Consider the following 60,478-nt stretch of genomic DNA (forward strand, 5'->3'; position numbering starts at 1 on the left):
CTAGATCTAGGCAGGAAATACACCAGATGATTCTAAAACCAACTGTCACACAGCACTAGCAACACATTGAGTGAGTATAGAGGAAGGATTCATGTGCAGAAGAAAGCACAGCACTGTTTGTCCGGACAATCACTTATGCTTTTTCCTTCTACAGCGAGGCATATTCAGGCTGGGCACAGTGGACATAAAGTAGAATATGTGGCAGGGAAGAGACTCCTGTATTATCTTTTTATCTTTGTAGGGAAGTTGTGAGAAGGTAGAGACCATCTAGTAGACTGCAACAATGGGAGATTCCTCATCAGGGACATGGCCTTGTTAGTGAGAGTAATTCATACAGCGCTATAATTTGAATGTTTATCCCCTTCAAAACTCATTTTGAAAGTGATTCCGCAATGTGACATTATTGAGAAGTAGACCTTTAAGAGGTGACTGGGTCATAAGGGATCTGCCCTTATGAATGGATTAACCCATTAATGAATTAATGGATTTATGGATTAAGGGGTTTCCATGAGAGTGGAAATGGTGGTTGCTTTTTTTTTTTTTTTGAGATGAGTTTCGCCCTTGTTGCCCAGGCTGGAGTGCAATGGTGTGTTCTTGGCTCACCGCAACCTCTGCCTCCTGGATTCAAGTGATTCTCCTGCCTCAGCTTCCAGAGTAGCTGGGATTACAAGCATGCGCCACCACACCTGGCTAATTTGTATTTTTAGTAGAGACCGGGTTTCTCCATGTTGGTCAGGCTGGTCTTGAACTCCCGACTCAGGTGATCCAGCTGCCTTGGCCTCCCAAAGTGCTGAGATTGCAGATATGAGCCATGACACCTGGCCAGAAATGGTGCCTTTATAAAAAGAGGAAGAGGCTAGGCACGGTGGCTCATGCCTGTAATCCCAGCACTTTGGGAGACTGAGGTGGGTGGATCACGAGGTCAAGAGATCGAGACCATCCTGGCCAAAATGGTGAAACCCTGTTTCTACTAAAAATACAAAAATTTTCTGGGCATGGTAGCATGTGCCTGTGGTCCCAGCTACTCAGGAGGCTGAGGCGGAAGAATCGCTTCAACCCGGGAGGCAGAGGTTGCAGTGAGCCGAGATTGTCCCACTGCACTCCAGCCTGGCGACAGAGCAAGACTCTGTCTCAAAAAAAAAAAAAAAAAAAAGAAGAGGAAGAGAGACTGGAGCAAGCATGCTCAGCCCCCTCACCATGTGATGCCCTGTGCATCAGCAAGAAGGCCCTGAGCAGATGTGGCCCCTTGAGCCTGGACTTCTCAGCCTCCATAACTTTAAGACATACATTTAGGCCGGGCGCGGTGGCTCAAACCTATAATCCCAGCACTTTGGGAGGCCGAGGCGGGTGGATCACGAGGTCGAGAGATCGAGACCATCCTGGTCAACATGGTGAAACCCCGTCTCTACTAAAAATACAAAAAACTAGCTGGGTGTGGTGGCGCATGCCTGTAATCCCAGCTACTCAGGAGGCTGAGGCAGGAGAATTGCCTGAGCCCAGGAGGCGGAGGTTGCGGTGAGCCGAGATCGCGCATTGCACTCCAGCCTGGGTAACAAGAGCGAAACTCCGTCTCAAAAAAAAAAAAAAAAGAAAAAAAAAAGACATACATTTATTTTCATTATAAGTTACCCAGTTTCAGGTATTCTGTTATAAGCAACAGAAAACAGACTAAGACATATATCAATGGTGTTGACATCTGCTAGATCCTTCTCAAACTTTAACATGCAAGGATTACTAGGGTTTTGTTAACATGACAATTTCTATTCAGTTTGGGCTAGGATTGAAGATTTTGCATGGTAAAAAAGAGCTAGGATTCATGCAGTTCCCTTGAGTTCATTAAGATGTGCCTCGCTGACTTCTTGCTAATTAACTGAAAAGGAGAGAATAAGCCTCCAGGGCCATACAGGTTTGCCTTTCTTCACTGCTGTAAAGTAAAACCTAAAAGTATGGCCAGGTGTGGTGGCTCACGCCTGTAATCCAAGCACTTTGGAGGCCAAGGTGGGTGGATCACCTGAGGTCAGGAGTTCAAGACCAGCCTGACCAACATGGTGAAACCCCGTCTTAAAAACAAAACAAAACAAAAAAAACCTAAAAGTATGAATATTCTGTTAGAGTCAGGGCAAGGGGAATGAGCAGTCTGGAAAGAGAAGTCCTTTTTAGGTCAAAATATTTAGTAAAATTGCTGTCTCCAACAATCAGGAAGGCAGGAAACCTGCTTCCCCAGCTTGTAGCTAGTGGAAGTATCTGAAAAGAGCCAGCTTGTGTGTGTGGCTGCTTCTTGCTGCCTTTGGTAAGGCATTGCAAGTAAAGTGTGAAGTCAAGTTAAAAAGGGAATAAAATGTCCAGAAATTCCGAGCCTTCACCAAGTTGAAAAAGCCAATTGTTTATGTATCTTGAAAAAAAAAAATCGCAGAAGAAAAGACTTGGCTTAGAGATTTTTCACAGCCCATTAAGACTCCTTGGCAAACACAACCAACCAACCAACCAAACAAAAAAACAGAAAGTAAAAATAATCTAAAGCCAAATCAAACTGATAGAGTTCTCTTTACATTTAAACCTTAGTGTTTCAGGCTGGGTGCAGTGGCTCATGCCTATAATCCGAGCACTTTGGGAGGCTGAGGCAGGTGGATCACAAGATTGGGAGTTCAAGACCAGCCTATCCAAGATGGTGAAACCCCGTCTCTACTAAAAACTACAAAAATTAGCCAGGCATGGTGGTGTGTACCTGTAATCCCAGCTATTTGGGAGGCTGAGGCAAGGGAATCGCTTGAACTTGGGCAGCAGAGGTTACAGTTAGCCAAGACTGTGTCACTGCAATCCAGCTTGGGCAACAGTGAGACTCTGTCTCAAAAAAAAAAAAAAAAAAAAAAAAAAAAAAAAAAAAAAAATTAAGGCTACTGTTTCAAATTATTTCACAGCTGCCACCAATACAAAGAGGGCATTAAAAATAGGTTGAGCAAAGAAGCTAGGATTTAAGGTAAGTTTAATAACTACTTCGAGAAATAACTTTGGATGTGGTTACTAGAATCTGAAATTGTCTGGAAGTGCATAGAGCTTATTGAATATTTAATGGAATTATTATTATTTTTTAAAAACAAGCACCCGAGCCGGGCGCGGTGGCTCAAGCCTGTAATCCCAGCACTTTGGGAGGCCGAGGCGGGTGGATCATGAGGTCAAGAGATCGAGACCATCCTGGTCAACATGATGAAACCCCGTCTCTACTAAAAATACAAAAAATTAGCTGGGCATGGTGGCGCGTGCCTGTAATCCCAGCTACTCGGGAGACTGAGGCAGGAGAATTGCCTGAATCCAGGAGGTGGAGGTTGCGGTGAGCCGAGATTGCGCCATTGCACTCCAGCCTGGGTAACAAGAGCAAAACTCCGTCTCAAAACAAAACAAAACAAAACAAAACAAAAAAAGCACCCGAAAAGCCTGGCCTACAAAAGCCCTCAACTGTTCAAGCTCTAAGGCATTCTCTTTTATTTGTTTATTTATTTGTTTTATAAGACAGGGTTTCACCATGTTGGTCAGGCTGGTCTTGAACTCCAGACCTCAGGTGATCCACCTGCCTCGGCCTCCCAAAGTGCTAGGATTATAGGCGTGAGCCACCGTGCCTGGCCAAGGCATTCTCAAAAAGGAAATATACTCAATATCCAGTTAACTTGTACTCAGAAGGTAAAGCTTACACCCATATAATGCAACAAACAATAGAAATCCTCTCAGCAGAACCAAGGTCTGACCAACGAACTTATTCCACTATCAGGGCAGTGAGTATCCAGACCTCCCTCCCAAGATTCTGCCATTGCTATGGACCAGTAACTGCTGTGTTTCCCATTCTTCCTTTGCCTAAGTTTTTTTTTTTTTTGAGATGGAGTTTCCCTCTTGTTGCCCGGGCTGGAGTGCAGTGGCACCATCTTGGCTCACTGCATCCTCTGCCTCCCAGGGTCAAGCAATTCTCCTGCCTCAGCCTCCCGAGTAGCTGGGATTATAGGCATGTACCACCATGCCTGACTAATTTTGTTTTAGTTTTAGTAGAAACCAGGTTTCTCCATGTTGGTCAGGCTGGTCTTGAACTCCCAACCTCAGGTGATCCACCCACCTAGGCCTCCCAAGTGCTAGGATTACAGGCATGAGCCACCACGCCTGGCCTCTTTGTCTGACTTTTTTTTTTTTTTTTTTTTTTTTTTGAGACGGAGTTTCGCTCTTGTTACCCAGGCTGGAGTGCAATGGCGCCATCTCGGCTCACTGCAACCTCCGCCTCCTGGGCTCAGACAATTCTCCTGCCTCAGCCTCCCTAGTAGCTGGGACTACAGGCGTGCGCCACCATGCCCAGCTAATTTTTGTATTTTTAGTAGAGACGGGGTTTCACCATGTTGACCAGGATGGTCTCGATCTCTTGACCTCGTGATCCACCCGCCTCAGCCTCCCAAAGTGCTGGGATTACAGGCTTGAGCCACCGCGCCCGGCTCTTTGTCTGACTTTTTACTGTGTCTGGCGTGTTTCTGCTCCACTGTTGTTTTGTATTGCATGCATGGGCATAGGATACATCAGTTGTTTTACAGTATATACATCTCCACACCATGAAACACCACATCCCACTGTGATAGTATTCTGCATCACCAGATATTTTGAATTTTTAGCTGATGTAGAAATTGAATGGGAAATTAAGCTTTCTTCCTTAGGGAGGGAGTAGGCTCTAATGTGAGGAGAAGGTATATTAGTCAGGGTTCTCTAGACAGACAGAACCAACAGGGGATATATATATATGGATATGAGAGGGGAATTATTAGGGGAATTGGATCATGTGATATGTGATTGTAGGGGCTGAGAAGTCCCACAACAAGCAGTCTGCAAGTTGGAGACCCTGGCATGCTGGCAGCTTGGCTCAATTCAAGTCCGAAGGCCCGAGAGCCCAGGGCACTGCTGGTATGAGTCCTGGAGTCCAAAGGTCAGAGAGCCTGATGTCCAAGGCCAGGAGAAGTATGTTTCCAGCTCCAGGAGAGACAGAACAATTTACCTTTTCTCTGTTTTGTTTCATCTGGGCCGAGCTGATCAGATGGTGCCTGCCCACACTGAGGGCAGATCTTCCTCAGTCCACTCAGACTCACATGCCAACCTCCTCGGGAAACACCCTCACAGACACATGCCAATACAATGCTTTAACATTTCGTTTTCTTGGTATTACTTAATCCAATCCAGTTGATACCTAAAATTACCATCACAGGACATGTGGATATTTAGGTGGTCAGAGGGACATGTTGTAGGAGAGACTACTGATTGTCCCTCTAAACTCATTCCTTCCTTTTTCTGGGCACGAGGCTGCCCAACTGGAAACTAAACTTCTAGTCTCATTGGTGGTCATACGATGAAGTCCTTGTCAATGGAACATAATCTGAATTGATGTGGGCAATCTCCACCTTCTTTCTGATATGGTTTGGCTCTGTCTCCCCACACAAATTTCATGTTGAATTGTAATCCTCAATGTTGGGGAAGGGACCTGGTAGGAGGTGATTGGATCATGGGGGCAGATTTTCCTCTTGTGTTTTGGTGATAGTGAATGAGTTCTCATGAGATGTGGTTGTCTGAAAGTCTGTAGCACCTCCCTTTCTGCAGTCTCTCTCTTCTGTCGTCACGTGAAGACATACTTGCTTCCCCTTTGCCCTTCCACCATGATTATAAGTTTCCTCAGACTTCCCTAGCCACGCCTCCTGTAAGGCTGTGGAACTGTGAGTCACTTAACGCTCTTTTCTTTATAAATTACCCAGTCTCAGGTAGTTCTTTATAGCAGTGTGAGAACAGACTAATATATATATATATATATATATATATATATATATATATATATATATATATATATTTGAAATAGAGTTTCACTCTGCCACCCAGGCTGAAGTGCAGTGGTGTAATCTCAGTTCACTGCAGCTTCGGCCTCCTGAGTTCAAGCGATTCTCCTGCCTTGCCTCCCAAGTAGTCAGAAGTGTAGGTGCCTGCTGCCGCGCCTGGCTAATTTTTTGTGTTTTTAATAGATACAGGGTTTCACTATGGGCCAGGCTGGTCTCAAATTCATGACCTCAGGTGATCTGCCTGCCTCAGCCTCCCAAAGTGGTGGGATTACAGGCGTGAGCCACCGCGTGTGGCTGAGAACAGACTAATATACATTCTTTTTTTTTTTTTTTTTGAGACAGAGTTTCGCTCTTGTTACCCAGGCTGGAGTGCAATGGCGCGATCTCGGCTCACCGCAACCTCCGCCTCCTGGGTTCAAGCAATTCTCCTGCCTCAGCCTCCTGAGTAGCTGGGATTACAGGCACGCGCCACCATGCCCAGCTAATTTTTTTGTATTTTTAGTAGAGACGGGGTTTCACCATGTTGACCAGGATGGTCTCGATCTCTCGACCTTGTGATCCACCCGCCTCGGCCTCCCAAAGTGCTGGGATTACAGGCTCGAGCCACCGCGCCCGGCACTATACATTCTTAAAAGAGATTCCTTCTTCAGGTACTCTTTTCTTTCTCTTTCCCAATAAAGGGAACATGCCATTTATCACACATCAAGATGGCAAAAATCCAAAAGTTTTACATCCCTTGTAGGCAAGGCTGTAGGAAACTGCACCCCTATATATTTCTGGTAGAAAGGAAAAATGATACCATTCCCATAAAGTGCAATTTGGCAATATCTGCCAAAATCGTATGTCTATCCTTTGCCTCATTTCTGGTAATGTGTTCTACCTGTACATACATAGACAATGTATGTAAACGTTATTCATCACAGCATTGATCAATTAATTAATTAAAAATAACTTGTGGGGCCGGGCGCGGTGGCTCAAGCCTGTAATCCTAGCACTTTGGGAGGCCGAGGCAGGTGGATCACGATGTCAAGAGATCAAGACCATCCTGGTCAACATGGTGAAACCCAATCTCTACTAAAAAAAAAATACAAAAAAAAAAAAAAATTAGCTGGGCATGGTGGTGAGTGCCTGTAATCCCAGCTACTCAGGGGGCTGAGGCAGGAGAATTGCCTGAACTAAGGAGGCGGAGGTTGTGGTGAGCCGAGATCGCGCCATTGCACTCCAGCCTGGGTAACAAGAGCGAAACTCCGTCTCAAAAAAATAAAATAAAATAAAATAACTTGTGTCCTATAAGGATTAAATAAACTAAGGCATACCCTCACTATCTAATATTCTCTAGCTCTAAAAAGAGTGACCTTGAAAGACTGGACTTATATGGTAAGATATCCAGCTGTCTTAGTCTGTTTTCTGTTGCTTATACTAGAATACCTGAAACTGGGTAATTTATAAAGAAAAGGAATTGATTTCTTACAGTTATGAAGGCCAAGAAGTCTAAGGTCAAGAGGCCACATCTAGTGAGACCCTTCTTGCTAGTGGAGACTTGCTAGAGTTCAGATGCAGCACAGGGTGTCACATGGCAAGGGAGTGACCTTCTGAACATGCTAGTTCAGGTCTCTTCCTCTTCTCATAAAGTCACACATTCTCTACCATGATAACCATGAATGGATCAACTCTTCAGGGTTCTACCCTCATGATCCAATCACCTATTTAACTACCTCTCAACTACCTGCCACATTAAGGATTAAGTTTCAACATGAGTTTTGTTTGTTTTCGTTTTTGAGACAGAGTTTTGCTTTTGTAGCCAGGCTGGAAGAGCAATGGCACTATCTCAGCTCACTGCAACCTTCATGTCCCAGGTTCAAGTGATTCTCCTGCCTCAGCCTCCCAAGTAGCTGGGATTACAGGCCCTGGCCACTACACCCAGCTACATTTCTTTCTTTCTTTTTTTTTTTTGAGATAGAGTCTCCTTTGTTGCCCAGGCTAGAGTGCAGGGCACAATCTCAGCTCACTGCAACCTCTGCCTCCCAGGTTCAAGCAATTGTTCTGCCTCAGTCTCCTGAGTAGCTGGGACTACAGGTGCGCACCACCACACCCAGCTAATTTTTGTATTTTTAGTAGAGACGGGGTTTCAACATGTTGGCCAGGATGGTCTCGATCTCCTGACCTCGTGATCTGCCGCTTCAGCCTCCCAAAGTTCTCGGATTACAGGCATGAGTCACTGCACCCGGGCTTAATTTTTATATTTTTGGTAGAGACAGAGTTTCACCATGTTGGCCAGGCTGATCTTGAACTCCTGACCTCAGGTGATCCACCAGCCTCAGCTTCCCGAAGTGCTGGGATTATAGGTGTAAGCCACTGCGCTTGGCCCTCAACATAAGTTTTGGAGAAGACAAATATTTCAAACCATAGTACCAGGAAAAGTGCAAAAGTAAACAAACAAACAAAGGTAGAACAATCATATGGTGTGTTACTTTTGTGAAAGAAAGCAGAGGTAAAAATTTACATTTATTGGTCAGGCGCGGATTACAATCCCCGAATTTTGGGAGGCCGACGCGGGGGCATCACAAGGTCAGGGGTTCGAGACCAGCCTGACCAACATGATGAAACCTCGTCTCTACGAAAAATACAATAATTACCCAGGCGTGGTGGTGCGCGCCTGTAATCCAGCTACTCAGGAGGCTGAGTCAGGACAATCGCTTGAACCCGGGAGGCGGAGGTTGCGGTGAGCCGAGATCGCGCCCTGCACTCCAGCCTGGGCGACAGGGTGAGGCTACACCTCAAAAAAAATTGCATTTATTAATATTTGTATTTGCAGAAATTCTACAAGGATACATGAGTATTGAATGTAATAACATAAATGCAGACGACCATATAATCTTCCATTGAAGTTGAGCGGTTTCTAGAATGAAAGGGAGATATTATTAATCATTACTCCAGGACAACAGAGGGAAAATGGCCTCGTACTGGACAAACTGGAATATGTGATCAACCATGATAAAGTGCACGGAGTGGGAAGAGGAATGGGGACTTTTTAATTGTATTTCTAAAAAGTATCGTCTGTGGCTAATTGGAAACAAAACTCGTTCTTTACCACAGCCAGTTTAAGCGATGCCTGAAAGACCGAGGGACGGTAAATCACAGACGTAGACACGGAACTTTGCGAAAATGCAGTCGTTTTATGTACCGGGAACTTACTGGAGTTACACCAGTGACTCACTCCTGGAGTTCATCAGCCAATCCAAAGTCTGAGCGTGAGCGCCAGAGCCTGTAGGAGCGGCCTGGGCGGCCCTCAGACCTGAGGAGTGGAGTTCGGCGTTACTCAACCCTGGGGGCGGAGCTAGCTCAGGCTCCCACACTCGGCGCTCTGGCCCACACAGACGCTACTCGGTAGCATCTCAGGTTCCCTCTGGCTGAACTCTGGAGGACCACACTCGCTTTCTTTTTGCCTGCGAGAGGCCCGGCATCCACCGCTGAGCTGGGAGAAAGATGGCGGCAGCCGTGCGGCAGGATTTGGCCCAGCTCATGAATTCGAGCGGTTCTCATAAAGATCTGGCGGGCAAGTGAGTATTTCCCAGGAGCATGAGACTGCAGAGGTGGGGAAAGAAAGCAACAGCCTTAATCTCTTTAGGTTGACCACGGCTCTCAGGCATGAAGCTAGGAGCCGGCCTGACGACGAAGGGGGCGGGCCTGAGATCGGCTAGGGAAGCAGATGTTGGGAGAAGCAGAAAGCTCGAGGCCATAGACTTGGAGTGACTGTTAGCTTGTTCAGTTCTTGATAGAATCCCTCTGGTCCCTTAGGATTTTGGAAGAGCGGTCTGAAAGACGACTGCTACCCTGGCCTTAGCCCTCCCTGATACCTCTTCCCATCGCTGGCCGGCCTCACACCGAATCCGGTCTCTCTTTGGACCTTCCTCCTCCTTTTTTGATTCAGAAAAATTTATATTCTGGGGCCTTGATGCTGCGTTTCTCGGGGAGATGGCTTCTTGGGGCCGGCGGAGGCTGAGGAGGTATGGCCGCTGTCACGTCGTCCAGACCACTCAGAACATCTTCTGTGGGTTCTTGTGTTTCGGGTATTTTCTCCGCCAGCAACTCTGAAGGCACATAGTCGGAATGTACTCATATCGTGGGTCAGGATGTCTAGAGTAGTGACGTTTGCAGGAATCTGAATTTTGTCGAAATTTATATAGAATGCTTACGTCCACTCCAAGTTAAAATGTGTGACATGTGTCTGTTCTGCAAGCAGTTGTTCAACAGTGTTAATTAAGCATAGGTAGGTAGATGGATATTGTTCCTTTTCTCTTTGTAGATGTCACAGCACTGCTCTTTTGTAACGAACCTGCTTTCTGTTTAAAAGTATGCCTCTCTAGACTGGATGCGGTGGCTCACGCCTGTAATCTCAACACTTTGAGAGGCTAAGGTGGGAGGATCATTTGAAGCCAGGAGTTACAGACCAGCCTGGGCAACATAGTGAGACTCCATCTCCATAAATAAAGAAATAAATAAGTAAATAAAGTATGTCTCTCAAGTTGATCTTAATAGCTACATCCTCACAGCTGAAATAACTTTGATCTATGTTAATGGGATACACTTGCTCTAACCTGGTCGTTGAAATTCTGACTGTTTTAAGTAGGCTGGGCTGCCTTTTCTCTAGTGGTCAATGTAATTTGCTTTTATCAGTGGGAAATTCAGCTGTATATTTTGGGCTTAACTATTTTATGCTGCATTTTCCCACTCAGGAAAATGAAGCTAATAATAGGACTTATTCTTGTCTGAGTTTATCTGAATATAAGATGAGTATGTATGTGCATATATACTTACCACACTTAATGTCACCTAGAACAGCACCTGACGTATAGAAGAAAGTACCATAAGATTGTTGTAGTTACTATTATTAAGCTGTCAGTATAATACATATTCACTTGTTGTATGGGTTGGAAATAAGTTAAATATGTCTTCATGGCCCAATCCTTTTTGCTTGTAATTTTTATAGATATGGGTGAAAGTAAAACCAGCTGATATTTTTTCCCATGCTTCCTTTACTTTTTATTTTGTAAAAGAAAAATAAGTCCATTAGTTACCAGAAGAAATAGAGCTTTTCAAGTATTTGCAGAATTCTGAAACTTAAGTATTTACTTTTTCAGGTCTGAATTGGAGATAACAGTAGTACTTATAGGGTGCTTCAGTTATCTATTGCTTTGTAACAAACCAAAAACTTACCATTGTAAAACAACTATGATCTATCAGGATTCTATGGATGGACTGGGCAGCTTTGCTGGGCTCATTCATGCAGATATAGTCAGCTGGCACCTCACCTGGGGCTGGACTCACATGTATATCTTGCTTTTGACTAGATCTCTCTCTCTCTGCATATAGTCTTTCATTCAGTAGTTTAGCTTGGGCTCTCTTATGTGGCTATGAGAGGGAAAATCACAAGACCTCTTAAGGATAGCCTAGGAAGTCTCACGTCAGTTCTCTAGTACTGGTCAAAGTAAATCAGAAATCCAGCTCAGATTCAAGCGGAGGGGAAATGGAGCCTACTACTACCTCTTTAGTGGCAAAGTTACATTGCAAAGGAGCCTGGACAGAAGGAGACAGGATTAATTGGAGGCCATTTCTGTAGCAGTCTATCACATGGTGTTATTGTGAAGATTAAGTGAAATAATGTGCTTGATAACTGGTAGCCAGTGCACTGTTAGCCAGTAACTTCTTCAGAGCTGCTTTTTGAGAAGTCTTGGCCTTGCCTGCAGTTTCTATCCGGGCAAGAATGTATCAGGATATTTATCCTTATAACAGCATCAGTTCTACCAGCTATGTGCTTTAAGAGAAATACCCTTGAAATGTATGTATTAGTGTTTTTTTTTTAACTTTATTTCTTCTTTTCTTTTTTTTTTTGAGACGGAGTTTCGCTCTTGTTACCCAGGCTGGAGTGCAATGGCGCGATCTGGGCTCACCGCAACCTCTGCCTCCTGGTCTCAGGCAATTCTCCTGCCTCAGCCTCCTAAGTAGCTGGGATTACAGGCATGCGCCACCACGCCCAGCTAGTGTTATTGTATTTTTAGTAGAGATGGGGTTTCACCATGTTGACCAGGATGGTCTTGATCTTTCGACCTCGTGATCCACCCGCCTCGGCCTCCCAAAGTGCTGGGATTACAGGCTTGAGCCACCGCGCCTGGCAACTTTATTTCTTCTTATATGTACTTTTTTTTTTTTTTTTTTTGAGACGGAGTTTCACTTTTGTTACCCAGGCTGGAGTGCAATGGCACGATCTCGGCTCACCGCAACCTCCACCTCTTGGGTTCAAGCAATGCTCCTGCCTCAGCCTCCTGAGTAGCTGGGATTACAGGCACGTGCCACCATGCCCAGCTAATTTTTTGTATTTTTGGTAGAGACGGGGTTTCACTATGTTGACCACAATGGTCTTGATCTCTTTACCTCATGATCCACCTGCCTCGGCCTCCCAAAGTGCTGGGATTACAGGCTTGAGCCACCATGCCCGGCCTATATGTACTTTTTAATGAAGGTTTTTGGTTTTCTTTAGAAGCTGAGTAGCAAAGGATTCCATATTAAAGAATAATGGAGTATACTGGTTTCTAAAACATCGATACTGGGTGTTCCCAGCAATTGGGATATCTATAACAGTAGTTGTTCAATAAATGTGGTTGAATTAATGAATAGCTAGAAAGGGGCAGAACTTGTATTTGAACCTAGGTTCATCTACTCTAAAATGCTCGTTTTAAACCTACCAGACTATGCTCGTTTTTCTTGTTAAAAACTCAATTAGAAGTGCTTTCCCATAATTATGAAGTAACACAGCTGTCTAAAGTTTATATAAGAAATCAGCCAGAGAAAAAGCATTTTCACCCATTTTATTGGCTGTTTTTGTTCCTATTATGCATTGTGTTTTTTATCTCACATAAAGCTTTAGAACAGGAGAGTCACAATGGAGGAAAGACTATATTGGAAGGAGCCTTTGAGGATAGAGAATCAGATAACTCTGATTCTGATTCTCAATTTGTTGTCCCAAACAAGAGTTTTAGTGGTTTTCATCTCTAGAGTAAAAGTTGATAACATCTGGAGTTTGACTGTTCGAAGCACATTACTTACATTTAAAAATCCTTAACAAGTAGGAATAGGTGGTATTATTTATATTATAATAAGAGAAAAGCAGCTGGGCATGATGCTCACACCTGTAATCCCAGCACTTTGGAAGGCCCAGGTGGGCGGATCACCTGAGGTTGGGAGTTCAAGATCAGCCTGACCAACATGGAGATACCCTGTCTCTACTAAAAAAAATACAAACTTAGCCAAGCTTGGTGGCAGATGCCTGTAATCCCAGCTACTCAGGAGGCTGTGGCGGGAGAATTGCTTGAACTTGGGAGGCAGAGGTTGCAGTGAGCTGTGGTATGCTACTGCACTCCAGCCTGGTGACAGAGTGAGACTCTGTCTCAAAAAAAAGGCAAACAAAAAAAACCCCCAAGTACCAAGTTGAATTACCTTGCTCTGAGGTCACACAGCTAGTGGTGAACCTAGAAAACAGCCCACGTCTGCTTGCCTACAAGCCCTTAACTCTTTTTTTTTTTTTTTTTTGAGACGGAGTTTCGCTCTTGTTACCCAGGCTGGAGTGCAATGGCACGATCTCGGCTCACCGCAACCTCCGCCTCCTGGGTTCAGGCAATTCTCCTGCCTCAGCCTCCCGAGTAGCTGGGATTACAGGTAGGCGCCACCATGCCCAGCTATTTTTTTGTATTTTTAGTAGAGACGGGGTTTCACCATGTTGACCAGGTTGGTCTCGATCTCTTGACCTCGTGATCCACCCGCCTCGGCCTCCCAAAGTGCTGGGATTACAGGCTTGAGCCACCGCGCCCGGCCTAAGCCCTTAACTCTTAAACAAACACATCTACCTTTCTGGACTTACATTATTTTCACCAAAAAAAAATTGGCTACACTTCAGATAGCGTAGACTGTCCGTTTTCCTACTGTTTTGCCTAGAATGCCTTTCTTCCTACTGTTACTAAGTTGAAATACTTAGAATATTTAAAGATCAACCTCATCCAATGATTTCTCTCTTCTAAAAATTATATTAGCATTTACCTGTTTTTAAGATTTTTGTCTTTAATTTTGTGCAGCCTCATTATGGTGTATCTGTGGATTTGTTTTTACTTCTCTATGTCAGTTACCCTTTGCTGTGAAATAAAGCCCAAAACTTAGGGCTTAAAACAACAGTCATTTATTTAGCTCATAATTCTGTAGGTTGGTAGTTTGGATTGGGCCCAGCTGTATGGTTCTTTTCTACTCCACATGGTCTTGGTTCCACATGGGCTCCCACATGGGTCTAGGTAGCTGCCGGCCAGGCCAGGTAGGCAGCTCTGCTTCTGTGGATTGGCTGGCTTGTTGGCTGGGACAATATAGCTGACTGGGTTACATATCTCATTAGCCAATAAGTTACCCTGGGCCTGTTCATGTGACAACAGCAGGGTTCCAAAAGACAAATACATACAAGGCCTCTTCAAGTCCAGGCTCAGAACTGGTACTTCATTTCTACCACGTTCTATTGGTCAAACAACCCTAGATTCAAGGGGGTAGGGAAGTAAACTCTACCTTTTGATATGAAGAGCTACACAGTCCTCTTGTAAAGGGACATGGGTACTGGGAGTGAAATTATTGTGGCCATATTTTTACGTACTCTGTCACATTATCCTGGTTAAGCTTCACTGGGTTTCCTGAATCAGTGGATTAAATTGTTTCATCAGTCCTAAGATGTCTTCAGTTACATCCCTTTATTTTAGGGAAAAGATCTTGCTCAGTTGTCCTGGCTTGACTGCAGTGGAGGAATCTCTGCTCACTGCAGCCTTAACATGACTGGCTCAAGCAATTTTCTCACCTTAGCCTCCTGAGTAGCTGGGACTCTAGGCACATGACACCATGCCTGGCTAATTTAAAAACATTTTTTCTTTTTTTGGTAGAAATGGGGTCTCCCTGTGTTGCCCAGGCAGGTCTCAAACTCCTGGGCTCAAGGGATTCTCCTGCCTCAGCCTACAAAAGTGTTGGGATTACAGGTGTGAGCTACTGTGCCTGGCCTTTGTCTCTCAAATGTTGCCTCTGCCCCATTCTGTTTCTCCTCTAGGCCCCAGTGACATCCCTGTCAGGCCACTGACTGTAACCTCTAGGTTCCTTACTCTGTCTTAATTCAGTGCTTTATTCTGGATTAGTTCTTCAGACCTACCTTTTAGTTGATCACTTCTTCAACTGTGTCTGATCTGCTGTTAAGTACTCCACTGAGTTTCTAAAAGTTTGGTTATAGTATTTTTTAGCTCTGTAAATTCTGGTGTTTTTTTTTTTTTTTTCCAGTGATACTTTTTATGGCTCCCGGTTTGTTTTTGAAACTTTAAAGCTTGTCTTTATCTCTGCGAACATAGTAAACATAATTGTATTTTGGGGTGGGGCACGGTGGCTCATGCCTTTAATCCCAGCACTTTGGGAGGCCAAGGCGGGCAGATCATGAGGTCAGGAGTTCGAGACCAGCCTAGTCAATATGGCAAAACCCCATCTCTATTAAAAATGCAAAAAAAAAAAAAAATTGGCATGGTGGAGTGCGCCTGTAATCCTAGCTACTCAGAAGGCTGAGGCAGGAGAATTGCTTCAACTGGGGAGGCAGAGGTTGCAGTGAGGCAAGATCGTGCCACTGCACTCTAGTCTGGGTGACAGAGCAAGACTCCGTCTCAAAAATAAAAATTTTATCTTGGTCTTTCTAATAACTCCGGGTAATACCTGAAGTCATTGGTTGTTGCTATTGTCTGTTGCTTTTGTTGATTCTAGAGAGAAATTTCATTACCTGAGGGTGCTAACAGTGTAGAACCAAGGCTTCAGAATTTTTTTGGTTTATCTAGGTGGTCTTGGAATAAAATTTGTAACCTTACTTCCAAAGTGTGTGTTTACTCCTTTGGCAGATATGGAATTTCCATTCCCATTTGTTCAGCTCTGTTAGTCTGCCAGCTTGCTTCTCAGTGCTTCCAGCAGATTTGCAGTGAGCCCACCTTCTCCTCCCTACAAGAAGTGCCACTCTACCTCTTCTCCCTGTTTTCTCTTTCTTTTTAGGATTTTATGCAGTTAATTTTTTTTTCATTTCTTTCAGCTTTTTACGTTGGCTTTTTTTTTTTTTTTTTTTTTGAGGGAGAATTGGTCCAGTCATCTAATTCACCATTACTGTAAGTGAAAGGTCTATTAATAACTGCCTTTACCACCCATTGTGATTTTTTCTTTGAGATGGAGTCTTGCTCTGTCCCCCCCAGCAGGAGTGCAGTGGTGCCATCTCGGCCCACTGCAACCTCCGCCTCCCGAGCTCAAGTGATTCTTCTGCTTCAGCCTCCCAAGTAGCTGGGACTACAGCAGTGTGCACCATGCCAGGCTAATTTTTGGTATTTTTAGTAGAGACAGGTCTCTACTTGATCTCCTGACCTTGTGGTCTGCCCCGCTCAGCCTCCCAAACTGTTGGAAGTACATGTGTGAGCCACTGCACCCAGCCCAAATTTTAAGGAAGAAAATACTTGATACTTGTCACATTCTCATTATCAGTCATAGTTCTCTTTTATACTGAGCACTCATATAAAAAGCTATTATTATCTATGAAGCCTTCTTTGACAAATCTCTCTTTGGTTTTACTCTCACTCTGTCACTGACTGAGTACAGTGGTGCAGTCTTGGCTCACTGCAGCCTCCACCTCCCAGGTTAAATGATTCTTCTGCCTCAGCCTCCCAAGTAGCTGGGTCTTACAGGGGTGCACCATCATGCCTGGCTAATTTTTGTATTTTTAGTGGAGATGGGGTTTCTCCATGTTGGCCAGGCCGGTCTTGAACTCCTGGCCTCAAGTGATCACCTTCCTCAGCCTCCCAAAGTGCTAGGATTACAGGTGTGAGCCACTTCACCTGGCCTTACTCTCCTTTGAATTAATATATTACCTCTTCACTCCGGGCGCGGTGGCTCAAGCCTGTAATCCCAGCTTGGGAGGCCGAGGCGGGTGGATCACGAGGTCAAGAGATCGAGACCATCCTGGTCAACATGGTGAAACCCCGTCTCTACTAAAGGTGCAAAAAATTAGTTGGGCATGGTGGCACGTGCCTGTAATCCCAGCTACTCCGGAGGCTGAGGCAGGAGAATTGCCTGAACCCAGGAGGCGGAGGTTGCGGTGAGCCGAGGTCGTGCCATTGCACTCCAGCCTGGGTAACAAGAGCGAAACTCCGTCTCAAAAAAAAAAAAAAAAAAATATATATATATATATATATATATTACCTCTTCATTTGTCATATTGCTTATATTGTTCAGTTTTGTTGTAACTTTTGTTTTTATATTATTGTAATTTAATATATATATATATATTTGAGACAGTCTCACTCTGTCACGCAGGCTGAAGTGCAGCGGTAGGATCTTAGCTCTCTGCAACCTCTGCCTACCAGGTTCAGGCTGTTCTCGTGCCTCAGCCTCCTGGTAGCTGGGATTACAGATGAATGCCACCATGACTGGCTGATTTTTGTATTTTTAGTAGAGATGGGGTTTCACCATGCTGGCCAGGCTGGTCTCAGACTCCTGACCTCGTGATCTGCCCACTTCAGCCTCCCAAAGTGCTGGGATTACTGACATGAGCCACTGTGCCTGGCCATATTGTAATTTAATACTTAATATATTACTTAACATTTTATTTTTATTTATTTATTTTTTATTTAGAGATGGAGTCTTGCTGTGTTGCCCAGACTGGAGTGCAGTGGTGCGATCTTGGCTCACTGCAACCTCTGCCTTCCGGGTTCAAGTAATTCTCCTGCCTCAGCCTCCTGAGTAGCTGGGACTACAGGTGCATGCCACCACCCCCAGCTAATTTTTTATAGTTTTAGTAGAGATGGGGTTCACTGTGTTAGCCAGGATGCTCTTGATCTTCTGACCTCGTGATCCGCCCGCTTTGGCCTCCCAAAGTGCTGGGATTGCAGGTGTGAGCCACCACGCATCACCTCAACTTTTTATTTTTAATCATCCCCTTTATTTTCTCAGCCATAAGAACTTCAATGACTAACATCATTTAAAAACTTTTTAGGCCGGGCGTGGTGGCTCAAGAGATCACGCCATTGCACTCCAGCCTGGTGACAGAGTAAAACTCCATCTCAAAAAAAAAGAATAGATAAGGTTTTACTACGTTGCCCAGGCTGGTCTCAAACTCTTGGACTCAAGTGATCTACCTACCTTGGCCTCCCAAAGTGCTGGGATTACAGGTGTGAGCCACTGCGACTGGCCCTCACTTTATTAATCTATAAAATTAGGAATTTATGTAGGCAATTTCTTTTTTTTTTTTTTTTTTTGAGACGGAGTTTTGCTCTTGTTACCCAGGCTGGAGTGCAATGGCACGATCTCGGCTCACTGCAACCTCCGCCTCCTGGGTTCAGGCAATTCTCCTGCCTCAGCCTCCTAAGTAGCTGGGATTACAGGCACGCGCCACGATGCCCAGCTAATTTTTTTGTATTTTTAGTAGAGATGGGGTTTCACCATGTTGACCAGGCTGGTCTCGATCTCTTGACCTCGTGATCCACCCGCCTCGGCCTCCCGAAGTGCTGGGATTACAGGCGTGAGCCACCGCACCCGGCCTTATGTAGGCAATTTCTAAGACCACTATAAATTATATAATTTGATGAATAAAACTTTGATCACTTTTTAGGTTGGTTTGTTACCATTTTTTCTTCCCAGTATAGATTAGTTGACTGATAAATTATGAAACTATGTATTAAAACTTAGGTTAGGCCAGGCACAGTGGCTCACACCTGTAATCCCAGCAGTTGGGGAGGCCAAGGTGGGAGGATTGCTTGAGCCCAGAAGTTGGAGACCAACTTGGGCAACGTAGTGACACTCCATCTCTACAAAAAGAAAAGAACAGTTAACCAGGAGTGGTGGTACATGCCTGTAGTCCTACCTACTTGGGAGGCAGAGGTAGGAGTATTGTTTGAACCCAGGAATTGGAGGTTACAGTGAGCTATGATCATGTCACTGCACTCTAGCCTAGGTGACAGAGCGAGACCCTGTCTCCAAAAGAAACAAAAAACCCAACAGCAAAACAACTTAGATTAATTAGCAAATTTATATAATTTATATAAGTGAGACACTGTTATCTTTGAATATAATATTATTAGTATAAAATCTATGAGGATGGCCGGGTGTGGTGGCTCAGGCCTGTAATCCTAGCACTTTGGGAGACCAAGGTGGGTGGATCACCTGAGGTCAGGAGTTCAAGACCAGCCTGGCCATCATAGTAAAACCCCATCTCTTAAAAAAAAAAAAAAAAAGGAAAAAAGATCTATAAGAATATAAATGTAAGAGCTTAGCCATAAACCTAGATTTAATTAAATATGAAAAAATTTTTTAGAACCAAACCATTGAATGTATAACTTATCTGAAAGCATGCCCAGGGCCATAAAGTAAATGTATAAATATAAACATATGGAAAATTTTACTTTATATGTGTATATATATGTGTGTGTTTGTATGCACATATATGTAAATATATATAGAGAGGGTAAGATTCCAGTGAATTTTCAGATAACTGAATTTTATCTTTGAAGGACCCTCAAAGTTAGCAATATTGAAAATATAATTTTCTAAAAACTTAATATGTCCTTGCTATCTTAGATTATTTATTTATCCTTTTGGAATTTTTTATTTTTTTTTCTATCAGTATACCTGCTTTCTTTTTTTTTTGAGACGGAGTTTCGCTCTTGTTACCCAGGCTGGAGTGCAATGGTGCGATCTCGGCTTACCACAACCTCCGCTTCCTGGGTTCAGGCAATTCTCCTGCCTCAGCCTCCCAAGAAGCTAGGATTACAGGCACGTGCCACCATGCCCAGCTGATTTTTTGTATTTTTAGTAGAGACAGGGTTTCACCGTGTTGACCAGGATGGTCTTGATCTCTTGACCTTGTGAGCCGCCCGCCTCGGCCTCCCAAAGTGCTGGAATTACGGGCGTGAGCCACCGTGCCCGGCCATATCTGCTTTCTTAAGTCATTTTGATTGATTGTGACTTTGAGAAATCAGATAACCCAAGGTTGTGAGAATTTTGTATGAGTTGAAAGTCAGTAATGCTGTATGGTAGCTTGAGGATGTGCTGTACAAAATAAAAGTCATAAATCTGAATGAGTTCAGGCCCTATATTTGTAAATTCTTTCTTTCTTTCTTTCTTTCTTTCTTTTTTTTAAGACAGTTTTGCTGTTTCTAGGCTGGAGTTCAGTGGCTCCATTTTGGCTCACTAAAAATCTCTGACTCCAGGGTTGAAGGGATTCCAGTGCCTCAGTCTCCCAAGTAGCTGGGACTATAGGCATGCACCACCACGCCCAGCTAATTTTTTGTATTTTAGTAGAGACAGGTTTCACCAGGTTGGCCAGGATGGTCTCAATCTCCTGACCTCATGATCCACCTGACTTGGCCTCCCATAGTGCTGGGATTACAGGCGTGAGCCACCACGCCTGGCGTATTTTTGTATATTTATTTCTTAACTCTATTCTAGATGATTTTCTGAATAATTGCAATGCTATTAGGTTTGTAAAATATATTTAATGCTTTTAAAAAAATATTATGATTGGCCAGGTGCAGTGGCTCATGCCTGTAATTCCAACACTCTGGGAGGCCAAGGTGGGCAGACCACCTGAGGTCAGAAGTTCGAGACCAGCCTGGCCAACATGGGGAAACCCTGTCTCTACTAAAGCTACAAAAGTTAGCCAGGCATGGTGGTGCACACCTATAGTCCTGGCTACTCAGGAGAATGAGGCAGAAGAATTGCTTGAACCTGGGAAGCGGAGGTTGCAGTGAGCTGAGATTGTGCCACTGCACCCCAGCCTGCACGACAGAACGAGACTCCATCTGAAGAAAAAAAAAAAAATTATGATTATAAGACAAAAGAGCCAAAGAATAGTGTAACACTCATGTACTAACCACTCATTAAGAAATAAAACGTTACCAATACCATTGAATATTTGAGTGCCTATGATGTGTGAAGAACTGTTTGCGATATTGTCTACATAGCAGAGAACAAAACACGAAAATTCCTGTCCTCGTGGAGCTTGTGTTGTCACAGATATTAGGTAGAATAGTTATTAGATCTGAATGCAAATAAAGAATAAATAGGTACTGTGTGACATCATAAATGATATTCTATCAGTGCATTTAGCTTGGTGGAGTTTATTTTATACAGACTAAGACATTCAATCTCTAATGTTTGGTTTCATTGCCTAGTCAACATTATCCTATTGTTGGTGATCCTACATACATTAGGTCCATAGGATCATCTCAGATAATATTTTTGTGTGTTTATGTATTACTCAGTTGAAGGAAATACTGCTTATCTTTTAAGGCATTTGAAAGGAAATTGACTTCATAGTTTAAATTCAAAACTAAAACCTTCAAGAAAAAGTGACACCTTAGATTCAGTAACAGAATTATAGATTCACTCTTTTCTTGTGATGAGCTTGAAATTTAAAAAAGTCTGGCATAGTATACTGAAAACTAGATGAAGTAGCACCTTATAATTATAGATTTAATATTTCCTGTGATAGAAACTTAAAAAAAAAATCTGTGGTGTACTATAAAGAAAACAACAAATTATAGTACTGTGAAAGAAACCAGGATAAGTAGAAATGAATAAATACACATTAAAGTTAGCATTAGAAATAAGTAAATAAACCTCAAAGGTTACATTAGAAAATAGAGTATCCTCAGAACATTATTTTATTTGGTATCATTGTAGGTATCGTCAGATCCTGGAAAAAGCCATTCAGTTATCTGGAGCAGAACAACTAGAGGCTTTGAAAGCTTTTGTGGAAGCAAGTAAGTGAAATGGAAAATCATGCTTACCTTGTAATACTGAGCTGGACTTTAAAGTTTTCTCAAGCCTTGTTTTATATCAAATTATCAATGTTAAATATGCATTGAGATTGATTTTAGAATTTCAGTTGTTTACAACTTGATTAATTTTCAATGAATTATCTTCAGAATTACAATCCTAATTAAAGTTTTGTATGGTTATTGTTATAACAGCTGATGAGGGACAATATAGCATAATAGTAAAGAGAATAGTTCGGATTCAAGTCCTGTTATGCTGTTTTATGAGCTGTGTGATCTTGGGTAAATTATTTAGGCTCTCTGTGCCTCCTTTTCCTCTTTAAAATGGGAATATGATACTCTGTAGAATTATTGGGAGGTTAAATGAGTTAATATACATAATAAAGTGCTTAGAATAGTACCTGGCATGTAATAAATGCTATATAAGTATTAGCTGTTATTAATGTTTATGTTTTTTGAATTGGGAACTATAAATTTTCATTCTTCCGGACACTTTCCACAGTACCTGACTTCAAACATATCCAGTTATCTTGAAAATTACTTAAAATTCAGGCTGGGATTTTATAGTGAGTTCACAACATTAATGATATTGATGGTGCTTTACAGTTTGCAGTGTGTTTTCACACACATTGTCTGTCACATAGGCTCCACTTAATAACCCCATGACTCGACCGTATAGGTACAGATATTCCTGTATAATATATTGTAAGAGGAGTCTTAGGATTAAGTGACTTTTTTTCAAGGACATTTAGCTGGCAGAGCCCAGATGAGAAACTAGGTTTTCTGATATACTACTCTTACTTGCTTATATTTCCCTGAGTAATACTAGCTTATACAGTAAATTTAAGTGGCTATGACACCTGTAATAAAACAGTGTTCTCAGTTGCATCCAGAATTACCCAATAGTGAATTCCAATTAATATATGATAAACTAATTACAACTGCCTTAAAAAATTACTGCCTTAAAAAGTTACTGCCTTAAAGCTGAAAAGGTTAATGCTTAAGGAATCCTGGCCTCCAGTGTGAGATAAATAGCAATGGTTTCAGAAAAACTTAGGAGTGGTTTATTGAGAACATTGCACTGCAGTAGTAGAGAATAGTGCTTTTTATAAACTTTGACCTTGGCTGGGCACGGCGACTCATGCCTGTAATCCCAGCACTTTGAAATTACAGGTGTGAGTTACGGCACCCAACCAAGGGATCTCTTGAGCTCAGGAGTTTAAAATCAGCCTGGGCAATGTGGAGAAACCTCGTCTCTACAAAAAAATTACAAAAATTACCCTGGCATGGTAGACATGACTGTAGTCCAAACTACATGAGAGGCTGAGATGGGAAGATCGCTTGAGCCCCAGAGGTCAAGACTGAAGTGAGCTGAGATTGCATCAGCTCCAGCTGGGGTAACAGTAACACTGTCTCAAAAAAAAAAAAAAAAAAAAAAAAAGTACACACACACACACACACACACACACACACTTGGATCTTTGTATAAACTTTGAATCCAGTGAGTCACCAAGAAAAGCAGTCTGTTGTTAAAATAATGTTCATCAACTGAACAGTTTTTGAATCACTTATTTTCACAGTAACTGATGTTTTAAGAGCTGAGTAATTTAAGCAATGGTTCACAAGAATGATGCATTTAAAATGGTAGTAATAGTTATAATAGTAACATTTGTTGAGTGCCATGTACCAGGTATTGTTTAAAGTGCTTTGTGTATATTATTACATTTAAGCTTCACAACAACCTTATGAAATAGGTGATATCCTCAGTTTACAGATAAGGAAACGGAAGCACAGAGAGTTAAGTTTCTTGTCTGAAGCCATATAGTTCGTAGTGATAGAAGCAGTGTTGCTCCAGTGCTTAATCTACACCTTGTAAATGTTTATAAATAATACATCTAGTGCTGACTGAAGTTCTTTTATTTCTTTTTCTTTTGCTGTCTTGATAGAGTTTATGTGTGTGTGTATATATATATATATATATATATATATTTTTTTTTTTTTTTTTTCTTTCTTTTTATTTTACTTTGAGACAAAGTCTCTGTTGTCCAGGCTGGAGTTCAGTTTGGCTCACTGCAGCCTCCACCTCCTGAGTTCAAGCAATTCTACTGTTTCAGCTTCCTGAGTAGCTGGGATTATAGGTGTGCACCACCATGCCTGGCTTATTTTTGTATTTTTAGTAGAGACAGGTTTCACCATGTTGGTCAGGCTGGTCGCCAACTCCTGACCTTGTGATCTGCCCACCTCGGCCTCCCAAAGTGCTGGGATTACAGGCATGAGCCACCGTGCCCAACCTGAAGTTCTTATTTATTGTTTTTATTGGGAAAGTATAAGTGGCAATTACTGTTCTGGCAGCATTTGCTTTGCATAAATTTCGTGAAAATTATTTCACTGTTTTCTTTTTAAACTCTTTTTTGGAACAAGGTGGGATTATAAACACATAAAAATATAGGTGTTTTTATGCCTTTACTTTGTAGAAAATTAAAGAAGACAAAATTCTCAACTGTTAAAACTTTTTTCAGCTATTTCTGTTTTTTAGAAAAGTTATGTTATTTTGACTGGGTGTGGTGGCTCAAAAAAAAGTTTTTTAACTTTTTTTTTTTTAAATTTTAATTTTTTTGAGATGAAGTCTTGCTTTGTCACCAGGCTGGTGTACAGTGGCGCAATCTCGACTCACTGCAGCCGCCACCTCCCAGGTTCAAGCGATTCTCCTGCCTCAGCCTCCCGAGTAGCTGGGACTACAGGTGTGTGCCACCATGCCTGGCAAATTTTTGTATTTTTAGTAGAAATGGGATTTCACCATGTTGGCCAGGATGGTCTTGATCTCTTGACCTTGTGATCTGCCAACCTTGGACTCCCAAAGTGCTGGGATTACAGGCATGCACCACCATGCATGGCCTGTGTTTACTGTTTTTGTGTAGTTATATGTAATCAGTGAATTTAGCATATGGAAAACTGATGATGTAATATAAAATGATAGGGGTATGGAAATCCTTGAATAATGCATTGAAGGCTGCACTAATATAGATTGTTGTTAGTGTTAATTTTAAGTAAAGATTGATTGCTTTATGACAGTTTATAAGTAGCTCATGTTTTCTTATCTCTCTCTTTTTTTTTTTTTTAACAAGTGGTGAATGAGAATGTCAGTCTTGTGATCTCGAGGCAGTTGCTGACTGATTTTTGCACACATCTCCCTAACCTGCCTGATAGCACAGCCAAAGAAATCTATCACTTCACCTTGGAAAAGATCCAGCCTAGAGTCATTTCATTTGAGGAGCAGGTAAAAATCTAGAGCAGTGGTTTTTTAACTTGAGGTAACAGTGGTTATTTTGAGAATTTGATATTATTAAATTCTTTTTTTTTTTTTTGAGATGGGAGTTTCGCTCTTGTTACCCAGGCTGGAGTGCAATGGCGCGATCTCGGCTCACCGCAACCTCCGCCTCCTGGGTTCAAGCAATTCTCCTGCCTCAGCCTCCCGAGTAGCTGGGACTACAGGCGTGCGCCACCATGCCCAGCTAATTTTTTTTGTATTTTTAGTAGAGACGGGGTTTCACCATGTTGACCAGAATGGTCTCGATCTCTTGACCTCGTGATCCACCCACCTCAGCCTCCCAAAGTGCTGGGATTACAGGCGAGCCACCGCGCCCAGCGATATTAAATTCTTAAAGGAGATAATCATACAATTTCATTTTTGACAAAACAGTGTCCCAAACAGCATTTTATGATGCAAAATCAGATAAATATTAGGATGTTACAACTCCAGCTGACATTTGCTTGTAAATTAAAATTTGATTTTGTGAACCAAATATTGCTCTCTAGACAATTTTTTAAAATCAGTAAAATTGGTATTTAGGCTGAAAACACAGGAAAACTTCAGTATTGTGTACACAAGGAACATACAAACTAAATTTAACATTTAAACTACAATATTTTGCTATAATCCACATTGCAGAATGTGTTGTTTCAGTTCACTACTTTGATATTCTGTAAATTCAAAATTCATAGGAAAACTTGAATGGTCTAGATAAACTTTTACTATTTGCTTGGCAGCTTAGTATGTTGAATTGCCATGATAGAGAATAACTTTCATATTTATTTTAATTAGTTACTAATGTCAGTTGCAATAGTTTGACATGTATACCTGTTATTCCAGGTTGCTTCCATAAGACAGCATCTTGCGTCCATATATGAGAAAGAAGAAGACTGGAGAAATGCAGCCCAAGTGTTGGTGGGAATTCCTTTGGAAACAGGACAAAAGTATAGTAAATAGTGGATATTGGATGACTATATATAGGATGTATATGATTGCTCACATATTTTTTCTTACATTCTAGTACAGAAAACAGATAATTAGATAACTTAGTATGTTAGAAGGTGATAAGTGCTGTGGAGAAAAGGGCAAAGTAAGGACAGTAGGACAGTTGTATGTATATTTAAATAGGGTGATTGGGGTGGTAGAGTGGTTCTAATGTCACTTTATCAAATACTTGAAGGAGGTAAGGGAGTAGCTACGAGGATCTGAGGGAAGAATATCACTATATCACTAGATACTTTTTTTTTTTTTTTTTTGGTTGAGATGGAGTCTTGCTCTGTTGCCCAGGCTAGAGTGCAGTGGTGTGATCTCAGCTCACTGCAACCTCTGCTTCCCAGGTTCAAGTGATTCTCCTGCCTCAGCCTCCCAAGTAGCTGGGACTACAGGTGCGTGCCACCATGCCTGGCTAGTTTTTGTATTTTTACTAGAGACAAGGTTTTGCCAGGTTAGGCAGGCTGGTCTTAAACTCCTGACCTCAAGGGATCTGCCACCTTAGCATCTCAAAGTTCTGGGATTACAGGTGTGAGTCACTATGCCTGACTGAATATCATCACTAGATACTCTTAGAGGAGATGGCTAGTGCAAAGGCCCTAAGATGGGAGCAAGCTTGAAGTATTTTCTTAGTAAGAGCAAGGAGGACAGTGTGGATAGAGTAGAGTGAGCAAAAGAGCAAGAGATGAGGGATGAGAGAGAGCGAGCACTGGGGGCCAGGTTATGTAGAGTTTTATAAGCCATTGTAAGGAATTTGGCTTTCCACTAAGTGAAATGAGGGAGAGCCACTGGAGACTTGTGAACAGAACAGTGAAATGATCTGACCTCTGTTTTAAATAATTACTCTCACTACTGGGTTGAGAATAAACTGTAGGCAAGCAGTGATAGAAGTAGGGATATTAGTTAGGCTTATGAGACTGGGTGCAGTGGTACATGCCTGTAGTCCTAGCTACTTGGGAGGCTAAGGTGGGAGGATTGCTTGAACCCAGGAGTTTGAAACAGCCTGGGCAACATTGTGAGACCCCTCTCCATCCTTACCAAAAAATTAAAAAAAAAAATTAGCTGGGCCTAGTGATATACATCTGTACTCCCAGGTACTTGGGAAGCTGAGGCAAGAGGATTGTGTGAACCCGGTAATTTGAGGCTGCAGTGGGCCGTGATTGTACTACTATACTCCTGCCTGGGTCACAAAGTAAGACCCTGTCTTTTAAATAAAAGGCTTATATAGTACCACAGATAAGGTGTACGTTGTGAGAAGTGTTGAATCTAGATATATTTTTTAAGGTAGAGTGAAGATTTCCTGATGGCTTGTATGTAGAGTGTGCAAAAGAGTCAAGATAAGTCCTGATTTTTGACCTGAGCAATTGGAAAGATGGAGTGGGGCAGAATAGGTTTATAGGGAATATCAAGAGTTTCATTTTGGACATCTGTTATCCAAGTGGAAATATGTAGTAAGGAGTTGAATATATTAGTCTGGAGATTGGAAGAGATATCTGGGCTAGATACACATATTTGGGAGTCATTGACATATAGATGGAATTTAAAGCCATTAGATTGGGTGAGATGACTAAAGGAGGGAATATAGATAAACAAAAGGAATGAGTACTGAGGCCTGGAGCACTTCAATGTTAAGAGGTCAGGGGCCGGCCACTTGTGCTGAAGCACGCCTGTAATCTCAGCGCTTTGGGAAGCTGAGGCGGGCGGATCACAAGGTCAAGAGATTGAGACCATCCTGGCCAACATGGTGGAATTCCGTGTCTACTAAAAATACAAAAATTATCTGGATGTGGTGGTGTGCAACTGTAGTTACAGCTACTCAGGAGGCTGAGGCAGAAGAATCTCTTGAACTGGGAGGTGGAGGTTGCAGTGAGCTGAGATTGTGCCACTGCGCTCCAGCCTGGCAAGAGAGAGAGACTCTGTTTCAAAAAAAAAAAGAGGTCAGGGGCTGGGGAAACATGTAGCCAGTAGGGATTATCCATTGAGGTAAGAAGGAAATCAGAATAGTGTGGAGAGTAGTGTCCTAGAAGCCAAATGAGGAAAATGTATCAAGGAGCAGGTGATGAGCTATGGTGTTGATAGGTCAAGTAAGTTAAGGAGTATGGGTTAACTATTGGCATTAATAGTGTAGAGGCCACTGATAACCTTAACAAGAGCTGATTTTTGTGAAATGATGGAAAGTCTGATTACATGGTTTAAGAGAGAATGAGAAGAGAAGAATTGGAGAGTGAGTATGGGTAGCCTTGTGGGGGAGTTTTTAGAAAAGGTAGCAAAAAAATAGGGTAGAAGATGACAGCAGACGTTAGGCTAATTACTTTTTCCTTTATGATCCAACAGAAAGCAAAAATTTGTTATAGGGGAATTGGGGAGAGGATTCTTGCAGGAGTAGACGAGAGGAAGGAATCTAGCACAGGGATAGGCTTTAGATAGGAGAAGGGTAGTTCATCTGTGGCAGAGTTTCTCAGCCTCAGCTTTACTGGCATTTTCAGCTAAAAACTTTGTTGTGGAGGCTGTCCTGTGTATTGCAGGATATTTTAGCAGCACCAGTCCTCTGCTTGCTGGATGCCAATAGTACTGCTGTTCTTAGTGGTGACAATAAAAATATTGGTAGATATATTAGTGATATAGTGGTGGAGTTTTTTCAAGTACTCTTTCAATGCATTGCTTCAATATTCTTTTTCTGTTGGATGTTTGGTTTTGAGAGAGGGTCTGGCTCTGTCAACGAAGCTGTAGTGCAGTGGCATGATCTCAGCTCACTGCAACGTCCATCTCGTAGCCTCCCAAGTAGTTGGGACTCTAGGTGCATGCCACTATGCCCAGCTAATTTATTGCTATTTTTTTATTAAGTAGTCTGTCATTATTTAATATTTATTTATTTATTTATTTATTTATTTTTGAGATGGAGTTTTGCTCTTGTTAACCCAGGCTGCAGTGCAATGGTGTGATCTCGGCTCACCGCAACCTCTGCCTCCTGGATTCGGGCAATTCTCCTGCCTCAGCCTCCTGAGTAGCTGGGATTACAGGCACGTGCCACCATGCCCAGCTAATTTTTTGTATTTTTAGTAGAGATGGGGTTTCACAATGTTGGCCAGGATGGTCTCGATCTCTTGACCTCATGATCCACTCGCCTCGGCCTCCCAAAGTGCTGGGATTACAGGCTTGAGCCATCGTGCCTGGCCATTTATTGTATTTTTAGTAGAGGTGGAGTTTCACTGTGTTGCCCAGGCTGGTCTCAAACTCTGGGGCTCAAGCAATCCATCTGCCTTGGCCTCTTAAAATGCTGGGATTACAGGTGTGAGCCACCATGCCCAGCCTTGCTCTAATATACCTAATGAAGTTGAAATGAGAGACATCAGCTGGAAGGGTGGATGGGGGTGGAGTATGAGGTTGAGGAGAGACAATAATGTGAAAAGTAATCCCCTTAAGAGAGTGGGACAGTGAATGGACTCAGCATGTAAACTTGGCAGCATTAAGGGCTTGTTTGAAGGTCATAATGATTAAAATTGGATCAGTCACGCTGGGCACAGTGGCTTCATGCTTGTATTCCCGGCTACTTGAGAGGCTGAGGTAGGAGGATCCCTTGAGCCCAGAAATTTGAGCCTACACTGGGCAACACACTGAGACCCTCATCTCTATAACAAAATTTGATTTGATGCTTTTTCCTATCACAGTTCAGCTACATAGTTAACAGTTCAGTTACAATCTGATTGTTTGCAGGAAAGGAGTAAGCAAACAATTAGATTTAACCACAGTTAGGATTTTCTTCCCAAGAGGGACAAGGGAGATGAGTGCCTGTACAATTCAGTGATTATAAGCAATTAAAATGAGTGACCACAGGAGTTAGGCTAGGTAAAGAGGGCAGTGAGGCCTTTATGGGGAAAGGCAGTGACATGTAAGGGAAAAGTGGTTTGGAGGGCACAGTGGGTTCAAGGATTGTTGGGCTTGAGATGCTAGAGAAAGTGAGGTGGAAAAACAATTGAAAAATATTAAGATGGCAGGGCATGGTGGCTCATGCCCGTAATCCCTCCTTTGGGAGGCCGAGGTGGGCACATCGCCTGAAGTGAGACCAGCCTGGCCAACATGATGAAACCTTGTTTCTACTAAAAATACAAAAATTACCTGGATGTGGTGGCGTGTGCGTGTAATCCCAGCTACTGAGGAGGCTAACGCACAAGAATCGTTTTAATCAAAGAGGTGAAGGTCGCAGTAAGCCAAGACCACGTCATTGCACCCCAGCCTGGGTGACCCCAAAAAAAAAAAAAAAAAGATGGGGCCAGGTGTGGTGGCTCATGCCTATAATCTCAGCACTTGGGAAGCTGAGGTGGGCAGATCACCTGAGGTCAGGAGTTCGAGACCAGCCTGACCAACATGGTGAAATCCCATCTCTATTAAAAGTATTTAAAAAATTAGCTGTTTGTGGTGGTGAGCACCTGTAACCCCAGCTAATTGGGAGGCTGAGGCAGGAGAATTGCTTGAACCCAGGAGACGGAGGTTGCAGTGAGCTGACATGGTGCCACTGCACTACAGTCTGGGTGGCAGAGTGAGATTCCATCTCAAAAAAAAAAAAAAAAAAAATGATGGTTTATAACTCTTACCCAACTAGTCTTACCTCTTGATGTGTATAATTTTTTAAAAAAGAATTTATAGTTCTTTATGAAACGTTTCTCCTAAGTATATTGTATGAGAAGGATGAAAGGTGTGAGACTGTTGGTTATTGTATTGAAAACACTTCCTCGAGTTGGCAAGTATAAAATGGCACCAACTGTGAAGGGCTTAAAAATATCTTCAGCTGCCTCTCTACTCCTTTACTGTCTACTTCACCTGTGAAGGAGGGATTCTTTTTTTGATCTTCATTAACATTTGCAATAGTGAGGCAGACACTGCTTCAGACATCTTGCCTTTTGTGCATTATTTATGAAATTACTAGGTAATGATGCTCCTTGAAAAAGCAGCCAGTTTGTTTAAAAAAAAAAAAAAGCCTTCATATGTAGATGTTGAATTTTGCATTTCAGGGTCCCCTTAATAATTTGGTAGTTTGAAGGGTTTTCTTGATTGCTTTGATCTTATATTTTCTCCCTAGCACAGGGCAATTGATTATTTTCAGTGGTAGTTGAAATAAATATAAAATTAGATATTGTTTTTTTCCAGTGGTCATAACTATCATTTTTTTTTTTTTTTTTTTTTTTTGAGACGGAGTTTCGCTCTTGTTACCCAGGCTGGAGTGCAATGGCGCGATCTCGGCTCACCGCAACCTCCGCCTCCTGGGTTCAGGCAATTCTCCTGCCTCAGCCTCCTGAGTAGCTGGGATTACAGGCACGCACCACCACGCCCAGCTAGTTTTTTGTATTTTTAGTAGAGACGGGGTTTCATCATGTTGACCAGGATGGTCTTGATCTCTCGACCTCGTGATCCACCCGCCTCGGCCTCCCAAAGTGCTGGGATTACAGGCTTGAGCCACCGCGCCCGGCCTATAACTATCATTTTAATAGTACTCTAGCTTATCTATGAGGATACCAAAGAGATAAAAATGTCATTGGTTTTCTAAACAAGTTAAAGTGACTAAATGTAGACTTTGAATAAATGGAAACTTTTTCTTTAAAAAAATCATTCATTCTGATTATGAAAGTAATTGACGTAACAGTTAACACGGCAAAAAATTGTAAATTCGAGAATAGTGTTATACATAGCAATGTAAATTTGAATTGTGAATGGAAAAAAATACAGAATATTAATATATGCAAAACAAAGTTGCATAAATTTCTCCTCCCATTTCCTTCCCTCCCAAATCAATAAAGTATAGAATTATTTTCAAAGCTGGGGCCAAGTGAATTATAAACTCTGTGTTCTTGCCACATGGTGGCACCACTTTTACAGATAAATAGAATTTTTCTATTAGGATTAATCTTGAATTATATGAGTTTTGAATTATGTGAGATCTTCAGTTATGTATTTCTGGCATAAAATGTGACCACGGAGATGAAGGAGAAAATGAAAACCACTTATCTCACTACCCACAGATAATTGCTGTTACTATTTTGATATATGTGTATAGAAATATATTTTAATAGTTTTTTACATACTGTTTTATCTAGTTTTTTTACTTAGCAAAAATATGGTGGCTATTCTAATAATGATTATAATTATATAGTATTCTACCATTTTTCTGCACGATAAATTGATCACCAATAATGTCATAATGGGTGATTTCCATTTTTTTCCTAGCATAGATATTTATAAATAACTTTACAAATGAATATCATTTTAGATGCATATGTGTGGACATCCCTGGCTGTCTTTTTAGGTTTTCTTTTCTTGATTTTTTTTTTTTTTTGAGACGAAGTCTCGCTCTGTCCCCCAGGCTGGAGTGCAATGGGATGATATTGGCTCACTGCAACCTCCGCCTCCTGGGTTCAAGGGATTCTCCTGTTTCAACCTCCTGAGTAGCTGGGATTACAAGTGTGTGCCATCATGCCTGGCTAATTTTTCGTATTTTTAGTAGAGATGGGGTTTCACCATGTTGGTCAGGCTGGTCTCTCAAACTCCTGACCTCAGGTGATCCACCTGCCTAGATCTCCCAAATTGCTGGGATTATGGGCATGAGCCACCATGCCTGGCCTTAGGATTTATTTTCTAAAGATAAATGTATAGTGGGTTAAGGGTATATGCGTTTTAAAGGATTCAACAGATGGTTGGAGAGCATATTTCCAAATTGTTTTCTAGGAAGGTTGTCTCACTAGTCATATATAATATACCCCTAAACTGGGAAGTTGTTCTTGTAAGAGCTTTAGCTGGTAAGATTATCTGAGGATTAAAAGCAGCTAAGATATAATGGGATCAATGATAAAAATTCAAGAAAACTTACTTTTTAGTTTTTGTGTAATGCAGTAAAAAGTTTGATTCCCTTATGGTACCAGAATATATATGAGGCAAAAACAGCATATCTTCTATTATTCCTAAAATTTTCTTGACAAAATGTTGACTCATTATGAGTTTTTCTGTTACATCCTAGACAGTACAATGTAGATTATAAACTGGAGACTTACTTGAAGATTGCTAGGCTATATCTGGAGGATGATGATCCAGTCCAGGCGGAGGCTTACATAAATCGAGCATCATTGCTTCAGAATGAATCAACCAATGAACAGTTACAGATACATTATAAGGTAACAGCTGAGTTGATTTGGAATTAATTTTGTATTGGAGAAATTGTGATATACTAAGATGTTCCAGAACATCCGATAGATGCTCTTAAATATTAGAAATTCTTTCTGTTTTTTTTTTACTCTTTTTAATTTTTCCCTTAATTGAAACATTTTCCCTCTGTAGGTATGCTATGCACGTGTTCTTGATTATAGAAGAAAATTCATTGAAGCTGCACAAAGGTACAATGAGCTCTCTTACAAGACAATAGTCCATGAAAGTGAAAGACTAGAGGCCTTAAAACATGCTTTGCACTGTACCATCTTAGCATCAGCAGGTAAACACGTAGTAATTTATGTTTAAATAAACAGTTATCTTTGCTTGATAACTTGAGGTTGGTTACTATTGGGAAATTTAGCAAGGAACTGTTCTTCAAAGGGATGTCTTAATACAATTATGGTAAATGTAGTTTAAGTGTTTAAATAAAAACAAATAAAATGATTTGTTAAAATAATTTAATATGCTCATATCAGTCTGTTATGCATAGGTGTTAAGAATAGTTAAAAGAGATAATGTATAGTTTAGTTAAAATTTTACGAAAAAAATGGATATCGGCTGGGCATGGTGGCTCACACCTGTTATCCTGGCACTTTGGGAGGTCTAGGCAGGTGGATTACCTGAGGTCAGGAGTTTGAGATCAGCCTGACCAGCATGGTGAAACCCTGTCTCTTATTTTAAAAAAAAAAAAAAAAAAAAAAAAAAAAGGGATATCAAATTAAGTGAGAATTATGCAGAGTAAAATATAGATTGATTAAATGATAATTAATGTACTGCTTTTGGAATATTTTTTAACTTTCAAGCCTCAGTTTTAGATCTGGTATTCATCCTTTTCTTCAGTACATGTAACAAATAAATATTCTTTGTTCTTTTTACTAAATTATAGCATGTAAGTCACTTATGAAGTAGAAAGGGCATTAAGAGGAAATGCTAATTCTAAACCATAGCTTTTCTTTCTTTCCTTTTTTTTTTTTTTTGAGAAGGAGTCTCACTCTGTCTGTCGCCCAGGCTGGAGTGCAGTGGCGCCATCTCGGCTCACCGCAACCTCCGCCTCTGGGGTTCAAGGGATTCTCCTGCATCAGCCTCCTGAGCAGCTTGGACTACAGGGGCCTGCCGAAATACCCAGCTTATTTTTGTATTTTTAGTAGAGATGGGGTTTCACCATGTTGGCTAGGCTGGTCTCGAACTCCTGACCTCATGACCCACCTGCTTTGGCCTCCCAAAGTGCTGGGATTACAGGTGTGAGCCACCACGCCTGGCCTACCCATGGCTTTTCTTAAATCACTCTGTCACCCAGGCTGGAGTGCAGTTGCTCAATCACTGCTCACTACAACCTCAACCTCTTGTACTTGAGTGATCCTCCCATCTCAGCCTCTCAAGTAGCTGGAACTATTGGCACACACCACCATGCCCAGCTAATGTTTTTTAATTTTTTTATTTTGGGGAGAGAGTCTTGCTTTGTCACCAGGTGCCAGGCTGGAGTGCGGTGGCTCAATCTCAGCTCACTGCAACTTCCGCCCCCCAGGTTCAAGCCATTCTCCTGCCTCAGCCTTCCAAGAAGCTGGGACTACAGGTGTGTGCCACCATCCCCAGCTAATTTTTATATTTTAGTAGAGACGGGGATTCACTATATTGGCCAGCATGGTCTCGATCTCTTGACCTTGTGATCCGCCTGCCTCAGCCTCCCAAAGTGCTGGGATTACAGGTGTGAGCCACTGCACCTGGCTTTTTTTTGTATTTTTGTAGAGATGGAGTTTCTTCGTGTTGCCCAGTCTTGTTTCAAGCTCCTGGGCTCAAGTGATCCACCTGCCTTGGCCTCCCAAAGTGCTGAGATGACAGGTGTGAGCCACTACCCCCATCCCATTTTATTCTTTATAGACTAGTAATCTTATATTTTATTTTTTGTTATTGAAAAGTCAGTACATGAACATGGTACTGCTTCTTTTTCTAAAGAACTTTTAAGGGTTTCTTTCATTTCTTTCAATACAAATGGTAGCATGGGATACACACTTTTGTAACTTACCTTTTTATTATAACTGTATACATCATTATAGTGATCTTTACATGTCAGTACATATAACTAATTCTTTTTGATTTTCTGTTGTCTGGCTTTATCGTAATTTAGTCAGTCACAATGCTATAGTGATTATGCACATGTATGAGTATATGTATAGATTAACTTTCTGGATCCAGAGGTACATACTTCTGAATTTTTGATAGATGTTACACATTGCCTTGTACAGTTACACTCCAAACAGAAACATTCATGAGCTCCTGATTCCTCACACAGGTATTACCCTTTTTAAAAAAATTTTCTTTTCACTTTTAAAAAAACTTTTCTGATCTGGTAGATGAAAAACAGTATCTCACTTTAGGTTTAATTTGCATTTATGAATCCTTGAGCATTTTTCATATGTTTAAAAATTGTTGAAAAATCTGTATTTCTTTATTGAGTGAATTATACATTTATGTCAATTGGCCATTTTTTGAGTTGTTTGTCTTTTCTGGGTGACTTGTAAAACCTCATTAGATACAAAGGAAAATCAAAATTTTTCCTGACTTGTCTCCTTTTTGGTTTTATTTGTGACATTTTTGCCATGCAGAACCTTTTAATTTTTACTTAATTACATTTATTAATCAATCTTTCTTTAATGGCTTCTGGGTTTTGTTGACTTGCTTAAAAAAGTCTTCCCTACTATGAAATTATATGTAGTTTTAAGTTCCCCCATGTTTTCTTTCAGTACTTTAGGTTCTTAAATTCCTTGGTGTCAGGACCTTTTTACACTCTGAAAAAGTACTGAGAACCTGAAAACTTTTGTTTATGTAGATTATATCTACTGATTATTAGAAATTACTTGAGTAATTTAAGAAAATTTATTATTTTAAATGAACAGTAATAGACCCATTACATATAAACATAAATGCCATAGTTTTATGAAAAATAACTATATTTTTTCCAAAGCAAAAAATGTTACTGGGAGTGGAATTGTTTTACATTTAAAAATTTTTTTCGCTGTCTAGCTTAATAGGAAATAGCTCAATTCTTATAGGTACTTCCACATTCACTCCATTTTGATAGGTTGTTTTAGTTAAAGTATATGAAGAAAATTCAGCCTCACACAGACATGTAGCTGGAAAAGTTAAGCACATTTTAATCACATTTTCAGGTAATTGTGGATATTCTTTGGTACTATACTTGACAGACGGTATAGGTTCTTTTTTTTTTTTTTTTTTTGAGACAGAGTCTCGCTGTGTTGCCCAGGCTGGGGTGCAGTGGCATGATCTCGGCTCACTGCCATCTCTGCCTCCTGGGTTTAAGCAATTCTCCTGCCTTGGCTTCCTGAGTAGCTGGTATTACAGGCACGTGCCACCTTGCCTGGCCAGTTTTTTAATTTTTGTAGAGACGGGGTTTCACCATGTTGACCAGGATGGTCTCGATCTCTCGACCTCGTGATCCACCCGCCTCAGCCTCCCAAAGTGCTGGGATTACAGGCTTGAGCCACCGCGCCCGGCTTATTTTTTTTGATAAGTGAAATCATATAGTGTATTCTTTCTTTTTGTTCAATTTTATGAAATATATCCATATGGCTATGTGTAGTTGTACTTTCTTCATTTTCCTTGTTATATAATATTCCATTGTATGAATATACCACAATTCATTTATCCTAATTTCTTATTGGCTGCTAGGAATAGTACTGCTATGAACATTCTTGTATATTTGACTCACCTTTTTATTTATTCAGTGTATGATGATAAATTACAATTGTTATTCTTTTTGATGATCAAATTGTTCCAAACATGACTAGATTATGTCTTTTATTTATTTATGTACGTATTTATTTTTTTTTAATGGAGATGAGGTCTTGCTATGTTGGCCAGGATAGTCTCAAACTCCTGGCTTCAAGGGATCCCTTCATCTTGATCTCCCAACGTGCTGGGATTACAAGCATGAGCCACCTTGCCTGGCTGATTCTGTCTTTTTGACATGGCCCCGTTAATCTTTGAGTATTTCCTGCGAATCAGTAGAAAAAGATGACTTGGATTTATCTTGTATTTTCCCTGCCTCAGACTTAAAGTCAGCTATTTTTCAAGGATTCCTAGCTCTTTTAAATGAGCTACCAAGATTTGGATATGTAGATATGAGTACCTATGCTCATTGCTTCTGGGTGTCATTGTGGTTAGGCTCTTCTGGTAAAAAGAGCTAGAAATATATTTAAAAAGAAAAAGGTCATTGATAGGATCATTTTAATGAGTTTGATTTTTTTAAATGTCATCAGTTGCACTAAAGGTCCTAGAAAATATAAATTGGAACTATGAATATTGTTTCCTATCAGATATTTGTTCATCTTTTGTAAACTTTTAATTAACAAAATAATGAAGTTTATTATAGAAATACAAATAAGAAAAGGAGAATAGAAATCACTTGTTCTTCCAACCACTTGTAACATTTTGGCATCTATCCCAGATTTTTCATGGATGGCTATATAGTTGCTCCTCTTTATCTGTGGATTCCATGTTTCTGAATTTTCCTCCTTGCTAAAATTTTATTCATAATTTCAAAGTCAATACTTGAAGCACTTCCGCAGTCCTTTGCAGGTATGTGCAGGGTAACAAAACATTTGAATGTCCTGACACGTGTTTCCGCTTGAGGTTGAACATGCAGATTCCCTGCTTGCTGTTTTACTTTTATAATGTACACAGATGTCCTTTTCATGGTCTGTTTAAGATCACGTTTTTCACACTTTTGTTCTGTTATCAGTGATTTTGCTGTTTAAAATGGCACCAGGCCATAGTGCTGAAGTGCTGTCTCGGAGGTGTTCTTAAGTGCCTTATGGAGAAAATGTGTGTGTTAGATAGCTTCATTTATATATGATTTATAGTGTTGGCCGTGAGTTCAATGTTAATGAATCAACAGTATGTATTAAATAGGATGTCTTTAAACAGAAACACACATAAAACAAGATTACAGATTAATTGGCAGATAAATAAATGTTGTGACCAGGTGCTCACAAGAACCTAACCTTATATTCCCATAGGAGTAGCAGGTTGGTGTTTGATAATTCAGCATTGTCAGTGACTACAGACCATAATTACCGTGAATAATGAGTATTGACTGTATATCTAGTAGGCAAAAATGAAGTTGTAAGATATTTTTTTTTTCTGATGAAACGTTGTAAAAACATTTGATGCTCATTTGTTTCCTTTAGGACAGCAGCGTTCTCGGATGCTAGCTACTCTTTTTAAGGATGAAAGGTGCCAGCAACTTGCTGCCTATGGGATCCTAGAGAAAATGTACCTGGACAGGATCATCAGAGGAAATCAGCTTCAAGAATTCGCTGCCATGCTGATGCCTCACCAAAAAGCAACTACAGCTGATGGTGATGATCATGTCTTATGTGTATATGGTAGTCTGTAATTAGGTACAGACTAGTGGAAATCATGTTAAATTAGAAGCATCTTGCTGTCTTTTAATAATAATTTTATATAACATTTCCTCATTAAAAAAAGGAATTAGTTTTATTTTTTATTTTCTTTTGAGACAAGAGTTTTACTCTTGTTGCCCAGGCTGGAGTGCAGTGGTGCAGTCTTGGCTCATTACAACCTTCGCCTCTTAGGTTCAAGCAATTCTCCTGGCTCTGCCTCCCGAGTAGCTGGGATTATAGGCAAGTGTCACCACATCCAGCTAATTTTGTGTTTTTAGTAAGACAGGGTTTCACCATTTTGGCCAGGCTGGTCTTGAACTCCTGGTCTCAAGTGATCCACTTGCCTCAGCCTTGCAAAGTGCTGGGATTACAGGTGTGAGCCACTGTGCCTGGCTAAAAAGAGGAATTATTGACTGAAGATAAGTGCCTATAGATCTAGGCTTATAGTATTAAAAATAACAGCCCTGTCATAAAGCATTTTGTGAAATAATGCATTTTTTGGAAACTATAAAAGCAGAAAAATTATGGACTATGCTTATAATTCCTGACTTAAAAAAATACTCAAACCTTTTGTAAGTAACTTAAGCATCATCTGCCAGGTGCGGTGGCTCATGCCTGTAGTCCCAACACTTTGGGAGGCTGAGGTGGGTGGATCACCTAAGGTTAGGAGTTTGAGACCAGCCTGGGCAACATGGTGAAACCCCATCTCTACTAATAATACAAAAATTAGCTGGGTGTGGTGGCAGGTGACTGTAATCCCAGCTACTCGGGAGGCTGAAGTGTGACAATCACTTGAACCCAGCAGGCGGAGGTTGCAGTGAGTCAAGATCGTTCCATTAGACCCCAGCCTAGGCAACAAGAGCGAAATGTCGTCCGCCCAAAAAATTAATCTTAGCATTAAATTATAACAGAGCATGATTATCCCGTCCTATTTTAGAGCGAAATTTGGCTTAGTAGTTTGTCCCAAGGTTACTCAGTGTAAAGTGTTGCCAATAAGAATAGAACTTACTGTTATATCTCCTAGTTAAGGGCGATGTAGGATGTATTTGCTTAAGTCACACTGCCTTGGCCAGGAAAGAATAGTTACTTCTTCATAACATATATTTTTATCTCGGCTTGTCTACAGAGGTTTTAAAGTAGTTTGTAATGATAACTCACACAATAATAAAAATAGACGTAGGACAACCAGAAACATGCAAAAGGTCAAGAGCAATATGCGTATCTGGGCTGGGCACAGTGGCTCATGCCTGTAATCCCAGCACTTTGTAAGGCCAAGGTGGGCAGATCACCTGAGGCCAGGAGTTCGAGACCAGCCTGGCTAACATGGTGAAACCCCATCTCTATTAAAAATACAAAAATGAGCCAGGTGTTGTGGCAGGTGCCTATAATCTCAGCTACTTGGGAGGCTGAGGAAGGAAATTGCTCGAACCTGGAGGGCAGTGAGCCAAGACTGCACAACCGCACTCCAGCTTGGGCAACAGAGCAAGATGCTGTCTCAAAAAAAAAAAAAAGAATATGCAGATCTGTTAGACTCGCTGCATTGGGTTCATTGTCATCCTATAGAGAAGAGAAATTAGCTGTAAAGAGTCATTTATGTAGAGGCTGACTGAAAGATATACACGTCATGCAAATTTACTGCCCTGAGTTAAACCAGCCCAGTGAAGGCATTGTATTGACCTCCTATTGAGTTGCTTTCATTTAATTACATGTCAAGAAGCAAGTCAGTTGATTCTCATCTTTCTATCTAAAGGAGACTTTTTATTTCCATAGGATATTTTTTATGCATATCCTTAGGAAAAATTCCTTTCTGGCCTTAATCTTAGTTGTGATTCTTCTGAGCAATTTGTTTTTCACCTTATTTAAACACACTGTGAATCGATAAACTCATTAGTTTTCTTATTTTGGTTGGCTGCTAGAAAGCTTCAAATTAAATTTGTGGCCTACCTGTGAATAGTACATATGTATTTTCATTGTTGCTACTCTTGGTTCTCCTTTTGACTTTTAAATTCTGTCTTCTGCGTATTTTGGACAGCTATACGTTCTTTTTGAAAGATGTCTGATACACAATTCAAAGGCGAGACAAACTTTTAAAAGTTTCCAGAATTGATATAATTGGGCTTCAGATTTGACTTGAGCTTTCTGGCCGTGAGAGAAAAGTGAAAATATATAATTAATTTGATAATTGTTTTCAGAAAAGAAACATACTTACTAGGATCTCTGTGGAGCAAGTGATTCTCACCTGGGACTGTATGTCGGGGAAAGATGTTTGTTTTCTTCCTCTTCCATTTTAAACCTTACTGTTTCTCTTAGACATTTTTGGACATTTTTGCTTAAGGTATTACAACCCTAGGCTAGAAAGTTTTTTTAAAAAAATTTACATTTCAGTGGTTTTTGGTATATTATCAATTGTGCAATATCACTATTATCTGCTTTCTGCCCTGTAGATTTGTCTATTTTGGTCTTTTAATATAAATGGAATCCTACAAAATAAGGCCTTTTGTGACTGGCTTCTTTCACTTAGCATAATTTTTCCAAGGTTCATTCATGTTTTAATATGGATCAGCACTTCATTCCTTTTTATTGCCAAATAAATTATATGGATGTACCATCTTGTTTATTCATCAGTTTGTAGACATTGAGGTTGTTTACACTTTGGGACTATTAATAATGCTACTATGAACATTCATATGAAAGGTTTTTTTTTTTCTTTTTGAGAAAAGACCGCAGAGGGTCTCACTCTGTGGCCTAGGCTGGAGTGCAGTGGTACCATCATGGCTTACTGCTGCAGCCTTGATCTCCCAGGCTTAGATGATCCTCCCACCTCAGGTAGCCTTCCAGGTAGCCGGGCATGCACTACCATACCCGGCTAATTTTTTGTATTGTTTGTAAAGACAGGGTTTTGCCATGTTGCCCACGCTGGCCTTCAATTATTGGACTGAAGCGATCCACCCATCTCTGCCTCCCAAAGTACTGGAATTACAGGGATGAGCCACTGCGCCCAGCTGATGTAAAAGTTTTTGTAAGGATATAGGTTTTTAATTCTCTTGAGTATATACCTAGGAATGGAATTACTGAGTTATATAATAACTCATGTGTTTATTAGTCTTTTAGGGAGCTGCCAGACTGTTTTCCAAAGCAGTTGCTCCATTTTATATTTCCTCCACCTGTGTGTGAAGGTTCCAATTTCTCTACATTGTCATCTACACTTAGTATTTTGAGACAGAGTCTCACTCTGTTATGTAGGCTGGTACAGTGGCACAGTTACGGCTCACTACAGCTTCGACTGCCTATGTTCAAATGATCTTTCCATCTCAGCCTCCTGAGTAGGTGGGACTACGGGTGTATGCCATCATGCCCAGATAATTTTTGTATCTTGTAGAGACAGAGTCTCATTTTGTTGCCTAAACTGGTTTTGAACTGCTGGGCCTAGGCCTAGGCCTCCCAAAGTGTTGGGATTACAGGCATAAGCCACCATGCCCTGTCTTCTCCACACTTATTATTATGTGCCTTTTTAAGTTAGCCATCCTAGTGTGATTTTGATTTACATTTTCCTGATAGGTAGTTATGTTGAATACCTTTGTGCTAACTGGCCATTTGTGTATCTTCTTCAGAGGAATGTCTATTCAAATCCTTTGCTAATTTTTAAATTAGGTTGTCACTTTATTATAGAATTGTAAGAATTCTTTATGTAGTTTAGATACAAGTCTCTTATTAGTAAATGATTACAAATGTTTTCTCCCATTCTGTGTGTTATCTCTTCACTTTTTTGATGATATCCTTTGAAACACAAAAGTTTTAAATTTTGAAGTACAGTTTATTTGTTTTTGTTGTTGTTGTGTTATAGTTAGGTGTCATATTGAAGAAACCACTGCCTAATCCAAGGTAATGAAGAAGACTTGCTTTGTTTTCTTCTAAAAGTTTTATAGTTCTAGCACTTACATTTAGGTCTTTGATTCATTTAGAGTTAATTTTTGCATGTTGTGTGAGTTAGAGGTCCAACTTTATTCTTTTGCATGTGGATATCCAGTTGACCCAGCACTGTATGTTGAAAAGACTGTTATTTTTGCCCCTTTGAATTGTCATGGCACCCTTGCTTATCATCAGTCAATCATAAATGTGAGCGTTTATTTATGGACCCTCAATTCTATTCCACTAATATATATGTCTATCTTTATGCAAGCACTGTACTCTTTTGGTTGCTGTATCTTTGTAGTAAATTTTGAAATTGGGATGTGTGAATCCAACTTTGTTCTTTTTTAAGATTGCTTTAGCTTTTTTTGGTCCCTTGAATTTCCATATGAGTTTGGTGTCAGCTTGTCAATTTCTGCAAAGAAACCAGCTAGGATTTTCATAGTGGGACTGCATCGAGTCTGTAGATCAATTTGAGGACCATTGCCATCGTGACTATTTTAGACTTCCATGTTTTTCTGTTTATTTAAATCTTCTTTAATTTCTTTCAACAGTGTTTTATAGTTTGTAGACTATAAGGTTTGCATTTTTATTCCTAACAACTTTTCCCTTTTTGATGCTGTTTTAGATAAAATTATTTTCTTAATTTCATTTTCTGCCTGTTCACTGAGGGTATATAGAAATACACTTGATTTTTGTGGATGCATAGATTTTTATAACTTCCACCTTTGGGGAATTTTACTTCGGCCACTACTAAGCACTGTTTCTATTTTTTTTTTTTTTTTTGAGACGGAGTTTCGCTCTTGTTGCCCAGGCTGGAGTGCAATGGCGCGATCTCGGCTCACCGCAACCTCCGCCTCCTGGGCTCAGGCAATTCTCCTGCCTCAGCCTCCTAAGTAGCTGGGATTACAGGCACGAGCCACCACGCCCAGCTAGTTTTTTGTATTTTTAGTAGAGACGGGGTTTCACCATGTTGACCAGGATGGCCTCGATCTCTCGACCTCGTGATCCACCCGCCTCGGCCTCCCAAAGTGCTGGGATTACAGGCTTGAGCCACCGCGCCCGGCCTGTTTCTATTTTTGAACTACTAAATGAGTGTAGTAATAATTTTCCACTTATCACATAGATAATTTTGAGAAATAAGATTTCTAAAAAGTTAACTACAACATTTTTATTTCCTTCCTTCCCACCTAAAGAGGCAGTCTTTTTTTTTTCCTTTTGAGATGGAGTTTTGCTCTTGTTGCCCGTACATTGCACTGCAGTGCAATGGCATGATCTCAGCTCACCCCAACCTCTGCCTCCCAGATTCAAGCAATTTTCCTGCCTCAGCCTCCTGAGTAGCTGGGATTACAGGCATGCCCCACCATGCCTGACTAATTTTGTATTTTTAGTAGAGATGGGTTTCTCCTCGTTAGTCAGGTTGGTCTAGAACTCCTGACCTCAGGTGATCCACCCGCCTCAGCCTCCCAAAATGTTGGAATTACAGGCGCGAGCCACTGTGTCCAGCAATACAATCTTTTTAACTGGGTATACTGCTGTACTATGTATATATATATAAATAATGACTGGGCACAGTGGCTCATGCCTGTAATCCCAGCACTTTGGGAGGCTAAGGTGGGAGCGTTGCTTGAGCCTGGGAGTTTAAGACGAGCCTGTGCAACATAGTGAGGCCTCAGCTCTACAAAATATAAAGAAAAACAGCCAGGCATGGTAGTATATGCCTATGGTTCTAGCTACTGGGGAGGCTGAGGTGGGAGGATTGCTTGAACCCAGGAGGTCAAGGCTGCAGTGAGCTGTGATCACCCCAGGCACAAAAAAATTGTGATAAAATATATATAACATAAAAATTCCCATTTTAATCATTTTTAGGTGTACAGTTCTGTGGCATTAAGTACTTTCACATTGTTGTACAACCATCACCAACATCCATCTTCAGACCTTTTACATTTTCCCAACTGAAACTCTGTACCTATGAAACTCCTTTTTCTTGCCTCCCCTCTGCCTGCTGTACTGATAGATTGGGAGAGGAACCGACTGAGGAGAGAAGTTTTTATTCTTTTTCTTTCTTTTTTCTTTTTCTTTATGTTAGTCACAGTTGTGCTCTGTTGCCCAGGTTAGAGTGCAGTGGTGCAGTCATGGCCTACTGCAGGCTGGAACAAAGTGGCTGGAGGTACAGGTGCACATCACCATGCCCGGTTAATTTTTTAATTTTTTTGTAGAGTTGGGGGTCTCACTATGTTGCCCAGGCTACTCTTGAACTCCTGGCCTCAAGCAACCCTCCCACCTCAGCCTTCCAAAGCACAGGGATCACAGACATGAGCCACTGTGCCTGGCTAAGCCGTCCTTTTTTTTTTTTTTTTTTTTGAGACAGGGTCTCACTCTTTTGCCCAGGCCGGGGCTGGCATGATGCCGCGTCTCACTGCAGCCTTGACCTATTGGGCTTAAATGATCCCTCCACCTCCACCTCCACCTCCCCAGTAGCTTGGAATATAGGTGTGTGCCACCACACCCTGCTAATCTTTAAATTTTTTTGTAGAGACAGGGTCTCTCCATGTTGCCCAGGCTGGTCTTGAACTCCTGGGCTCAAGCAGTCCTCTCGTCTTGGCTTCCCAAAGTGCTGGAATTACATGGATAATTACTGTGCTGGGATTACATGGATAATTACTGTGCAGTAATTACATGGTAATTACAGTGCCTGGCTGCTTTTTTGAACATATTAAATTTGAGATATTTGTAAATTACTGAATTGGAGATTTAATTTAGGTAGTTGGCTATATATGTTTAAATTCAAAAGGGAGATTTAGATAGAAGTATGTATCCATCATTATCAGCATTTTGATGGTATTGAGACAATGTGGGATAAAAAGAGATCTAGGTGCAAGATTAAGCCCTCTAATATTCGAGATAAGGAAAAGAAGGAGGAACCAGCAAGGGAGAGTAGGAGATAGCAGTTAAGTGAAAAACTAGCAGGTCATGGGTGGAATTCTGGAAAAGGAGAAATGAGGCATTATAAGAAAAAGGGGTTCTCAGAATACTTCTCTTGAAGTTTTTAAGTATATTTTGTCCCTTGCATCCATTATGGTAGTAAGAATTCAGCAGAAATATGTAAGCATTTGGTGAGCCCAGTGATCTAATACATTCGAAGTGGGATATTGGGTCCAGTACGTTATCAGGTACCATATGATCTCACTTAAGAGAGGATTCGATGCCTGATCTCCCAGGAAGGTTAGCCTGATTGTGCCTTCTGGATATTTCTCACATTTGCCTTGGTTTGATGCTTGTGGAGTGCTCAAAAGAATAGACATCAGACAGTTTATCAGGCTTGCAGAAAAGGTTGCGTGATTGTTGTGCTGCTGCTTGCTATACAAGTTTGTTTGTAGAAAGAAAAGTTAATGGGCCAGATGCCACAGCTCATACCTGTAATGGCAGCACATTTGGAGGCCCATGTGAGTGGATTACTTGAGGCCAGGTGAGAGCAGCCTGGCCAACATGGTGAAACCCTGTCCCTACTAAAAATACCAAAAATTAGCTGGGTGTGGTGGTGCGCACCTGTAGTCCCAGCTACTTGGGAGACGGAGGGACAAGAATCACTTGAACCTGGGAGGCAGAGTTGTAGTGAGCAGAGATCCTGCCACTGTACTCCAGTCTGGGCAACAGAGTGAAACTCTTATTTCAGAAAAACAAAAAAGTCAATCAATTTGATAGCATAAAGAAGCAAAATTCCAAACCCAAAGCGTTAGATTTATTTACTTAGTTAATAATTATTTGCCCATCACTCATTTGCTAAATGTTATTTTTATTTAATTGTACATTAATGAAACTATATCATACATTGGTTACTTTTAAAATTTTGATCAGAGGAGTAAAGAGGATGAGTTACTATATACCTAGAAGTTTTCAGAAAAAATGATGCATCTTTTTGGAGTATAAAACTAGTTTCAAACTTGTAACCATCTTATATATGTTTATTTAAGGTTCCAGCATCTTGGACAGAGCTGTTATTGAACACAATTTGTTGTCTGCAAGTAAATTATATAATAATATTACCTTTGAAGAACTTGGAGCTCTTTTAGAGATTCCTGCGGCTAAGGTATTTTCTTGATTCCAATACATAAAAAGGAAGTTAAGAGATGTAACTATTAAGATAATGAGAAAATAAAATATATAATTGATAAATGTTGGAAACAACAGAATTACACATAAAAAGCCACAAGTAAATGTAAATAAATTATTTAAATGTTAAAATAGGCCTATTGTTTATTAGTGTAATTGTCTTAGTGGAACTGTTTTTGGTGTTTTAATTAGTGTAATTGTTTTTGTTTTTTTTTGTGTGTTTTGTGACAAGGGGATCTAGAATAGAAATCTTCCAGGAGTTTCAGGTTATGACACCCATTTTCTGAGAATATCTTTGTTTGGTGTCTGTTTAAATCTACTGTATCGTAATTTTTGATTTCTGACTAAGATTTTGATAAATGCCTTACTTTTTTGTGCCCTAGATTGACTCAGAGTTTAAATGCTTCATCTTTTTGAGACAATGATATGGTAATACTCCAGGCTATTTCCAAGCTTCTGTGCTTGGATTTAACTTAAGAAGTTGACTGATTTACTAGGGAACTTAATTTTATTGTTAGTCATAGGGTTTGGTTAGCTGTGTATACATTTCAACAAAGTACCAATGCCATTTATTTATTTATTTATTTGAGACGGAGTTTCGCTCTTGTTACCCAGGCTGGAGTGCAATGGCGCGATCTCGGCTCACTGCAACCTCCGCCTCCTGGGTTCAGGCAATTCTCCTGCCTCAGCCTCCTGAGTAGCTGGGATTACAGGCACACGCCACCATGCCCAGCTAATTTTTAGTATTTTTAGTAGAGACAGGGTTTCACCATGTTGACCAGGATGGTCTCGATCTCTTGACCTCGTGATTCACCCGCCTCTGCCTCCCAAAGTGCTGGGATTACAGGCTTGAGCCACTGCGCCCGGCCTATTTTTTATTTTTTATTTTTACATTTTTTATCCAATAAGAATGAGCTTGGAAAGCGTTTAGAATGTGTTGCAGGTATCATTTACAAAATATTCTCTTAATTTTAAATAAAATTAAGCAGTCAACCTTACTTTTAGCTAATTTGTAAACCTTAAAAGGTATACATACATTCATACAGTCACATTCTCCATTCTCTTTTCTTTTTTTTTTTTTTTTTTTTTTTTTTTGAGACGGAGTTTCGCTCTTGTTACCCAGGCTGGAGTGCAATGGCGCGATCTCGGCTCACCGCAACCTCCGCCTCCTGGGTTCAGGCAATTCTCCTGCCTCAGCCTCCTGAGTAGCTGGGATTACAGGCACACGCCACCATGCCCAGCTAATTTTTAGTATTTTTAGTAGAGACAGGGTTTCACCATGTTGACCAGGATGGTCTCGATCTCTTGACCTCGTGATTCACCCGCCTCGGCCTCCCAAAGTGCTGGGATTACAGGCTTGAGCCACCGCGCCCGGCCTATTTTTTATTTTTTATTTTTACATTTTTTATCCAATAAGAATGAGCTTGGAAAGCGTTTAGAATGTGTTGCAGGTATCATTTACAAAATATTCTCTTAATTTTAAATAAAATTAAGCAGTCAACCTTACTTTTAGCTAATTTGTAAACCTTAAAAGGTATACATACATTCATACAGTCACATTCTCCATTCTCTTTTCTTTTTTTTTTTTTTTTTTTTTTTTTTTGAGACGGAGTTTCGCTCTTGTTACCCAGGCTGGAGTGCAATGGCGCGATCTCGGCTCACCGCAACCTCCGCCTCCTGGGTTCAGGCAATTCTCCTGCCTCAGCCTCCTGAGTAGCTGGGATTACAGGCACACGCCACCATGCCCAGCTAATTTTTAGTATTTTTAGTAGAGACAGGGTTTCACCATGTTGACCAGGATGGTCTCGATCTCTTGACCTCGTGATTCACCCGCCTCGGCCTCCCAAAGTGCTGGGATTACAGGCTTGAGCCACCGCGCCCGGCCTATTTTTTATTTTTTATTTTTACATTTTTTATCCAATAAGAATGAGCTTGGAAAGCGTTTAGAATGTGTTGCAGGTATCATTTACAAAATATTCTCTTAATTTTAAATAAAATTAAGCAGTCAACCTTACTTTTAGCTAATTTGTAAACCTTAAAAGGTATACATACATTCATACAGTCACATTCCCTTTTCTTTTTTTTTTTTTTTTGAGACGGAGTTTCACTCTTGTTACCCAGGCTGGAGTGCAATGGCGCGATCTCGGCTCACCGCAACCTCCGCCTCCTGGGTTCAGGCAATTCTCCTGCCTCAGCCTCCTGAGTAGCTGGGATTACAGGCACGCACCACCATGCCCAGCTAATTTTTTGTATTTTTAGTAGAGACGGGGTTTCACCGTGTTGACCAGGATGGTCTCGATCTCTTGACCTCGTGATCCACCCCCCTCGGCCTCCCAAAGTGCTGGGATTACAGGCTTGAGCCACCATGCCCAGCCCACATTCCCTTTTCTCTGGCAGGGAAATTTTTTTGTCTGTCTGTTTGTTTTGTTTTTGGAGATAGGGTCTCGCTCTGTAACCCAGGTTGGAGTGCAGTGGTGTGATCATAGCTTACTGCTACCTCAGATTCATGAGTTCAAGCAATCTTCCTGCCTCAGCCTCCCAAATAGCTGGTACTACAAGTACACACCACCACACCTGGCTAATTTTTTTTTTTTTTTTTAAGAAACATGTTGCCCAGGCTGCTCTTGAACTCCTGGTCTCAAATGATCTTCCTGCCTCAGTCTCCCAAAGTGCTGGGATTACAGGCATGAGCCACTGTAACAGCAATGAAATTTTAATCAGAATTTTCTAACAATTCCGTCACTTGTACACATTCAATACACAGTAAAGGAAGAACAATTTGGGAGTCAAGGTTTAAGTTACCATTAAAATATACTTTCTTCTTGAGACTTTAAGGTATGATCTCTTGCTAAGACTATTGGAGGTGAATATATTTTTAACAATAAATGCTACTCACAGTCTGTTCAGGAGTGATAGGATTGACTGTGAAGATGGTCAGAATTAATAAATGACCAGGTCACAATCCAATTGGCTTATGCATAGTAAACACTAAATATGTCTTTAAGAGTTAGGTAGCCCATCTTTTACTTCCTTTTCATTGTCTTTTAAATTCTTTGAATTTGTTTTTGAATTTCAACATCTATTCTTGCTTTCAATTTTTAAATTTTTTGGGGTAGCAGATACTGCAGAAATTGAAATAAAATAAAAACTAGTTTGTTTGGGTTTTTTTAGAGGTGTGGATCCCAGTAAGAAGAAAAATTGATCATTTGCTTTTGAGCAGAGGAGAAAATGGTAAAAATGTTATATTCTTGTCCAAAATCTCACAAGGAAAACAGATCCCAGTTAACTTAAAATAATGACTTATGCGCAACAAGAATTGAGAAATAGCCAAATTTACAAGATTCACTCTTCTAGTGACAGGTGAACATATATGTAAAATTTAGTGATGTTAGTTAAACCAGAAGCTTTCAGTTCTCTTATCATATGTGAATATCTAAAAGATATGATAAAGTTTCTCAGAGTCTTTTTTTCCCCTCCAATAGGCGGAAAAGATAGCATCTCAAATGATAACAGAAGGACGTATGAATGGATTTATTGACCAGATTGATGGCATAGTTCATTTTGAAAGTAAGAGGTTTTGTATATTTCTGTCATAATGAAATAGCAGTGAACTGTTGTTATATTTATGATTAAAACATGTTGGACAGTTTCCTTTGACTAAAAATCTTACTGCTGGAATGAACTTATTTCCCAAAGAAATAATTTAAAATAATTCTTCATGAGCCTGGGGATAGTGGCTCATACCTGTAATCCCAGCACTTTCAGAGGCTGAGGCAGGCAGATCACCAGGAGTTTGAGATCAGCCTGGCCAACATGGTGAAACCCTGTCTCTACTAAAAATACAAAAATTAGCCTGGTGTGGTGGCATGCAACTATAGTACCAGCTATTCAGGAGACTGAGGCAGGAGAATCGATTGAACCCAGGAGGCAGAGGTTGCAGTGAGCCGAGATTGCACCACTGCACTCCAGCCTGGGCAACAGAGAGAGACTCTGTCTAAAAAAAAAAAAAAAAAAAAAAGTGTATATATATATATATATATATATATATATATATTTTCACAAATCTTACTGCAGGATTTTCTATGTTAAGGAAACATTTGAAACTCAAATTGTTATATTGTTATGCATGTTATGTCATTTATTATGTTATATCATGTATGTTCATTTATGCATCAAATATGTATTGACCACATACCATGTATCAGGCATATGGAATGACAGTTGCATTTCCTATTCAGCAACTCATTAAATTAATGGAGGCAGACAGGTAAGTGGATCCCTTGACTTTTTCATTGTCTAATACCTTCTCAGCTGCTTATTCCCACCTTATTTGCACCCTGGACCTTGCTGTACTCAGAACTGTTCCACGTGTAAAATTTTTATTTGAAATATCTCACTCTGTCCATAACCCTTTTTCTTATTTCTCTAGTGGTCTGTGGTCTGTCTCCATTATTCCCGGTTGAATTCTTCCTTGACCTTATTGGAGTTTCTGGTCCATTGACTCTTCTGTTTTCATCCAATTAGCACAGTCTTTTTTGTGCTGGAGAAGAGTCAGGCATCAGACAGGCTGATTCTTCTATAAATTCAAGGTCCTCAGCACTACATGGGATTCATGGTACATTTTTCTAGTGTACTCTTTTCCTATATTGCAATGACTATTTCAGTTTTGTTTTTTCTTAAATCTCTGACTTTTCTCCCCATTTACTTTCAGTAGAAAACCTTGTTTCCTATTTCAAAGGAGAAAAAAAGCTATCAGTATGAAATATTGTAACTTCTTTTTTAGTTTTTTTATTTTTATTTTTTCTCTGATTCAATTTGTTATTTTAACTTTTTGTTTTGTTTTGTTTTTGTTTTTGTGATGGAGTCTTGCTCTGTCACCAGGCTGGAGTGCAGTGGCGCAATCTCGGCTTACTGCAACCTCTGCCTCCTGGGTTCAAGCGATTCTCCTGCCTCAGCTTCCCGAGTAGCTGGGACTACAGATGTGCCACCATGCCCAGCTAATTTTTCCATTTTTTAGTAGAGACAGGATTTTACCATGTTGGCCAGGATGGTCTCGATCTCCTGACCTTGTGATCTGCCCTCCTCGGCCTCCCAAAGTGCTGGGATTATAGACATAAGCCACCGTGCCTGTCCCTATTTTAACTTCTTTATCAGATGTATAAGCACTTTAATTTTAGATGTAGATGTGAATCTTTTTCTTCCTTCATGTTTTACTGCAGGTGGTTTCCATCTCCCTGTCTGGTTCTTCCACTCGTTCTTTGGACCTTTTCTCTGATCCGTCCCTCTCCCCTCCCACTAAAAAACACTGGTTTAGGAACCTGAGGTTAGCAGTTATTTTAGTCTGTTTTCATCCTTTTTTTCCCCCCATCAATATTTACACATCCTCATGGCTCCCCCATTTTAATGAAAATTCTTATATCTTCCAAATCTTATCTTGACTTTTCAACATGTCAAATAGTGTTGATCTCACTACTTTTTGAACCTTCTCCCCACCACCACAGCCTTGACTTTTGTCATCTCTTCCTCCGATTCTACTTTTCCTCTCGTATCTCCAGCTATCCTTCATAGTCATCTTTGTAGAATCTGTAGTATCTTTAAATTTAAATACTAGTTACTTAGGGCTTAATCCTAGACCTTGTCCCACTTATGCTACTGAGTTTCTATGGGTACTCTCATCTATTTCCTTTGATTCAGCTACCATCTCTGTATAGACAATGCCTATATTAACCTTTCTAGGGCGAATCTTCTAAGTCCCAGCCCTATGGCTGTAGTTCACTACTAAGATGTTTCTACCTGATTGCTTCACGGGCATCTTAGCATGAACTTACCAAAAACTGAATGTATTATCTTCCCTTCCTGTGTGTCTCCCACAACCAACCAACCAGCCAGCCAGCCCCAAACCGCATTGTTAGCTTTCTCCAATATTCCTTACCTTGGGCTCAAACCATCCTCCCACCTCAAACTCCTGAATCCCTGAAGTGGTGGGGTTACAGGTGTGAGCCACTGTACCAGGTCCTTTTCTTCATTTCATACTATCACCAACCTGTTCTGAACCCTGCTGTCATAACCTCTTCAGGTGTTGAGAAGTAACCTTCTCTTCTCTTCTCTCTTTTCTCTCCCCTCTCCCTTCTCCCTTCTCCCCTCTCCCCTGTCCCCTCTCCCCTCTCCCCTTTCCCCTCTTCCCTCTTCTCTCTCTTTCTCCTATCTACAATTGCTCCTTTCTAGTCCAGTTCACTAATACGACTGGAATGATTATGTTCTTTTTAAAAAATTTTTTTTTAATTTTTCATTTTTCTTTATAACATAACATAGAATATGAGATTATGTTCTTTAAAAAAATGCAAACATAAAAAAGAAATGATTTTCCTGACTCTCCAGATTAGATATGGCTTTAAATTATATGTTCTAATGTCAGCCTGAATTTCTTCCTAGCATTAATCCTAGTTATTTTTAGTTGTGTAACTATTTGTATAAATGTCTATTTCAAATATGTTGTTCCTCAAGGCCGGTCTTGAGTTCCTGGCCTCAAATGATCCTTCTGCCTCAGCCTTCCAAAGTGCTATGATTATAAGCATAAAGTACTGTGCCTGGCTGATAGTTTTTTTTTTTTTGAGACGGAGTTTCACTCTTGTTACCAGGCTGGAGTGCAATGGCACCATCTCGGCTCACCGCAACCTCCACCTCCTGGGTTCAGGCAATTCTCCCGCCTCAGCCTCCTGAGTAGCTGGGATTACAGGCACGCGCCACCATGCCCAGCTAATTTTTGTATTTTTAGTAGAGACGGGGTTTCACCATGTTGACCAGGATGGTCTTGCTCTCTTGACCTCGTGATCCACCCGCCTCAGCCTCCCAAAGTGCTGGGATTACAGGCATGAGCCACCGCACCCGGCCAGTTTTTTTTTCTTTTCTTTTTTTTTTTTTTTTTAAGACAGAGTCTTGCTTTGTTGCCAGGCTGGAGTGCAGTGGTGCGATCTCAGCTCACTGCAACCTCCACCTCTCAGATTCAAGCGATTCCTCTGCCTCAGACTCCTGAGTAGCTGGGTCTACTATAGACATGTGCCACCACACCCGGCTAATTTTTTTGTAATTTAGTAGAGATGGGGTTTCACCACATTGGTCAGGATGGTCTTGATCTCCCGACCTCGTGATTCGCCCGCCGTGGCCTCTCAAAGTGCTGGGATTATAGGCAGGAGCCACTGTGCCTGGCCACCTGGCTGATAATTTTAACTTTATTTGTACTATGTGTTACGAATATTTTTTTCCATTCTGGCAGCTTTTCTTCTGGAAGACAATGCATAACATAAATACATTTTTAAACTTTTCCACCCAAATAGGTCAATGTTTTATTTTATGGCTTTTGAATTTTCTGTATTAAGAAAGTCTCCTATGGCAGGGCGCAGTGGCTCAAGCCTGTAATCCCAGCACTTTGGGAGGCCGAGGCAGGTGGATCACGAGGTCGAGAGATCAAGACCATCTTGGTCAACATAGCGAAACCCCGTCTCTACTAAAAATACAAAAAATTAGCTGGGCATGGTGGCGTGTGCCTGTAATCCCAGCTACTTAGGAGGCTGAGGCAGGAGAATTGCCTGAACCCAGGAGGCGGTGATTGTGGTGAGCCGAGATCGCGCCATTGCACTCCAGCCTGGGTAACAAGAGCGAAACTTCGTCTCAAAAAAAAAAAAAAAAAGAAAGTCTCCTATCTTGGAATAAAACTAGTATTTTCCTAAATTTTTCTAATGCTGTTTTTTTATATTTAGAAATTTAATCCATCTACAGTTTATTTATGTGGATAATTTTAGGTTATGGTCTAGTTGTTTTTTTTTTTTCTAGGCGAATAGTGAATTATCCAAGTATCATTTATTTATTTATTTAAATATATTTTTTTTCTTTTTTTTTTTTTAAAGACTGGGTTTCACCATGTTGGTCAGGCTGGTCTTGAACTCCTGACATCAGGTGATCCGCCTGCCTCAGCCTCCCAAAGTGCTAGGATTGCAGGCGTGAGCCACCACGCCCAGCTTCCAAGTATCATTTATTAAATAAAACATTCTTTCTGATTAAATTGTGATCTTTGACATATCTGATTTGGTTCCTCGTATATGTTTGGATCTATTTCTGTACCCTGTTTGGTTCCACTGATCTGCAACAATATAATAAAGTTATAGTAAATTTTAGTACTGGTAAAGCAACTACTGCTTCCCACTACTTTTTTTTTGTTGTTGTTAAATTGAACTCACATGGGCTGGGCACAGTGGCTTCCAATTGTGACCCTAATGCTTTGGGAGGCTGAGGTGGAAGAATTGCTGAAGCTCAAGAATTCAAGACCAGCCTAGGCAACATAGCGAGACCCCATTTCTACAGGAAAAAAGAAAAAAAGAAGGAAATTCACAAAACAGAACAGTAGCCATTTTAAAGTAAACATTTCATTGGCCTGTAGTACATTTACAGTGTTGTACAACCTCTAGCTCTGTCTAGATCCAGAACATTTTTATCTTCCCAAAGGAAGCCCTTGCCCTTTAAGCAGTTACTCTCCATTCCTTCCTTTCCCCAGCTTCTGGAAACCACCAATCCATCTTCTGTCTCTGGATTTACCTAGTCTGGATAGTCATATAAAAGGAATCATACAATATGTGACCCTTTGGCTGATTTCACTCAGCATAGTATCTTTAGGGTTCGTCCATGTCATGGCAGGTAATCAGTGCTTCATTCCTTTTTATAGCTGAATAGCATTCCATTGGATGGATATACCTCACTTCCACCACTGATTTTCATTTTCAGAATTATCTTGGCCATTCTCAAACACCAATTTTTTATGTTAACTTTAATAATTTTGCCCTGGTTAGAAAGCAAAATAGAAAATGGGGATTGTCTTTGGAATTTCTTTAAATTTATTTATTAAAGGAGAAGGACTGATATTTTTATATTGTATATTTCCACCTGGGATTGTGATTTGTGTCTACTCAAGTTATCTTTTGCCCTGTATTAATATTTTACAGGTTGCTTTTTCACTAAATCTGTGCCCTTTTTTGGTAAAGTTTGGTGCTGTTTTGAATGGGGCATTCCTTTCAATTTTTTATTTCTAACTATATAGTGCTGGTATAGAGAAAACCCTTGTGGATTCAAGAATACTTTTTTTTAGGGGTTTAAATGTTAACAATATTTATCCTTCAGAGTCAAGTAGACAGATTTGAATGTGTGAATAGACTTGCTTTCCCCAGTAGGTGGCAGTGTCTTGTGAATCTGCAAGCCTTAGTAGTGAAAAGACAGCTTGTCTTTTTTTGTTGTGGTTGAGGTTGTTGGGTTAGTTGGTTTTATTTTCTTTTCCCTAGTAATAGTAATGACATGCATCTGTATGTATTTGTTTTGTTTTATACTTTGTGCCAGTAATTTGCGTACTTTTGAAATTCTAGAAATTACAAAAAGGAAGAAACACTTTTCTTAACAGTTGTTTAAATAAGCCAGTTTTTTTGTTTGTTTGTTTTTTCTTTTTTTGAGATGGAGTTTTGCACTTGTTACCCAGGCTGGAGTGCAATGGCGCGATCTCGGCTCACCGCAACCTCCGCCTCCTGGGTTCAGGCAATTCTCCTGCCTCAGCCTCCTGAGTAGCTGGGATTACAGGCACGTGCCACCATGCCCGGCTAATTTTTTTAGTATTTTTAGTAGAGACGGGGTTTCACCATGTTGACCAGGATGGTCTCTATCTCTTGACCTCGTGATCCACCCGCCTTGGCCTCCCAAAGTGCTGGGATTACAGGCGTGAGCCACCGCACCTGGCCCAATAAGCCAGTTTTATTAGCCAAGATTTTTAGACTTTTAAAAGCTAATAAAAGTATTTATTGTTTTTATTTTTTTCTTTGAATAGATTTTTTTTTTTTTTTAGATATTAAAAAAAAACATGCCTGTTCCAAGAATAGGCATGTAAAAAGTATGTATCTTTTAACTCACCTTTGCTATGAATACAAAGAATAATTTTAATTTTGTATGTATTTTTTCCCCTTAGCACGAGAAGCCCTGCCAACATGGGACAAGCAGATCCAATCACTTTGTTTCCAAGTGAATAACCTTTTGGAGAAAATTAGTCAAACAGCACCAGAATGGACAGCACAAGCCATGGAAGCCCAGATGGCTCAGTGAATCCTTGCAGAACTTCTGTGCACATGACATCTTTTTCCATGTTGTGCAGATCAGTTTCACTATCTCCAAAGCATTTGCATCATGACCTTACACATTTCAATCCCTTTTATGCTGGATTCCGTTTAAAGAAGACATTATTAGAGCAGGAAGTACAAGCATTTAAAAATATGTAGTTCCCGTCTATTTCAGGGTTTCTGTGTATTAAGCTAACTCAGATGTTTTGAAAGCTTTTTCTTTAAACAGAGTAGGTGAAATATCTGTGGCTAAAAAGTTTGAGATTTGTGATAACTTTGTAGTCATGTAAAACTTAAGTGCTTTGTGCCTCTCCAAATGTGGTTATTCTAATAAATGGAGAAATGAGCCAAATAAAAGTAGTACTTTTGTTTTTAGTTAGCGAAGAGTATTTTGTTCCCTTTTTCTTCGATTCAGCAGACATTGATTTATGCCACATGCTAAAAATACAAAGATGAGTCATAATGCCTGTTCTCCAGGCATCCAAAGAGTCAAAGAGCCAAGAGACAGTAAGTTGAATACTTTCATTTGCTCCAAGTACTAGAGCACACTGAGAGTAGCTCTTCATTAGCAGAGAGAAGTCAGGGAAGGCTCCACAGAGGGTTGTTTTAGCTGGGCTTTATAGAAAAACAAAGATGGGAGAAGGGCTTAAAAAAGTAGGTAGGTAATTTCCAGTGTCAGCTCCAACATGGAAAGAGCTCGGAAGTCATCACATCCTTCTTTACAGCAAAAACAACAACAACAACAACAAAAAACTGAACAGATTGGAGTAACAATGGCTTTTCTTAGATCCATGGAAGAATTAAAGTCATAGGGCAAACCACCACTCAAAACCCTGGAGAGACAGGCAAATACAGAGAATCATAATTGGGATCAGCTTACTGGGAGAAGAGGCTGCTGGTCAGTTATTGGTAGGAACACTAAAATGGTAACTAGATATTTTCTTAAATGGTAAAAATAAATAAGTATAAAAAAGTAAAATGGTAATGATGACAGCTACAGTAAACCTCAAATACAGCCCACCTCCTACCCAAATTAATATAAAGCCTCATATTAAAAGCCTAATTACTGGCTGGGTGTGGTGGCTCATGCTTGTAATACCAACACTTTGGGAGGCTAAAGCAGGTGGATCACTGATGCCAGGAGTTTGAGACAAGCCTGGGTAACATGGTGAAACCCCATCTCTACTAAAAACAGAAAAGTTAGCTGGGTGTGGTGGCACACACCTGCAATCCCAACTATTTGGGGGACTGAGGCAGGAGAATCACTTGAACCTGGGAGGCAGAGGTTGCAGTGAGCCGAGATTGTGCCACTGCACTCCAGCCAGGGACACAGAGCAAGACTCTGTCTCAAAAAAAAAAAAAAAAAAAAAGCCTAATTACCTATTACCTGATACATCATGTCTGGCTTTCAACTAAAAAATTCTAAAGCATTCTAAAAGGTTAGAAAAAACACGATCTAAAGAGATAAATCAACCACCTGAACCAGACTGAGATCCTGCAGGAATGCTGGAATGATACAGAGCCGGCAATTTAAAACGGATTACAAACAAGCTGAGGGCACTAGTGGAAAAAAGACGACATTCAGGATCAGACAGGTAATATAAACACAGAGATGGGAACTGAAAATTTGGAATGCTAGAAATAAAAAACACTGTCACAGAAATAAATGCCTTTGATGGGCTTATCATTAGACTACTTGACCAAGGAAAGAAACAGCCTGAAAATATGTCAAAAGAAACTTCCCAAACTGAAATGCAAAGAGAAAAAGGAATGAAATAAAGTGGAACAGAATATCCAAGAACTGGAGACCAATATAAAAAGTGTCACATGTGTAATGGGGATACCAGAAGGAAAAGAGAGGAAGAAAAATATCTGAAATAATGTTTAAGAGTTTTCTGAAAATTAAATAGACACTAAACCACAGGTCCAGGAAGCTAAGAAAAAGCCAAGCAGAATACCAAAAAAAAAAAATTGACAACTGGACATATATCTAAACTGTAGAAAACCAAAAACATAAAATCTTGAAAGAAGCCATAAGAAAAAATGCATATAGAGAAACAAAGAAAAATGCATATAGAGAAACGTGAATAGCATTGGATTTCTTGTCAGAAATGCAAGCAAGAGCAGAATGGAAACGATGTTAAAAGAAAAACATCACAAACAGGATTTTATCCAACAAAATTATCCTTCAAATGTTAAGGAGAAAAACGAAGAGAAAATCAAATAGAAGAAAAAAAGACAAAAAAAATTTTAAATTGATTTAGTAGATAACTTTATTTAAAGGAATTATAGCAACAATGTGTGTATAGTTATAGCCTAGGGATAAGTGAAATGAATGACCAGTATAAACCATGGGACGAAGGAATTGGAAATTCCCTGTTAAGAAGTACCTGCACTATCATGAAACAATATAGTGTTATATGAAAGTTGACTGAGATTCGTTATAAATGTATATTGCGAACTCAAAAGCAACCACTTAAAAAAAAAACATTTTTAAAGGATTATAATTGTTATGCTAAGAGAGGAGAGAAACTGAATGATAAAATGAAATGCTTGTTTAAAATCAGAGTGTTTGTGGGATGGCTCACACCTGTAATCCCAGCACTTCCACTTCAGAAGTGAAACCGGGCCCATTGCTATAGAGCTGATGAACAGTACTAGGATAATATAGAAATATAATAAGCAGCTCTATGCCCACAAATTTGATAATGTAGATGAAATGCTTGTACCAATCATAATCTTGAAAGACATAATCCCGAATTCCAAACCCCAAATACTGATGTCCCCCAAAATCAAAATCTTTAAAGTTCAGAATCTCTGAAGTCTAAATCTCTAATGTCTAAAATCCTGAAAATTACAATCCCAAAAGATTAAAATCCTCAGTGTTGAAACTCTGAAAGCCAAATTCTGGGGAAGGGGATTAGTGTTTTTTGGTTGTACACACGATGGTTGCATCATGTTAGTTATGTCATGTCAGGCAGAACTATAACCTTGTCTTTATTTGGAAATTAAGTATGGTTTAAGGGGATGCAAAGAGTGCCAAGTTGACAAGGGGTGCACTGTGGACATAAAAAATTTTAGGTTTCAACTTGAATGGATTAAGGAATATCTAGAAACCTGGTAAAGCATTATTTTGGATGTGGCTGGGAGGGTGTTTCCAGAGATTAGAGTGTGAGTCTGAGTGGACTAAGTGGGGAAGATCTGTTCTCACTGTTTTTATTTTATTTTATTTTATTTATTTATTTTTTAGAGATGGGGTTTCACCATGTTGGCCAGGCTGGTCTCGAATTCCTGACGTCAGGTGATCGGCCCACCTCGACTTCCCAAAGTGCTGGGATTACAGGTGTGAGCCACCATGCCTGGCTTTAAAAAATTTTTATTTTATTATTATTGTTTTTTTTCTGCTCATTGTTAATGGGTGTCAACTACTCAACCAGGGTCCCAAAGAGAAGAAATATAGAAGGCAAATTGGTCTCTCTCTGGGAGCTGGGACAGACTTTTCTTCTCTCTTGGACATCGAAACTCAAGATGTGCCAACCTTTGGACTCCAGGACTTAACACCAGTACCCCCCAAGTCCTAAGGCTTTTGGCCTCAGACGGAGAGTTATACCATTGGCTTTCCTGGTTCTGAGGCCTTTGGAGTTGGACTGAGCCATGCGACCTGTATCTCAAGGTCTCCAGCTTTTGGATG

General features: G+C 40.5%; 1 protein-coding gene across 1 annotated transcript; it reads left to right on the top strand.

Moving 5' to 3' along the window:
* The first annotated feature begins 9,198 nt into the window (after positions 1–9,198).
* On the top strand, positions 9,199–57,166 carry COPS4 (COP9 signalosome subunit 4). Its single transcript, XM_039468400.2, has 10 exons — positions 9,199–9,403; positions 21,609–21,688; positions 24,829–24,980; positions 25,854–25,957; positions 33,010–33,163; positions 33,327–33,477; positions 38,405–38,575; positions 46,504–46,619; positions 50,125–50,209; positions 56,640–57,166. The coding sequence occupies exons 1-10, from the start codon at positions 9,330–9,332 to the stop codon at positions 56,771–56,773; spliced, it is 1,221 nt and encodes a 406-aa protein (XP_039324334.1). The 5' UTR covers positions 9,199–9,329; the 3' UTR covers positions 56,774–57,166.
* Positions 57,167–60,478: the final 3,312 nt, after the last annotated feature.

This window comes from Saimiri boliviensis, chromosome 3 (genome assembly GCF_048565385.1).
Source record: "Saimiri boliviensis isolate mSaiBol1 chromosome 3, mSaiBol1.pri, whole genome shotgun sequence".
In the NCBI taxonomy this organism is placed as follows: Eukaryota; Metazoa; Chordata; class Mammalia; order Primates; family Cebidae; genus Saimiri; species Saimiri boliviensis.

Coding starts and splice junctions, on each gene's coding strand:
- COPS4 (XM_039468400.2), top strand. CDS start 9,330: ATGGCGGCAGCCGTGCGGCAGGATTTGGCCCAGCTCATGAATTCGAGC. Junction 38,576..46,503: donor AAAAGCAACTACAGCTGATG/GTGATGATCATG, acceptor TGTTTATTTAAG/GTTCCAGCATCTTGGACAGA. Junction 50,210..56,639: donor TGGCATAGTTCATTTTGAAA/GTAAGAGGTTTT, acceptor TTTTCCCCTTAG/CACGAGAAGCCCTGCCAACA.